General features: G+C 39.2%; 1 protein-coding gene across 1 annotated transcript; it reads left to right on the top strand.

Moving 5' to 3' along the window:
* The first annotated feature begins 25561 nt into the window (after positions 1–25561).
* LOC102286185 (piwi-like protein 2) lies at positions 25562–66589 on the top strand. Its single transcript, XM_070376103.1, has 13 exons — positions 25562–25743; positions 26356–26440; positions 27163–27252; positions 28704–28844; positions 32436–32549; positions 33636–33824; positions 36033–36134; positions 36703–36819; positions 37400–37491; positions 38353–38458; positions 63231–63484; positions 63915–64022; positions 64831–66589. Exons 1-13 carry the CDS (start codon positions 25562–25564, stop codon positions 64985–64987), a joined length of 1737 nt encoding a protein of 578 aa, XP_070232204.1. The 3' UTR covers positions 64988–66589.
* The last annotated feature ends 5500 nt before the right edge of the window (positions 66590–72089 follow it).

Below are 72089 nucleotides of genomic sequence, written 5' to 3'. Positions count from 1 at the left end.
AATTTCATGGCTGCAGTCACCATCTGCAGTGATTTTGGAGCCCAGAAAAATAAAATCTGACACTGTTTCCACTGTTTCCCCATCTATTTCCCATGAACTGATGGGACCAGATGCCATGATCTTCGTTTTCTAAATGTTGAGCTTTAAGCCAACTTTTCCACTTTCACTTTCATCAAGAGGCTTTTTAGTTCCTCTTCACTTTCTGCCATAAGTGTAGTGTCATCTGCATATCTGAGGTTATTGATATTTCTCCCGGCAGTCTTGATTCCAGCTTGTGGTTCTTCCAGTCCAGCATTTCTCATGATGTACTCTGCATATAAGTTAAATAAGCAGGCTGACAACATACAGCCTTGACGTACTCCTTTTCCTATTTGGAACCAGTCTGTTGTTCCATGTCCAGTTCTAACGGTTGCTTCCTGACCTGCATGTAGGTTTCTCAAGAGGCAGGTCAGGTGGTCTGGTATTCCCATCTCTTTCAGAATTTTCCACAGTTTATTGTGATCCACACAATCAAAGGCTTTGGCATAGTCAATAAAGCAGAAATAGATGTTTTTCTGGAACTCTCTTGCTTTTTCCATGATCCAGTGGATGTTGGCAATTTGATCTCTGGTTCCTCTGCCTTTTCTAAAACCAGCTTGAACATCAGGAAGTTCATGGTTCACATACTGCTGAAGCCTGGCTTGGAGAATTTTGAGCATTACTTTACTAGCGTGTGAGATGAGTTCAATTGTGCGGTAGTTTGAGCATTCTTTGGCATTGCCTTTCTTTGGGATTGGAATGAAAACTGACCTTTTCCAGTCCTGTGGCTACTGCTGAGTTTTCCAAATTTGCTGGCATATTGAGTGCAGCACTTTCACAGCATCATCTTTCAGGATTTGGAATAGCTCAACTGGAATTCTATCACCTCCACTAGCTTTGTTCGTAGTGATGCTTTCTAAGGCCCACTTGACTTCACATTCCAGGATGTCTGGCTCTAGGTCAGTGATCACACCATTGTGATTATCTGGATCGTGAAGATCTTTTTTGTACAGTTCTTCTGTGTATTCTTGCCATCTCTTCTTAATATCTTCTGCTTCTGTTAGATCCATACCATTCCTGTCCTTTATCGAGCCCATCTTTGCATGAAATGTTCCTTTGGTATCTCTGATTTTCTTGAAGAGATCTCTAGTCTTTCCCATTCTGTTGTTTTCCTCTATTTCTTTGCATGTATCGCTGAAGAAGGCTTTCTTATCTCTTCTTGCTATTCTTTGGAACTCTGAATTCAGATGTTTATATCTTTCCTTTTCTCCTTTGCTTTTCGCTTCTCTTCTTTTCACAGCTATTTGTAAGGCCTCCCCAGACAGCCATTTTGCTTTTTTGCATTTCTTTTCCATGGGGATGGTCTTGATCCCTGTCTCCTGTACAATGTCACGAACCTCATTCCATAGTTCATCAGGCACTCTATCTATCAGATCTAGGCCCTGAAATCTATTTCTCACTTCCACTGTATAATCATAAGGGATTTGATTTAGGTCATACCTGAATGGTCTAGTGGTTTTCCCTACTTTCTTCAATTTCAGTCTGAATTTGGTAATAAGGAGTTCATGGTCTGAGCCACAGTCAGCTCCTGGTCTTGTTTTTGTTGACTGTATAGAGCTTCTCCATCTTTGGCTGCAAAGAATATAATCAGTCTGATTTCGGTGTTCACCATCTGGTGATGTCCATGTGTAGAGTCTTCTCTTGTGGTGTTGGAAAAGGGTGTTTGCTATGACCAGTGCATTTTCTTGGCAAAACTCTATTAGTCTTTGCCCTGCTTCATTCCGTACTCCAAGGCCAAATTTGCCTGTTACTCCAGGTGTTTCTTGACTTCCTACTTTTGCATTCCAGTCCCCTATAATGAAAAGGACATCTTTTTTGGGTGTTAGTTCTAAAAGGTCTTGTAGGTCTTCATAGAACCGTTCAACTTCAGCTTCTTCAGCGTTCCTGGTTGGGGCATAGACTTGGATTACTGTGATATTGAATGGTTTGCCTTGGAAACGAACAGAGATCATTCTGTCGTTTTTGAGATTGCATCCAAGTACCGCATTATGGACTCTTTTGTTGACCATGATGGCTACTCCATTTCTTCTGAGGGATTCCTGCCCACAGTAGTAGATATAATGGTCATCTGAGTTAAATTCACCCATTCCAGTCCATTTCAGTTTGCTGATTCCTAGAATGTCGACGTTCACTCTCGCCATCTCTTGTTTGACCACTTCCAATTTGCCTTGATTCATGGACCTGACATTCCAGGTTCCTATGCAGTATTGCTCTTTACAGCATCGGACCTTGCTTCTATCACCAGTCACATCCACAGCTGGGTATTCTTTCTGCTTTGGCTCCATCCCTTCATTCTTTCTGGAGTTATTTCTCCACTGATCTCCAGTAGCGTATTGGGCACCTACTGACCTGGGGAGTTTCTCTTTCAGTATCCTATCATTTTGCCTTTTCATACTGTTCATGGGGTTCTCAAGGCAAGAATACTGAAGTGATTTGCCATTCCCTACTCCAGCGGACCACATTCTGTCAGATCTCTCCACCATGACCCACCCATTTAGGGTTGCCCCACGGGCATGGCTTAGTTTCATTGAGTTAGACAAGGCTGTGGTCCTAGTGTGATTAGTTGACATATAATGTCGTGTTAATTTCAAGTGTACTACGTAATGATATATGTAAATATTGTGAAATGGTCACCACAGTAAATCACTGAGTCTCATTAGCATCCATTACCAGACAGTTACAAATTTTTTTCTTGTGGTGAAAACTTTTTAAGATTTGAAAGCAGCTTTAGAATACACAGTGTACTATTATTAACTATAGTCACCATGTTGTATGTTACATTCCTAGGATGTATTTATTTTATAACTGGAAATTTGTATCTTTTGCTTATCTTCACCCATTTCATCTATTTCCTGTCCCCTGCCTCTGGCAACCACCAGCCTGTTCTCTGTATGGATGAATTGAAGATTTGGTTCCTTCTTTCCTCCGTTCCTCCTTTCCTTCCATTTCATACATACATGAAATCATATATTTGTCTTTCTTTGTCTGATTTATTTCTCTTAGTGTAATACCCTCAGGGTCCATCCATGTTGTCCCAAATAGCAGGATTTCCTTCTTTATAGCTGAATAATACTGCATTGTATGTTCATGTGTGTGTGTGTTTAAATAATATGGTTTCTTTTTCCATTCGTCTGTTCGTAGGATGCTTCCACGTCTTGGCTTTTGTAAATAATACTGCAGCAAACATGGGAGTGCATGTATCTTTTCTGAGTTGGTGTTTTTATCTCCTTCAGATAAATACCCAGAAGCGGAATTGCTGAATCGTATGGTGGTTCTATTTTTAGTTTTTCGAGGAACCTCCATACTGTTCTTCAGTGGCTGCACTAATTTACGTTGCCTCCCAAGTGTATAAGGGTTCCCTTTTCACCACATCCTCACCAATACTTACTTCCTGTATATAATAGCCATTCTAACAGCTGTAAAGTGATCTCATTGTGGTTTTGATTTGCATTTTCTTGATGAGTAATGGTGTGAGCACCTTTTCATGTACCTGTTGACCATTTGTATGAGCTCTTCAAATCCTTTGCCCATTCTTTAATTATATTGTTTTCTTTTTGCTGTTGTTGAGTTGTATGAGTTTATTACATATTTTGGGTATTAACCCCATATCAGGTATGTGACCTGCAAATATTCTCTCACATTCTATAAGTTGTCTTTTCATTTTGTTGATGGTTTCCTTTGCTGTGCAGAAGCTTTTTGGTTTGTTGTAGTCCCACTTGTTAATTTTGCCTTTGTTGCCTTTGCTTTTGATGTCAATGGATGTCACTTCTGAGGTGAGATATAAAAAGACTGTGGCATCTGTCTTGGGTACTCTCTCTTGCTGTCTTGGGTCACTCACCCTGGGGAAACCAGCTGCCAGGTTGTGGAGCAGCCCAGTGAAGTGAACTTAGAATCAGAGCCTTCTTTGAGCTTTGAGATGTCTGTAGCCCTGGTTGACATCTTGCTTGCAGCCTTGTGAAATACCCTGAACCAGAGACACTCAACTAAGCCACACCCAAATTACTGACCCTTTGAAACTGTGAGGTAATAAATACGTGTGATCCTTTTTAACAGATTTATTAAGACATGATTCACACAACATTCAGTACCTATTTTAACTGTGGCTTAATATAAGTCACATAGTTGTATATCCATCAGTACAATCAACTGTAGAACATTTTCATGGCTTCAGAAAGAAATCCTGCACCTCTTAGCTATCACTTCTCAATTCCTTCATCTTCACCCAGACCTCGGCAACAACTAATATACTTTGTATATCTATAGATTGATCTATTCTGGATATTTTATATAAATAGGGTCATGTAATATATGTGTAATAATTTTTGATTTGGCATGTTTTTAAGGTTCATCCATGTTGTGATATGTATCAGAACTTCATTCCTTTTCAGTGGCTGAATAATATTCCATTGAATGGATATATATCTTATTTTTTTATACACATTCGTTTAGAGACAGACATTAGAGTTGTTTTCGCTAGAGAACTATTGCAGATAACACTGCTATGAACTTTCAGGCACAAGTGTTTCCTGTGGACTTATGTTTTAATTTCTTTTCTGTAAATACTTGTGAGTGGAACTGCTGGATCATATGCTAACTTTATGTTCACCATTTAAGGAACTGCTAGACTGTTTTCCAAAAGTGACTCTACCGTTTTACATTCCCATCAGCAGTGTGTGAGGGTTGTGATTTGTCCATATCCTCACCAACATGTATTATCTGTCTTTATGATTCTCATCATTCAAGTGGTTGGAAATGGTGTAGCTTTGATTTGCATTTCACTGATGATTAATGATATAGAAAATCTGTTTCTGTGCTTATTCAGTTCAGTTCAGTCCAGTTCAGTCGCTCAGTCGTGTCCGACTCTGCAACCCCATGAATCGCAGCATGCCAGGCCTCCCTGTCCATCACCAACTCCCAGAGTTCACCCAGACTCACGTCCATCGAGTCAGTGATGCCATCCAGCCATCTCATCCTCTGTTGTCCCCTTATCCTCCTGCCCCCAATCCCTCCCAGCATCAGAGTCTTTTCCAATGAGTCAACTCTTCGCATGAGGTGGCCAAAGTACTGGAGTTTCAGCTTTAGCATCATTCCTTCCAAAGAAATCCCAGGGCTGATCTCCTTCAGAATGGACTGGTTGGATCTCCTTGCAGTCCAAGGGACTCTCAAGAGTCTTCTCCAACACCACAGTTCAAAAGCATCAATTCTTTGGCGCTCAGCCTTCTTCACAGTCCAACTCTCATATCCATACATGACCACAGGAAAAACCATAGCCTTGACTAGATGGACCTTTGTTGGCAAAGTAATGTCTCTGCTTTTCAATATGCTGTCTAGGTTGGTCATAACTTTTCCTTCCAAGGAGTAAGCATCTTTTAATTTCATGGCTGCAGTCACCATCTGCAGTGATTTTGGAGCCCCCAAAAATAAAATCTGACACTGTTTCCACTGTTTCCCCATCTATTTCCCATGAAGTGATGGGACCAGATGCCATGATCTTCGTTTTCTGAATGTTGAGCTTTAAGCCAAAATTTTCACTTTCACTTTCATCAAGAGGCTCTTTAGTTCCTCTTCACTTTCTGCCATAAGGGTAGTATCATCTGCATATCTGAGGTTATTGATATTTCTTCCAGCAATCTTGATTCCAGCTTGTGCTTCCTCCAGCCCAGCGTTTCTCATGATGTACTCTGCATATAAGTTAAATAAGCAGGGTGACAATATACAGCCTTGACGTACTCCTTTTCCTATTTGGAACCAGTCTGTTGTTCCATGTCCAGTTCTGACTGTTGCTTCCTGACCTGCATACAGATTTCTCAAGAGGCAGATCAGGTGGTCTGGTATTCCCATCTCTTTCAGAATTTTCCACAGTTTATTGTGATCCACACAGTCAAAGGCTTTGGCATAGTCAATAAAGCAGAAATAGATGTTTTTCTGGAACTCTCTTGCTTTTTCCATGATCCAGCGAATGTTGGCAGTTTGATCTCTGGTTCCTCTGCCTCTCTGCTTATTGGCCATATGTATGTCTTCTTTGAAGAAATGTCTATTCAGATACTTTGCCTGCTTTTTAAGTGGAATCATTTGTCTTTTTATTAAGTTGCAAGATTTATTTATATATTCAAGGTACAAGTCTCTTTATCAGATACATGATTTGGAAATTTTTTCTTATTCTGTAGGTTTTCTTTGCTTTCTTTAAGTACAAAAGTCTTTGAAGCATAAAAGTTTTCAATTTCATTAAGTCCAGTTTATCTGTTTTTCCTTTTGCTGCTTGTGTTCCTGTATCATGTAAAAATCCATTGCAAAAATCTGAGGTCATATAGATTTACCTCTGTGTTTTCTTTGAATAGTTTTATAGTTTTAGCTCTTACATTTAGGTTTTGAATAAAATTTTCAGTGTGGTATGAGGTAGGTGTCCAACTTCATTCTTTTGCATAAAGATAACCAGTTATTTCAGTACCATTTATTTAAAAAACTGATCTTTCCTCCATTGAATGTTCTTGGCATCCGTGTTTATAATCAGTTCAACGCATGGATTTATTTCTGGACTCTCAATTCTGTTCCATTGGTCTATGACTGTCTTTAATAAAGTGCCACACTGTCTCATTACTGTAACTTTGTGTTAAGTCTTGAAATTGGGAAATATGAGTCGTTTAACCTTGTTCTTTTTAAAGATTTCTTGTGATAGTTCTGGATCTCCTGCACTTCATATGAATTTTAGAGTCAGCTTGTCAAATTCTACCAGTATATCAACTGGGGTTCTGATAGGGATATGTTGAATCAGATTGATTTGAGGAGTATTACCATCTGAACAATATTGTCTTCTGATCTAGGAACATAAGAGCTTTTCCACTTAGTTAGATCTTCTTTAATTTCTTTCAACAGTGTTTTGTAGTTTTCAGAGTGTAATCAGTTCAGTCGCTCAGTCGTGTCCAACTCTTTGCGACCCCATGAACTTCAGCACTCAGGCCTCCCTGTCCATCACCAACTGCTGGGGTCTACCCAGACCATGTCCATTGAGTCGGTGATGCCATCCAACCATCTCATCCTCTGTCATCCCCTTCTCCTCCTGCCTTCAGTCTTTCCCAACATCAGGGTCTTTTCAAATGAGTCGGCCCTTCGCATCCGGTGGCCAAAGTATTGGAGTTTCAGCTTCAGCATCAGTCCTTCCAATGAACACCCAGGACTGGTCTCCTTTAGGGTGGACTGGTTGGATCTCCTTGCAGTCCAGAGGACTCTCAAGAGTCTTCTCCAACACCACAGTTCAAAAGCATCAATTCTTCGGCACTCAGCTTTCTTTATAGTCCAACTCTCACATCCATACATGACTACCGGGGAAACCATAGCCTTGACGAGACGGACCTTTGTTGACAAAGTAACGTCTCTGCTTTTGAATATGCTATCTAGGTTGGTCATAACTTTCCTTCCAAGGAGTAAGTGTCTTTTAATTTCATGGTTGCAATCACTATCTGCAATATGCTGTCTAGGTTGGTCATAACTTTCCTTCCAAGGAGTGAGCATCTTTTAATTTCATGGCTGCAGTCACCATCTGCAGTGATTTTGAGTGTATTTTGCAGTGATTTTGAGTGTAAGTTTCACATTTATTCCTAAGTACAGATATTTTAGTCTTTTAATGATTTTATAAATTGAATTTTTAAATTGCATTTTTGGATTGTTCTTTGTAAGTGTATAGAGGCACAGTTGATTTTTGTATACTGATCTTCTATCCTGCAGCCCCTTTGAACTCATTTATTCTATTAATTTTCTTTACATATACCTCAAAATTTTCTATACAAGAGACCATATAATGTGAAAATAGAGATATTTTTACTTCTTCCTTTCCAATATGGATGTCTTTTATTTTTTTTCTTGTCAATTGCCCTGCCAGGACCTGTAGTACAATGTTGAATAAAAGTGGTGAGAGTGGATATCTTTTCCTGTTCTGATTTTAAGGCGGAAAACATCCAGTCTTTTACCATTAAGTACAGTGTTAATTACGGGTTTTGAAGATACCCTTTGTCATGTTGAGCAAGTTCCCTTTTATTCTTAGTTTGCTGAAAGTTTTTTATCATGAAAGGCTATTGGATTTTGTTGACTGCTTTTTGTGTGTCTGTAGAGATGATCACTTTAAAAATTCTGATTTTTAAATTGATTTTTGGATGTTAAATTGACTATACATTGCTGGAATCTACTTGGTCATATCGTGTAATTCTTTTCTTACGTTGCTGGATTTGGTTTCCTTATAGTTTGTCAGGAATTTTTGTGTCTGTATTCATAAGAGATACTGATCTGTACTTGTGATGCCTTTGTCTCGTTTTGTTATCTGAGTAGTATTGACCTTATAGAAAGAAATGGGAAGTATTCTCTCCCTGTTTTTTTTTTTTTTTGAAGAGTTGTAAAGGATAAGTATTCAGTTTTCTTTGAATGCTTCATAGAAATTTAACAGTGAAGCCATCTGGGCTTGAATTTTTCTTTGTGTTCAGTTTTTAAATTACTAATTTGTTGTATTGTTAGAGGTTTCTTCAGGTTTTTATTTTATTCTTGGATTAGTTTGTGGCTTTCTAGGAATTATCCATTTCATTTAAGGGGATCTAATTTGTTGACATACTGCTAATAAGTGTTCTCTTATAATCCTTTTTGCTTCTTTGAGGCCAGTAGTGAAGTCCCCTGTTTTATTCCTGATTTTAGCAGTCTGGTCTCCTTGTTTTCATCGGTGGTCTAGCTAAAGGATTGTCAATGTTGCTGACCTCTTAAACCAACGTTTGGTTTTGTTGATAATCCCTATTTCATTACTTTTCACTCTTTTATTTATTATTTCCTTCCTTCTGCTTACTTTATTTCTAAATTTTTTGAAAAAACTTGCTGGTTTATTATAAACTCTGCAAACTTAGAAATAATCAAATGGAAGAGCAGTTTGAGGCAGTGGAGAATAGGGCACACTCTCCAGGCACACCCACCCTCCCATCATGTCCATGAGTTCCTCAAACCTAGGTCCCCTGCAGGCAGTCTTGTGCATTGCAGGCAGATTCTTTACCAACTGAACCACCAGGGAAGCCCCTACCAATCTAGAACCTCCCTCAAACCTATCTGAGGTTTTTATGGAGGTTCCATTACGTAGGCATTATTGATTAGATTATTTGTCTTTGGTGGTCAAGTTCAATCTGCAGCCCCTCTCCCCTTCCCAGAAATGGAGGGGTGGGGCTGAAAGTTCCAACCCTCTAGATATGCCTTGAACTTTCCTGGGATCAGCCCCAATCCTGAAGCTACTCATGGGCTCTCTGTCCCTTGTCATCTAATTTTCTGCTTGTTTCAGGTTTAACTTGCTCTTCTTTTTCCATTGTCTCAAGGTAGAATTGTTTGAGATATTTCTTCTTTTTAATACAGGCATTTATAGCCATAAATTCCCTTCTAAATATTGCTTTAGCTGTATCCCATAAGTTTGATTATGTTGTGTTTTCATTTTCATCGAACTCAAAGTATTTTCTGATTTCCCTTGTAATGTCTTGTTTGACCCATTGATTATCTAGGATAATATGTTGTTTAATTTCCACGTTTTGTGTATTTCCCAAATTTCTTTCTGTCAGTTATTTCTAATTTCATTCTATTGTGGTTAGAGGCCTTATGTATTTTTATCCGTTTATATTTATTGAGGTTTGTTTTATGAGTTAGCTTATGATCTGTACTGGAGAATGTCACATGTGCACTTTGGGCATTTTAACTTTAACTGAAAAAAAATTTTCCCCCGTTTACCAAGGAAACGGCAAGATTAGGATAGCAGTGTGTCTTTTATATCAAAAGCAGGGAGACATTGAGACTTTGACATTAACAAACCCATGACAAACAAGAAAAAGAAGCGCTAAGGTCATTGAAGGATGTGTGTTTGTGAACCGTATCTCAGGTTCCAACCACAGATAGGAAGGGGCCATGAGATCAGTGACCCAACTATCATTGACCCTGGAATTTGAACTAAACAAACAAAGTGACCTTCTCTTACAAATTGACAAGACGAGGAATGCCTTCATGACTTTTGAGAAATTGCTTTTTTACAAATTGGTCACTGGTCTAGTGGACCTATAATGTTCAGGTGTAGATCGGCTTGGTTTCAAGATTTATCTGGCTTAAGTCTCTGTCCATTCATTGTAGAACACTCCCTCACACATTGAACAGAGACAGGGAAGTCCAGGAGAAAACAAAAACAAATGAAGACTTTATGCATATTGACACGTAATAGCAAAAGCAAAATAAGCAAGTGAAGAATAGTCAACTTAATATCAAAAATATTTTCAAATAGTATATCTTCAAAACAGAAAGCCTAAAGACCTTGTACAAAGACCTCAATCTAATTATATACCAGATAATGCATTTGTAAACTGAAAGGCCAATGTTATTAAAGCAATTGGAGTCTAATGAAACTAGTCAGACCTCAGCTGGTTTTGGGATTTACTGTCTTGGCAGCAGACCTGAAGGATAAGTGGAGTTAAGCATGGGGGGCCCAGATTGGGGGCCCAGTGAGTGCATCTGTTGGTTTGAGACTGCCTGGAATGCTGCCTGGGAAGAGTTTTCACAGTTATCTTGGTGAGACGTCCAGAATTGTCAAAGGATGATGAGACCTCATAGAGAAAGCTGATTTTCTACTTACACCAGTAAGAGACTGTTGATCTCATATAGAGTACTGTATTTGAGAAGCGTGTAGTTCAGGACTGCAGACTTGCAACTGACCAAGTAGGTCAACATTGTCTATAAAAGCACTGTTGTTCAGATGAGAGTTTTGTTGATTGATTGAACCAACTCAATTTTAAAAAAAGAAAAATATGGATAGAATAATTTCCTAACCATTTAAATAATTAAATTCTTATGGGATGCTTATTGGACTGTCATTCCTTCATTTCCCTGGTGGCTCAGACAGTAAAGTGTCTGCCTACAATCTCTGGGTTGGGAAGATCTCCTGGAGAAGGAAATGGCAACCCACTCCAGTATTCTTGTCTGGAAATCCCATGGATGAAGGAGCCTACTAGGCTACTGTCCAGGGGGTAACAAAGAGTTGGAGACGACTGAGCAACTTCACTTCACTTCACTCCCTCATTTCCAGAAACGGGGTTGACAGTGGTTGGGTTGGCTTGCAAAAGTGTGTTTTCTGAAGTGAGTTGATATAAATAATTAAGCAGGTTTAAAATTGGTTCTTATGATTACTTGTTGAGGAGGACATGGCAGCCCACTCCAGTATTCTTGCGTGGAGAATCCCATGGACAGAGGAGCCTGGAGGGCTACAGTCCATGGGGTCGCAAAGACTCAGACGCAACTGGGGGACTAAGCACAGCAGATGACTACTTGTTACCATGACTGCAATTCAGAACAATCCATTGTTTCTGAGGTTTGTGGAGATATTTTTAATTCCCAAGAGTATAAGACTGTCTATGTTTTCATCCAGTTGTATTGTTTAATTTTTAACATAATTTTAAATTCATAAAGAATTTATTTAAATGGTTAGGAAATTATTCTATCCATATTTTTCTTTTCTTTTTTAAAAATTGAAGTATAGTTGATTTACAGTATTTAGTTTCAGGTATACAACGTAGTGATTCTTTTTTTGCAGTTTATTAATATATCCCATTATAAGTTATCACAAGATATTAGATATAATTCCCTATCAGATCAGATCAGATCAGTTGCTCAGTCGTGTCTGACTCTTTGCGACCCCATGAATCGCAGCATGCCAGGCCTCCCTGTCCTTAAATCCTTGTTACTTACCTTTTATCTGTATAGTTGTTTGTATCTGTTAACCTCATACTCCTAATTTGTTCCTCTCCCCCTCTCTCCCCTTTGGTAACCGAAAGTTTGTTTTCTATGTCTGTGAGTCTGTTTCTGTTTGGTATATGGATTCCTTTGTATATTTTTTTTAGATTCCACATATAATTGATATTACATAGTATTTGTCTTTGTCTGATTTACTTCAGTAAGTATAATATTCTGTAGGTACATCCATGTTGCTGCAGATATCAATATTTCATTATTTTTTAATGGTTGAATATTTTTTCATTGTGTATATATACACTGCGTCTTCTTAAACTAATCATCTGTTGATGAGAATTTGGGTTGATTCCAAGTCCTAACTGTTGTCAATAGCGCTGCTATGAACAGTGGGGTACATGTATCTTTTTGAATTACAGTGTTTGTTTTTTTCTGGATACATACCCAGGAGTGGAATTGCCAGATCATATAGTAGCTTTGTTTTTAGTATTTTTAGGAGCCTCCATACTGTTTTGCATAGTGGAGAACCACTTTACATTCCCTTTAGCAGTGTAAAGGAGGGTGTCTTTTTCTTTACGTTTGTAGACTTTTTGATGCTGGCCATTCTGACTCGAGTAAGGTGATACCTTATTGTAACTTTGATTTGCATTTCTCTAATAATTAGCGATTTTGAACATCTTTTCATGTGTCTGTTAAACATCTGTATGTCTTCTTTGAGGAAATGTCTATTTAGACCTTCCTCCTATTTTTTGAATGAGTTGTTTATTTTATTCATATTGAGTTCTGTGAGCTGTTTGTGTATTTTAGAAATTAATCTCTTGTCAGTAGCATTGTTTGGATATATTTTTTCCCATTCTGTAGGTTATCTATCTGTATTGTTGATGGTTTCCTTTGCTGTGCAAAAGCTTTTAAATTTGACTAGGTCCTGTTTTTTTTTTTTTGCTTTTATTTATTTATTTTTTTGCCTTGGGAGAGTGATCTAAGAAAATACTGCTACAGTTTATGTCAAAGAAAGTTTCACCTGTGTTCCCTTCTAGGCGTTTTATGGTGTCATGTCTTACATTTAGATCTGTAAACGATTTTGAGTTTATTAAAATTTGTCTATAGTGTGAGAGAATGTTCTAATTTCATTGTTTTCTGTGTAACTGTTCAGCTTTCCCCAACATCATTGTTGAAGAGACTGTCATTTCTCCATTGTATGTTCTTGCTTTCTTTGTCATAGATTAACTGACTCTAGCAGCATAGGTTTATTTCTGGGCTCTCTGATCTGTGTTTATTGATCTATAGTCTTTTTTTGTGCCAGTATCACACTGTTTGACTACTATAGATTTGTGTTTAGTCTCAAGTCTGGGAGGGTGATACCCCATCTTAATCTTTTTTTCTCAAGATTGCTTGGGTGATTTGGGGTCTTTTATGGTTTCATATAAGGTTTAGGATTATTCTGTTTCTGTGAAAAATGTTGAGTATTTTGATAGGAATTGCATAAACCTGTAGTTTGCTTTGAGTAGTATGCCATTTTAACCAGAAACTTGTCCGTTTCTTACGGATGGTCCCATTTGTTGGCATATAACTGTTAATAATATTCTCTGACGATTTTGCGTATGTATGTGGTGGTGTTGTTACTTCTCATTCTTCATTTTGTATTGTGTTTATTTGGGTCCTCTCTTCTTGGTGAGCCTGGCTAAGAGTTTGTTGATTTTGTTTATCTTTTCAGAAACAAACAGCTCTTGGTTTTATTGATTTTTTTCTGTTGTGTTTTTTTAATCTCTATTTCCTGTCTGATCTTTATTATTTTCTTCCTTCTACTGACTTTGGGCTTTGTTTGCTCTTCTTTTTCTAGTCCTTTTAGGTTGTAGGTTAGGTTGTTTGAGATTTTTCTTGTTTCTTGAGAAAGACCTGTATCACTATGAACTTCCCTCTTAGACCTGCATTTGTATTTCATTAAGTTATATTTTCATTTATTTCTGTCCATTTTTCTCTTTTGACTGTGCTGGGTCTTTATTGCTGTGCACAGGCTTTCTCTAGATGCAGTGAGCAGGGGCTACTCTTCGTTGTGACTCACGGGCTGCTCATTGTGGTAGCTTCTCTTGTTGCAGAACATGGACTCTAGGCACACAGGCTTCTGTAGTTGCAGCACATGGGCTCCGTAATTGCAGCGTGCAGGCACTCGAGGGCATGGGCTTTAGTTGCCCGAGGCATATGAAGTCCTCCCAGACCAGGGATCAAACCCTGCATTGCCAGGCCAATTCCTGTCCACTGTACCATGGGGGAAGTCCTGTCCATTTTTTAATGATTTTTTTTTCTCACTAATTGGAAATGCCACCAGTAATTACTGTATATGCAATCCTAATCTGTAGTTCAGTCTAGTTCTGGATCTTTTATTCTCTTTTTTCAGATCTGTTAAAGACACAACTGATTCTCAGTAAACTGCACACATTTAAAGTCTACACTTTATAGAGCTCTGCTCAATGTTATGTGGCAGCTTGGTTGGGAGGCAGGTTTGAGGGGAATGAATTCTTGTATATGTATGACTGTCTCCTTTGCTGTTCCCGAGAAACTATCACAGTATTGTTTGTTAGTCAGCTGTGTGTGTGTGTGCTAAGTTGTTTCAGTTGTGTCTGACTCTTTGCAACCCTATGGACCATAGCCCACTAGGCTGCTCTGCCAATGGGATTCGCCAGACAAGAATACTGGAGTGGATTGCCATTCTCTTATTCAGGGGATCTTCCTGACCCAGGGATCGAACCCGCGTCTCTTACGCCTCTTGCATTGGCAACTGGGTTTTTTACCACTAGCACCACTTGGGAAGCCCTTAATCAGCTATACCCAGATAAAAAATAAAAAGTTTTAAAAAAAAGTCTACACTTTGATGAATTTTGACATATTTTTCTATCTTTGAAACATATTCTTCCTCTGCTCCATGGGCAGTGAACACTGATCTTCTCTGTGTCACTAGAGATTAGTTTGCTTTTTATAGAATTTTATAAAAATAGAATTGTATAGTATATAACTTTTTTATTTTTGGCTGTGCCACATGGCTTGTGGGATCTTGGTTCCCCAACCAGGAATTAAACCCAGGCACTCAGCCATGAGAGTATGGAGTCTTAACCATTGGACTGCCAGGGAAATCCCAGTATATTCTTAGTTGTAGATGTATGTATCAAAAGTTTGTTATTTTTCATTGCTGAGTAGTAGTCTTTTGTATGAATATACCATGGTTTTTAAAGTCTACTCACCTGTTGTTTCCACTTGTTGGCTGTTACACATAAAGTTGCTGTAAATATTAGGGTACAAGTCTTTCCATGGACACATACTTTGATTTCTCTTAGTTAGGTAATACTTGGGAAGTAAAATGGTGGGTCAAATGATAGGTGTACATTTAGCTTTCTAAGAAACTGTTTTCCAAAGTATCTGTACCATTTTATGTTCCCACCAGCAAATGTATGAGATTTCTGTTTGTTCCACGTTCTTGCCAACACTTGATATAGTCAGTTTTTTAATATTAGAAATTCTAATCAGTACATAGTAATACTTTGTTGTGGTATTTCTTTTTATGGTGAGAACATTTAAGATCCTGTGTTTAATTTTAATGCTTTCTAAGTGTTTTTATAGTAAAAAGCAGAGATACTACTTTGCCAACAAAGGTGCATCTAGTCAAGGCTATGGTTTTTCCAGTGGTCATGTATAGATGTGAGAGTTGGACTGTGAAGAAGGCTTAGCACCAAAGAATTGATGCTTTTGAACTGTGGTGTTGGAGAAGTCCCTTGGACTGCAAGGAGATCCAACCAGTCCATCCTAAAGGAGACAAGTCCTGGGTGTTCATTGGAAGGACTGATGCTAAAGCTGAAGCTCCAATACTTTGGCCACCTCATGCGAAGAGTTGACTCATTGGAAAAGACCCTGATGCTGGGAGGGATTGGGGACAGGAGGAGAAGGGGACGACAGAGGATGAGAAGGCTGGATGGCATCACCGACTCGATGGACATGAGTTAGAGTAAACTCCGGGAGTTGATGATGGACAGGGAGGCCTGGTGTGCTGCAGTTCATGGGGTCGCAAACAGTCGGACACGACTGAGCAACTGAACTGAACTGAAGGGTTTTTAAAATTTTTTATTTTATATTGGAATATAGTTGATTAACAATGTTGTGTCAATTTCAGGCAAACAGCAGAGTGATTCAGTTATATATGTATCTATTCCTTTTCAGTTTCTTTTCCCATTTAAGGTTATTACAGAATATCGTTGTGGGTTTTAATCTGCATTTCTCTAGATGATGTTGAGCATCTTTTTCTGTGCTTATTTGCCATTCATTTATCTATTTTGATGAAATGTGTATTCAGAGTTTTCACCAATTTTTAAATTTTTTTTTATGGAGTGTGTAACAGTTCTGATGAGTGAGAAATATAAGCCCTATATCAAGATACATGATCTGCAAACTTTTTCTCTTAGTCTGTGGCTTATCTTTTCATTTTTATCAATGGATCCTTGTAAGGATCAAACATTTTTAATTTGACTGTCTATTATTAGTTTTTTTCTTTCATGGATTGTATTTTTGTTTTCAAATCTAATAAATCATTCCCTAACTCAAAGTCATGAAGGTTTTCTGTGCTATTTTTGGAGGCACTGTTGTTCCACTGTTATGTTTAGGTCTGTGATCCAGTTCGAGTTAACTTTTGTGGACAATATGAGGTAGTGGTCTAAATTCATTTTGTTGCATATAAGTCATAAAACACTGTCCTTTCTTGATTTAACCTGACACCTCTATCATAAACATGTAAGATTATTACTACCTTTCTCATATAATTTAAAGATGTAAACTTCCCTCTGACCACTGCATTAGCTATAACTCATGATTTTTTGATATTGGTTTTTTGCTTTCTTTCAGTTTGAGGTACTTCCTAATTTCTTTTGTACTGCCTTCTTTGAATTATTTAGAGGTTGCAGTTTAATTTCCAGATATTTGGGTACTTCCTATTCTGTTTTGTTTTCTAGTCTTATTCTGATGTATTTGGAGAACATACTTTGTATTACTTCAGGTGTTTTAATTTTATTGAGACTTGTTTTATGGCCTAGTATAGAATCTGTCCCGGGAGTTCCTTTTGTAGTTGAAAAGGATATGCATTCTGCTGTTTTGGGTGGACTGTTTTATGTACTCAGTTAGTTCAGTTGGTTTACTAATGTTGTTCAAGTCTTCTGTATCTTTCCTAATTTTCTATTTGTGGTATCAACGATAGGAATATTGAAATCTTTTCAAGTTGTTTAATTCTTTGCACTTTGTCAATTTTTTCTTCAGGTATTTGCCTTTGGCTACACATGCATCTATACTTATGATAAATGTACATATTTATAATCACTATATCTTATTGATGAATTAACTCTTTTATCATTGTGAAATGTGCCTTTTCGTCTCTAGTAATAATATCGCCTTAAAGTCTATTTTGTCTGATGTTAGTGTAGCCAATCTAGCTTTTTTATGGTTACTGTTTGGTATGTATTTTCTGTTCTTCTATTTCCAACCTGTTTATGTCTTTGAGTTATTAATAAAATGTATATCTTGTAGACAGCGTATATCTAGATTTTGTTTTTTTTCCTCGGTCTGACAATCTGCTTTTGGATTGGCCTGTTTAATACATTTATTAAGTCTTAGGATTTATACTGTTGGCTATATATCTGCCATTTGCTATTTGTTTTCTGTCTGTCTCATGTCTTTTTTTTCCCCTCCATTTTTTTCTTTATTGCCTTCTTCTGTGTTAAATATTTTTTAGTGTACCATTTAAGTTCCTCTGTAAATTGTGTGTGTGTCTATGTGTGTTTGTTCTAAGTATTTCAGTATCTTTCACATATCACAATCTATTTTACATTAATGCATACTTAATTCCAGTAAAATATAGAAATTTTGCTCCAGCATAGTTCCATATTTCTCTCCTCTTTATGAATACATACCCAGAGACACAAACTGGATATATGTTATAAACGCAACAGTACAATGTTTTAGTTGTTGCTTTAAACAGTCTTACAATAAACAATCTTACAATTTTTTTAAGACATGAAGAAAAAGTATATTCATATAGTCACTTTATATTTACCGACATATATATCGTTGCCAACATTCTTCCTTCCTGTGACTCCAAGTTGCCATCTGGTATTGTTTTCTTATGCTGAGGGATAAAAGATTTATCTGTTAGTATTTCCTGTAGAGCAGAGTCTTCCAGGAACATGATCTCTTAGTTTTTATTTACCTGGGAATGATTTTATCTTTCATTTTCTTAAAACAGCTTCATTGAGATTTAACTGTATACCATAAAGTTCTCTCATTTAAAAGATAACATTAATGGCTTTTAGTATATTCATTATGCACCATCACTACAATCAGTTTTAGAACATTTCCATTCCAATCAAAAGAAATCCTTTACTCCTTATCTATTACCCACCCTCAGTTCAGTTCAGTTAAGTCGCTCAGTCGTGTCCGAGTCTTTGCCACCCCATGAATTGCAGCACACCAGGCCTCCCTGTCCATCACCAACTCCTTGAGTTCACCCAGACTCAGGTCCATCGAATCGGTGATGCTATCCAGTCATCTCATCCTCTGTCGTCCCCTTCTCCTCCTGCGGCCGATCCCTCCCAGCATCAGAGTCTTTTCCAATGAGTCAACTCTTTGCATGAGGTGGCCAAAGTATTGGAGTTTCAGCTTTAGCATCAGTCCTTCCAATGAACACCCAGGACTGGTCTCTTTCAGAACGGACTGGTTGGATCTCCTTGCAGTCCAAGGGACTCTCAAGAGTCTTCTCAATACCACAGTTCAAAAGCATCAATTCTTTGGCGCTCAGCTTTCTTCACAGTCCAACTCTCACATCCATGCATGGCCACTGGAAAAACCATAACCTTGACTAGATGGACCTTTGTTGGCAAAGTAATGTCTCTGCTTTTCAATATGCTATCTAGGTTGGTCATAACTTTCCTTCCAAGGACTGTCTTTTAATTTCATGGCTGCAATCACCATCTGCAGTGATATTGGAGCCCAAAAAAATAAAGTCTGATACTGTTTCCCCATCTATTTCCCATGAAGTGATGGGACCGGATGCCATGATCTTCGTTTTCTGAATGTTAGGCTTTAAGTCAACTTTTTCACTCTCCTCTTTCATTTTCCTCAAGAGGCTTTTTAGTTCCTCTTCGCTTTCTGCCATAAGGGTGGTGTCATTTGCATATCTGAGGTTATTGATATTTCTCCTGGCAATCTTGATTCCATCTTGTGCTTCCTCCAGCCCAGGGTTTCTCATGATGTACTCTGCATAGAAGTTAAATAAGCAGGGTGACAATATACAGCCTTGACATACTCCTTTTCCTATTTGGAACCAGTCTGTTGTTCCATGTCCAGTTGTAACGGTTGCTTCCTGACCTGCATGTAGGTTTCTCAAGAGGCAGGTCAGGTGGTCTGGTATTCCCATCTCTTTCAGAATTTTCCACAGTTTATTGTGATCCACACAATCAAAGGCTTTGGCATAGTCAATAAAGCAGAAATAGATGTTTTTCTGGAACTCTTTTGCTTTTTCCATGATCCAGCGAATGTTGGCAATTTGATCTCTGGTTCCTCTGCCTTTTCTAAAACCAGCTTGAAGTTCACATCTGGAAGTTCACAGTTCACATATTGCTGAAGCCTGGTTTGGAGAATTTTGAGCATTACTTTACTAGCGTGTGAGATGAGTTCAATTGTGCGGTAGTTTGAGCATTCTTTGGCATTGCCTTTCTTTGGGATTGGAATGAAAACTGACCTTTTCCAGTCCTGTGGCCACTGCTGAGTTTTCCAAATTTGCTGGCATATTGAGTGCAGCACTTTCACAGCATCATCTTTCAGGATTTGAAATAGCTCAACTGGAATTCCATCACCTCCACAAGCTTTGTTCGTAGTGATGCTTTCTAAGGCCCACTTGACTTCACATTCCAGGATGTCTGGCTCTAGGTGAGTGATCACACCATCATGATTATCTTGCTCATGAAGATCTTTTTTGTACAGTTCTAGGCAACCACTAACCTACTTTCTGTGACTATAGATTTACCTCTTCTGGACATTTCATATATATATGGAATCATGCAGTGTATGGTCCTTTGTGACTTGCTTCTTCATTTTCACTTTTGAAAAGCAGTGTTGGAAATTCCCTGCCATTCCAGTGTTTAAAACTCCATGCTGTCATGCCAAGGGCCCAGGTTTGATCCCTGGTTGGGGAACTAAAATCCCAAAAGCTGTGAGGCATGGCTAAAAAGAAAAAGAAAAATGGTTTCCCAGGATACAGTTTTCTTGCTAGAGAGTTGTGTTGTTTTTTTTTTCTGCCCTTTGAACATGTCATTACACTACCTTCTGGTCTCCATAGTTTGAGATGGAAAGTAGGTTTTTAACTATATTGTTGTTCTTCTGTATATGATGCATCACTTTTCTCTTACCATTGTCAAGATATTCTCTTTGGCTTTGGGTTTGTCCATGTGTAGGTAGCAAGAAGAGATAAGAAAGCCTTCCTCATTGATCAATCCAAAGAAATAGAGGAAAACAACAGAATGGGAAAGACTAGAGATCTCTTCAAGAAAGTTAAAGATACCAAGGGAACATTTCATGCAAAGATGGGCTCGAGAAAGGACAGAAATGGTATGGACCTAACAGAAGCAGAAGATATTAAGAAGAAGTGGCAAGAATACACAGAAGAACTGTACAAAAAGATCTTCACGAGCAAGATAATCACGATGGTGTGATCACTCACCTGGAGCCAGACATCCTGGAATGTGAAGTCAAGTGGGCCTTAGAAAGCATCACTACGAACAAAGCTAGTGGAGGTGATGGAATTCCAGGTGAGCTATTTCAAACTCTGAAAGATGATGCTGTGAAAGTGCTGCACTCAGTATGCCAGCAAATTTGGAAAACTCAGCAGTGGCCACAGGACTGGAAAAGGTCAGTTTTCATTCCAATCCCAAAGAAAGGCAATGCCAAAGAATGCTCAAACTACCGCACAATTGCACTCATCTCACACGCTAGTAAAGTAATGCTCAAAATTCTCCAAGCCAGGCTTCAGCAGAATGTGAACCATGAACTTCCAGATGTTCAAGCTGGTTTTAGAAAAGGCAGAGGAACCAGAGATCAAATTGCCAACATTCGCTGGATCATGGAAAAAGCAAAAGAGTTCCAGAAAAACATCTATTTCTGCTTTATTGACTATGCCAAAGCCTTTGACTGTGTGGATCACAATAAACTGTGGAAAATTCTGAAAGAGATGGGAATACCAGACCACCTGACCTGCCTCTTGAGAAACCTATATGCAGGTCAGGAGCAACAGTTAGAACTGGACATGGAACAACAGACTGGTTCCAAATAGGAAAAGGAGTATGTCAAGGCTGTATATTGTCACCCTGCTTATTTAACTTCTATGCAGAGTACATCATGAGAAACGCTGGGCTGGAAGAACCACAAGCGGGAATCAAGATTGCCAGGAGAAATATCAATAACTTCAGATATGCAAATGACACCATCTTTATGGCAGAAAGTGAAGAGGAACTAAAAAGCCTCTTGAGGAAAATGAAAGAGGAGAGTGAAAAAGTTGACTTAAAGCTCAACATTCAGAAAACGAAGATCATGGCATCCGGTCCCATCACTTCATGGGAAATAGATGGGGAAACAGTGGGAACAGTGTCAGACTTTATTTTTTGGGGCTCCAATATCACTGCAGATGGTGACTGCAGCCATGAAATTAAATGATGCTTACTCCTTGGAAGAAAGGTTATGACCAACCTAGATAGCATATTGAAAAGCAGAGACATTACTTTGCCAACAAAGGTCCATCTAGTCAAGGCTGTGGTTTTTCCAATGGCCATGTATGGATGTGAGAGTTGGACTGTGAAGAAAGCTGAGTGCCAAAGAATTGATGCTTTTGAACTGTGATGTTGGAGAAGACTCTTGAGAGTCCCTTGGACTGCAAGGAGATCCAACCAGTCCATTCTGAAGGGGATCAGCCCTAGGATTTCTTTGGAAGGAATGATGCTGAAGCTGAAACTCCAATACTTTGGCCACCTCATGCAAAGAGTTGACTCATTGGAAATGACTCTGATGCTGGGAGGGATTGGGGGCAGGAGGAGAAGGGGATGACAGAGGATGAGATGGCTGGATGGCATCACTGACTCAATGGACGTGAGTCTGGGTGAACTCCTGGAGTTGGTGATGGACAGGGAGGCCTGGCATGCTGCAATTCATGGGATGGCAAAGAGTCGGACACAACTGAGCAACTGAACTGAACTGAACTAAAGTGTGGTACTACTGTGTTTATCACACTTGAGATTCATTGATGTTATGGATTTATAAGTTACCATTTTCATCAAATTTGGGAAATTTTAGAGTGCTGTTTTTTTTAATATTTGTTTTTACTCTCTTGTCCTCCTTCTGGTACTCTCATTTCTAGGTTGGGATCTTGACATTGTCTCACAGGATTTTGTGTCATTTATATTTAATATCTTTCTCTGTCTTCTTTGCATTGAGCAGTTTCTATTACTCTATGTTGTAGGCTATTTATACTGCCATCTCAAATCTGCTGGTGAGTTCATCTTAATCAGTGTTTCATTTTCATTATTGTTTCCAACTCTACAGTTTCTTCTCCCCTCTCCCCTCCCTCTCCTCTCTCTTCCCCTTCTCTCTCCCTCCTTTTCTTCTTTCTCCTTTTTTGTGCTATTTATTTTACAGTTTCTATTTCTGTATTGAGACTATTCCTTGTTTGTTGATTTGTCATCGTATTTTCCGTTAGTTGTCTGAATGTATTTTTATTAATAGAAGGGCTTTCCTGGTGGCTCAGATAATAAAGAATCTGCCTGCAATGCAGGATACCCAGGTTTGATCCCTGGGTTGGGAAAATCCCTTGGAGAAGGGCATGGCAACCCGCTCTAGTATTCTTGCATGGAGAATATCCATGGACAGAGGAGCCTGGCAGGCTACAGTCCATAGGGTCACACAGAGTCGGACACGACTGAAGTGACTAAGCAGCAGCAGCATATTAATAGAAAAGAATTGCTGACGTCTTCATACTGCCATAATGAGAAGTCTTTTTTTAATTTCAGTTTTTATTATTGAGGTATAATTAATGTGCCATAAAATTAGCCCTTTTTAAGTGAATAATTCACTGGTTTTTCAGTTCAGTTCAGTTGCTCAGTCGTGTCTGACTCATTGCGACACCATGGACTGCAGCATACCAGGCCTTTCTGTCCACCACCAACTCTTGGAGTTTACTCAAACTCGTCCATTGAGTTGGTGATGCAATCCAACCATCTCATCCTCTGTCCTCCCCTTTTCTTCCTGCCTTCAATCTTTCCCAGCATCAGGGTCCTTTCAAATGAGTCAGTTATTCGCATCAGGTGGCCAAAGTATTGGAGTTTCAGCTTCAACATCAGTCCTTCCAATGAACACTCAGGACTGATTTCCTTTAGGATGGACTGGTTGGGTCTCCTTGCAATCCAAGGGACTCTGAAGAGTCTTCTCCAACACCACAGTTCAAAAGCATCAATTCTTTGGTGCTCAGCTTTCTTTATAGTTCAACTCTCACATCCATACATGACCACTGGAAAAACCATAGCTTTGACTAGACAGACCTTTGTTGGCAAAGTAACGTCTCTGCTTTTTAATATGCTGTCTGCTGCTGCTGCTGCTGCTAAGTCGCTTCAATAGTGTCCGCCTCTGTGCAACCCCATAGACGGCAGCCCACCAGGCTCCCCGTCCCTGGGATTCTCCAGGCAAGAACACTGGAGTGGGTTGCCTCCAATGCATGAAAGTGAAAGTGAAGTCACCCAGTCACGCCCGACTCCTAGCGACCCCATGGACTGCAGGCCACCAGGCTCCCCTGTCCATGGGATTCCCCAGGCGTGGGGTGCCACTAAGTTGGTCATAACTTTCCTTCCAAGGAGTAAGTGTCTTTTAATTTCATAGCTGCAGTCACCATCTGCAGTGATTTTGGAGCCCAAAAAAACAAAGTCTGACACTGTTTCCACTGTTTCCCCATCTATTTCCCATGAAGTGATGGGACCGGATGCCATGATCTTCGTTTTCTGAATGTTGAGCTTTAAGTCAACTTTTTCACTCTCCTCTTTCATTTTCCTCAAGAGGCTCTTTAGTTCTTCTTCACTTTCTGCCATAAAGGTGGTGTCATCTGCATATCTGAGGTTATTGATATTTCTCCTGGCAATCTTGATTCCCGCTTGTGCTTCTTCCAGCCCAGCGTTTCTCATGATGTACTCTGCATAGAAGTTAAATAAGTAGGGTGACAAAATACATCCTTAATGTACTCCTTTTCCTATTTGGAACCAGTCTGTTGTTCCATGTCCAGTTCTAACTGTTGCTTCCTGACCTGCATACAGATTTCTCAAGAGGCAGGTCAGGTGGTCTGGTATTCATTTATAGGAAATCTGTCTCAAGGATACAGTTTAAGTGTAGAAGAATCTTTGTAAAAGATGTTCAGTCAGTTATTTGTAAGAGTGAAACAATAGAACTACTACTAAAAAAGTGAAAGACCAGTGAATTAATGTACCGTCCACTTAGTGAAATACTGTTATGTAACCATTAACACAGTTGAAGAGTTTGACTTAAAAATATTTTTTTTAAAATAGTTGTATTGTTGAATAAAGCTATGTAAATAGGAAGCAAAGATTCATGAAATGATCTGTGATAAAATCTCTAATCTTATTTCAAAACACAGTGTTATGTTCTCAGTGCTTTACATGAATAAAGTCATGGAGTTCTATCAGCAACAGTGAGTTAGGCAGTTTGTTCTGATCCACTTTGACACAAGGAAACTGAAACACAAGGTTAAGTTACTTGCTCAAAATCTCATATGCTGGTAAGTGGCAGAGCCAAGATTTGAACCGAGGTTTTGGCTCCAGCGTCTGTAGTCAATGTGAACTATTTCAAGTTTCTCATGGTTTTTCATCACTGAACTGCAGCAAGTCCAGCAGGATACTAATCACCTAGAATGGTGATAGTTGTTCAAGGGACTAAAAGGGAAAAGGGAGGGAGGAGTCTGGGTTTATTCGTAAATTGTAGGTGAATGAAACTCAACATGTTTCTCTTTCTGTAGCAGTCTGATGTGGTAATGTATGTTGTGAAACTCTGAGAAGGGGTTATAATATGAAGAATGGACTCAATTTTTTTGATCGTAGAACCTTTTTCACCCCCTCAAGACTTCTCAAGGGACCAGTGTTCCTAAGGAGTATACTCTGGGTGATACTGGCCCACAGAAGAGTCCATGCTCTGACCCACAAGGAAATTAGTATCTGGTCCCTGTCTGTCTTCAGCCTCCACTGATCATCTTCATCTTCGAGGACCTTTTTTCACCTCTTTGCCTCATGAGTGTGGTCCTCCAATAGTTGTAATTTCTTCCTTCAGCTAGTGAGGGCAAATATAGTTTTAAGAATGTTCTGTTGTTCCTGTGTAGACTGCCTCCTAATAATGATGATACAGATTATTCTGATGATTAGAGTACCTTATTTTAAGGACTGTAGTGGATTTTGTCAATTTTTAGTTGTTTTTATTTTTATCTTTTCACTCTTTTTGGGGGGCATTTTTAAAAAGAGATATGAGAGTTCTGTCTCCTAAAAGAGACAGCTGGAGCCTTTTTGAACTAGGTGTTGGCATTTGGAACCCTCAAGTACTTACAGGCATCCCCTGTCCCTTTCATGTTGCTCTGTGTATACTCCATATGATCCAGAGGTCTTTTGTCTCTTTCCCAAGGCACACCATGTACTTGCAGAACAAAGAAAACTTCCAGGATGAGTGCACTAAGCTTCTGGTTGGCAATATTGTTATAACCCGATATAACAATCGTACCTATCGTATTGATGATGTGGATTGGAATAAGACTCCAAAAGATAGCTTCATCATGTCTGATGGGACGGAGATTACATTCTTGGACTACTACAGGTAGAGGAAGGAACTGGGCTTGGGCTTGCAGGTTGGTGCGTGGTCTATCGTTCTCCAGTAAGAGTGACATGTAGCAGGACACGTCAAAAGTAATTGGATTGGTAATGCACCCAAGATTGACGAGTTTGTTTGTGGGATTTGACCTGAATTTGCTACCCTTACAGTTTTATTTCCTTTAGTACTTTTTGCAAGTTATTTCATAAATTAATCTCAGAGCTTTAAAATTATGTTTCCTTTTCTGTTTTGGTTCGAAGTCTGGTTGGAGAGATTAAATTCAAGTCATTAATCATTTGACTGTCATTTTGCCTTTCTAGTTACCTAAGCCCTTTGGCCTGATGAAGATTTTTATTTTTATTTTTTTGTTTGTTGGCCTGATTGAGTTTTTAAAGAATTTCTTTCCTGGGCTGTTATCCTGTTTCCTCTCTATTTAATTGCATTAACTTGAGTCTGCTTTTTCTAGTTATGAATGTACTCTGGTGAATTTATGATGGATCTTTGACAAGGGTATAATACAAATAGTATACCTCAGTCCTGGTTAACGCTCAGACTGTGTTGCAGTAAGAATGGTGATGCTGCTACTGACAGTTTCTTCCTGCCTCTGTTCTGCTCTAGCAAAAACTATGGGATCGCAGTAAAGGAAGAGGACCAGCCACTGCTGATCCACAGGCCCAGTGAGAGACAGAATAACCAAGGGATGGTGAGTGGTGGTGGTGGTGGTGCATGTCAGGCTGATGCTTCCAGCCAGATTCTCTACCCATCAGCCGCTCTTCACCTTCTTCATGGCTCTGGGAGCCATGAGGCTATGATTACAGTGTGGTTAGGGAAAGCTGTGCATTCTTTGTCTGTCTCCTATACCCAGAGGTACTCTTGAAGACCCCTTAGTGAGAAACTAAACATCCAAAGAATGAGTTAGGTTAGGAATACGGAGAATTGACTGCTAAAGAAGATTGAAACACTGGGTCCATTTAGAGAAGCTGGAGACATTTTAACAGGGTTAGGGACCAGGGAAAAATACCTTGACACCTAACTCCTCTGTCTTCAGAGTGGAGACTGAAGATCAAAATAGGTTAAGATGAGACAGAGGCACCAGCTTGATAGGATATATTGTGTGATATCCACCTACTTACTTGGAGGCCCAAGTGAAAAAACAGTTCTAGTTTTTCTAGTTTTCCCTCTGCTTTTGACAGTTTTAATATTTTTCTCTTTACCTAGTGCAACCAATTGTGACCAATTGTGACCCAAGTGAGAAAAGGATAAAACACTGGTCGTGTTTCCTGCCCTCTTCTCTGGGGTCTTATGTTCCTAAGAGTGCCTGTTATACCCCTGTGGGACCAGTTTGGGCCTGCTAAAGTCTTATACCAGTCAGAGGAACAGGATCCTCTCTGACTGCCTTGCTTTCCCTCTGTTCTCTCCTCCAAGTTGCTAAAAAGTGAAATCCTGCTGCTCCCTGAGCTTTCCTTCATGACTGGAATCCCTGAGAAGATGAAGAAGGACTTCAGAGCCATGAAGGTGAGAAGGGCCTGCTTTGAACCCAAGACCATTTTGATAGAGATATGGCTTGCATTGGGCCAGATTTGCATCATCACCTGGGCAGGTTCATTTTTCCTCTCCATAAGCGTGATATGTGTCTCTTCCCACACACTGGGAAAGAGCTGACCAGAGCTTTCTTTGGAATGTTGTTACAATAGTAGAACGACTAGATTATAAGGTAAAAGGATACAAATAGTTCTAGCATCACCCTCCCCAATCTGATGGGGGACTGTAGGCTGGTCATGTGACCATAAATGATGTTCTTTGAGAGCACTGAATTTTTCTAACATTTCTGTAAGCCTTCAGTTTATTTGAAGGGATGGAGGAAATAATGTAGCAAAAAGTCAGCAAGTTGGAGAGAGAAATTAGAGGATAGAAGTTCATGCTGTGGTGCTTGGGCGTCCTGGAGGTCTCATGTAGGGCACAGTAGCTGGGAGGCAGAGGTGTGTGCAGTAGCGAGGGTCCAGACCCTGAGGGCTCCACCTCCATACTGTCCGCTTGGGTCTTTCCACCTGCATGCTGCTCTTCTGTCTCTGTCTCAGTCCTTGTCTGTCCCAGTTTTGGACCCCTGGGCTTGTCTGAGATGCCATGAATTGTTTTTAGTAACATCGTAAAGAGCTAAAGTGAATTCCTATAAGAGAGTTCTTTCATGTTTACCTTCTGATACTTCTGCTTTCAGTATGTAGGTCAAAGCTCTTCCTTACAACTCCCAGTTACCTAATGACTTTATGATCACAGAGCTATCTATATAGCCCCATAGACTCACTGCCCTAATGACTGCCACGCAGGGAGCAACAGCCGCACAGTTCATTAGTTCCAGAAGCTAAAGAAAGAATTCACTTGCATGATTCTGAATCTTCATCCCATTAGATGTTCATTCAACAATAAATATTTAGAAAACACCTATTATGGGTTACACCCTGGACCAAACAAGTGTTTTATAGTGACATTAACTGACTAGTATCATATGACATGAAGTATAAGACCAGATGTGTTTTACGTTTGCCTGCGTGCCTGGCATAGGGCATTTTTCTGCCCCGATGTTTAATAGGTATAGTCAAGTCTCCTTACATGGCTTTGAGAAAGAGAATAAGATTTAGATGTCATGAGAAAGAAACAGTGACAATTTTAAATACTTTGTATCTATGTGTGTGTGTAACTGAATCACTTTGCTCTACAGCAGAAATGAACACAACATTGTAAATCAACTATACTTCAATTAAAAAAAATTCTTTTATGGCTAAAATTTTAACCTTATACTTCATTCACTTTCATGAGCTATTATAATAAAGTCCTTGGAGACACTTTAAAATTTCTACAGATTTTAGTGGGAAAAAGATTTTTCTATGGAAATGTTCTCTGCATTGGGGTTTCTTTAATCTCATACTAGAGAAGTAATAGCTTAGTATCTCCATTTTGATTCTATTCAGGATTTGACCCAGCAGATCAACCTGAGCCCCAAACAGCACCATAGTGCTTTGGAATGCTTGCTACAGAGAATTTCGAAAAATGAGACAGCTAACAATGAACTGACACGTTGGGGACTCTATCTGCAGAAAGATGTACATAAGGTAAACTGGAAGATATGATGGTAGGAAATATCATTACAAAGAATTAAGAGCTTTCTGAGACTAGGTGATAACTTCCTATCTTGTCTTTATTTTACAGTTTTTGCTTTATTATTATACTTTTTATTTGGTCCTAGTCATAATTGAATTTCCTTGACTTAATTTGCTATTAGCTCTTACAGATTTTCTTCTGTATTTCCCAGGATCTGAGTTGTTACTTTCCAGTCAAGCAAAAGGAATATTGACCCTCAAAATTTACCTCATTTTTAGTTTTCCAGCCCAAATTACTCTTAACGTTCTATGTCTTTTTCTACCCCCTCTGCAAGTTTTTCTTTCCCAATGATTAACTTGTGTTTCTTTGAATGTATTACTGTTGTTGTTTTCATAGGCATAAAGTCTCAGACTTGTACATTTTAATTTTCACGTGGCCCTTTCTGCCTGCAGTTTGCCTGAGTCCACTCCATTGTATTTTATGCAGCGTGAGACAGTGCAGAGGCAGCATGAGTTGGTGAAGTCCTTGGCTTTGAACCTCAGTTCTGCCTCTTGCCTTGTTGGTTACTTGAAACAAATTGCTTAGCATCTCATAGTTTCTTTATCTGTTAAATAAAGATGATATTGAGTTAACAGAATTACATGGTAAAATCGTTAGCATAATATTTGACACCTAGCACGTGTTCAGTAAATACTAGCTTTTATTGCTTTTTTACTTTTCTCTCTAGGTTATACCTAAAATACTAATAATTGATTCTGTCTTTTGTTCTCTTTCCCTCTGAACTGACTCCTTCTTAAAATTTTTTTTTAATATTTATCTTATTTTTTGGCTGTGGTGGACCTTTGTTGCTGCGCTCTCAGGCTTTCTCTAGTTGCGGCAAGCGGGGCTACTCTTTGTTGTGGTGCACAGGCTTCTCCTTGCAGTGGCTTCTCTTGTTGCAGAGCATGGGCTCTAGAGCATGCAGGCTTCAGCACTTGCAGCACATGGGCTCAGTAGTTGTGGTGCCCAGGTTTAGATACCCCCAGGCATGTGGGATTTTCCCAGACCAGGAATCAAACCAGTGTCCCTTGCATTGCCAGGCAGATTCTTAACCATTGGACCATCAAGGAAGTCCCAAAATTGTTTTTCTTTTTTTTTTTAAACAAAAGTAGTGGAAAGTCTATAAGGAAAATGTGGATATCGTAGAAAATGTAAAGAAGGGAATAAAAACATCAGTAGTTTCATTGCCCAAAGATAATATCTTAGTGATTTATTTTAGGCACATAAAAAAAGATAGTATTATTTTCAGTATATTTTGTTTCCATAAACTTTTTTTCCTGTGAGAGTGAATCTTTTCTTATAAAATTGTGCTTATACTATATATGGTTTTGCATCTTGTTTTTCATGTATTATTGTATCTTGAACATGTGTTCATGTTATTAAATATTATTTGAAGATGTAGAAAACTTAAGCCAAAGAAGAAAAATGTTCATCTGTAGTCATGCTATATCAGAATACCTATAACCACTGTTAACATTTTGGTATATAACCTTTAGTTTTTTTGGTCTGGGTATATGTGCATGCACATACTCACATGCGGTATATATTTAAATGGTTTCCTCTTTTTTTTTATTTTATTTTTAAACTTTACATAATTGTATTAGTTTTGCCAAATATCAAAATGAATCTGCCACAGGTATACATGTGTTCCCCATCCTGAACCCTCCTCCCTCCTCCCTCCCTATACCATCCCTCTGGGTCGTCCCAGTGCACTAGCCCCAAGCATCCAGTATCGTGCATTGAACCTGGACTGGCAGCTTGTTTCATACATGCTATTTTACATGTTTCAATGCCATTCTCCCAAATCTTCCCACCCTCTCCCTCTCCCACAGAGTCCATAAGACTGTTTATACATCACTGTCTCTTTTGCTGTCTCGTACATAGGGTTATTGTTACCATCTTTCTAAATTCCATATATATGCGTTAGTATACTGTATTGGTGTTTTTCCTTCTGGCTTACTTCACTCTGTATAATAGGCTCCAGTTTCATCCACCTCATTAGAACTGATTCACATGTATTCTTTTTAATGGCTGAGTAATACTCCATTGTGTATATGTACCATAGCTTTCTTATCCATTCATCTGCTGATGGACATTTAGGTTGCTTCCATGTCCTGGCTATTATAAACAGTGCTGCAATGAAAACTGGAAATAGAACTGCCTTATGATCCAGCAATCCCACTGCTGGGCATACACACTGAGGCTTCCTCTTTTTTTATTCAGTTTATTTGTAATGTTTTTTCATGTCATTTAATATTTTTCTGAATATTTTAATGGATAACAGATAATTCATTTTACTAATAATTTCTTACTCTTTTACATTCAAATTGAATTTAGCATTTTCCTATGAAAATCTGTGAACATCCTTATAATTATATCTTTGTACATGATGTTTATTTTCATAGATTTATGGAAGTGAAATTGCTAGGTCAGTGGACATATATATTTATGTTTCCAGTACTTTTTGGTATTTTGCCCTCCAGAAAGTTTCAGCAGTTTTTTGCTTTCATAAGCAAAGATGAGTCTGATTCCTTTGTTGTTCAGTCACTAAGTTGTATCCAACTCTTTCATGACTGTAGCCCTCCAGTCTCCTCTGTCCATGGTATTTCCCAGCCAAGAATACTGGAGTGGATTGCCATTTCTTTTTCTGGGGATCTTCTTGACTCATTCTTCAATTCAGTTTTTATAATGTATACATTGCTGTTTATTTTTTGCAAAAACAGGATTATGTTAAGTGCACTTAGAAAGTGAGTGTAATGGTCACAAAATATCCATCATATAGATATATCAATTTAGTTATTTTCTTACTTTTGGATATTTAGATCTGATTTATTTATTATTCTTCATTTTAATTTGGTCTTTCATTATATGAATTTTTTTCCTGTTTTTCTTTTGTATAAAGTATAATAGTTTATGTTTAGTCTTATTACAGCATTTTCTCTTTAATTTTCTACTTAAATTTTTCTAAATATTATTTTCCTGTTCACCTTGAATTTATAGGCATTTTACCTTCATTCTCTGGTTCTAAAGACGCAATGTTTTCTGATCCCTTTCTTGGGGACCATGTTGGGAGCTTCAGTAATTAAAGGGCTGCTGCTGCTGCTACTGCTAAGTCACTTCAGTTGTGTCCGACTCTGTGCTACCCCATAGACGGCAGCCCACCAGCCTCCCCCATCCCTGGGATTCTCCAGGCAAGAACACTGGAGTGGGTTGCCATTTCCTTCTCCAACGCATGAAAGAGAAAAGTGAAAGTGAAGTCGTTCAGTTGTGTCCGACTCTTCACGACCCCATGGACTGCAGCCTATCATGGGATTTTCCAGGCAAGAGTACTGGAGTGGGGTGCCATCGCCTTCTCCGAATTAAAGGGCAGTGCCTATCAAAACTGTGTGTGTTCAGAATTTTATTGACATGGATTCTTAACTGCTAACAGTTGCATTTTTCTACCATTTTCAGAAGTTAAGACCGGAACAGGTGTATATAGTAGAGTAGACCAAGCCTTTGAACATTTTTCTAACTAATGTTTGCAGATGGTTCGTGTCATAGGTGCTTTATTTTCTGTTTAGATTGAAGGACGTGTTCTGCCAATGGAAAGAATTAACTTAAGAAATATATCATTTATCACATCTCCGGAACTAAACTGGATTAAGGAAGTAACCAGAGACCTTTCCATCTTGACTGTAAGTGATTTGTGAGGTGGTAAAGAGAGGGCCAGTATTCCTAGAAGTGTGAGGAAGCAGAAATTATTTAGTTGTCCTCTTTTTGAGAGGAAGTACCAACTGAATTCCCATGGAATTACTTACTTAACTAAGGTTCTTCAAACAAGAGCAAATTGATGAGTTGTCAGAGGTAAGCCCTTTGCTTGACCATAGATTCAGGACAAAGAAATAAATTGCTGTGGTAATTCGTACAGTGCCAGCCTATTGCCAACTGCTCTTTGTTCTTCCTTCTTCCTTTCTCTTTCCTTCCTCTTTTCCCCTACAGTTTCCGTGAAAGAAGTAAAATTAAAAGTTTCCTACCAAGTCAACTAAAGAAAAAAATGGTATTATAATTATTCTAAAATCTTTTTTGCTAACCTGGTTGCTATGGCCATGCATAAAGTATACACATTTTGTTTCTAAAATGTTTTTTGGAAATATATTTAAAGAAAAGGTACATTTATGTATATCAGATCAGTCGCTCAGTCGTGTCTGACTCTTTGCGACCCCATGAATTGCAGCACGCCAGGCCTCCCTGTCCATCACCAACTCCTGGAGTTCACTGAGATTCAGTTTTGATTAATTTTCACAAATTGAGTAATCAATACTGGGTTAAGAAGCAGAACTTTACCAGTGCCCCAGACTCTTCCCTCCATGATCCTAATTACTACTACCTGTTACCCTTACATAGTCCCAAAATGGCCACTGTTCTGACCTCTGACAGCATTGAATTTTTTAAAGCCGTGTTTGTATGTAACATATACATGGAACCATACCGTATATATTCTTTGATGTCTGCCTTCCTTTCTTCAACCTTGCTTGATGAGTTTCTCCATATCATTAAGTATAGTTATAGAGCTTCCATTCTCATTGCTGCATAGTATTCCATTGTGAGCCTGCCACAATGTACTTACAACACACATCTACATTAGTAATTGGCATTAGATAAGACAGGACTGAAGCAGAGTGAAAAGCAGTTTGTTCTTTGGAGTAACATCTCCTGAAATGATGTTGGCGTGTTGGAGATGTCATGGGAAGTACTAAAAAATAGCTTGTGGTTGTTCCTAGGTCCCCATGCATTTCTGGGCACTGTTTTACCCAAAGAGAGCAATGGATCAAGCCCGAGAGCTGGTGAACATGTTGGAGAAGATAGCCGGCCCCATTGGCATGCGTATGAGCCCACCGGCCTGGGTGGAACTGAAGGATGATCGCATAGAGACCTATGTCAGAACCATTCAATCCATGCTGGGGGTTGAGGTATAAATTAACTTGAATTTTCTGGATGCCCATTTTGAAATACTTGAATACTTGATTTTATATTACCCTGGTTGTTGGTCTGCTGTTGATGGTGTCCAGGAACCTGTGTCTTACTCATATGCACGTGAAACAATTAACAGAGTAGTCTACATGCCCTTTGGCTGGGTTTGCTTCTCTCCTGTGTTGGCATTCTCACTCACTCTAGTGTTCTGTTCCTCATGTAATTGGCCGAGAGAATAGCTGACTTAACTTCAGTTTGTTATCATTATAGAACATGTGCTCAGAAAGCAGTTTCCTGGGCCAGGTGCTATCTTGGACGATTCAGTACTGAGCTGTCACAGTCTGGTCTGGCTTAAGATTCAAATTGCTCCAGTGATGAACTTGGCAGGGGGCCTATCAGCTTGTTCCTGATAGCCGAATGGTATCACTAGAGCTGAGCAGGTCATAGTATTCACAGCTTAGTAGTTCAGGCCTACAGTTCTTATCTGTACATAAAACAGAGGAAGAAGATTAAGGAGAGAGCAAAAGCAGGCAAAAAATTTTGGAGATAACTGGCCCTTGAATTGAAGAGTCAGTTCATGTGAGATCAATACTAGAATTAGGTTATGTTCGCGTCATGACTTTCTCTTGATCCACCACTCTGGGTGTATCATCTGTAGCAGCACACTCATGTTCTCCCTTTCTTTGTATTTTCTTGCTGACTTTCCATGTCTTCTTATTCTGTAGTGGCCTTCCCTGGGCCTGATAAATTCTGCCTTGCTTTCAAAAGAAAAGTCCAGCTTAGTACCTCCGCTCGCTCCCCCCATCTCATGTTCCTTGGCATGGTCCTTTTATGAGAGTGCACTGCCAACAATCTTCATGGATATTGACATGGATATGAGTTACATTCCTAATGTAACTTAGTCTTACTTGGTCATATTGGTCTTATTATCTGTCATCTTTCTGGCATTCTGTTTCATTATTCTCTTTATTTCAGGGTCATAAACTCAGATGTCTGCCAGAGTGAAGTGAGCCAGGAGGGAACTCTAGTGAATAAAGAGAGTAAACCCCATGACTGCAGATAACAGCCCAGCATTGTCAAATTGATTTTTAATTTGTTTTTCAATAGAAGCCAAAAATCTAGATTTGCACTTGTATATCTACCTAGCAGTTTAAATGTTAATGTAAAACAAACTTGTGACTCATTATAGAGACTAAAAAACCACATCCATTTCTTAGATCCAGCCCATAGGCTCACAGTGTACAGCCTTTGTTCTCTGTGACTTTGGAAGTTCTTTGATATGATTGCTGGAATGTGTGTCCTCTGAAAGATCTTAATTTAAAACTAATCTGGTTTGGAATAGTATACTATTGATTTCTGATTGTAGCATAAAAAGTTGGCCAATTTTTTACTTCTGTGCTGCTTTCCTTTATTCACATTTTGAAAGGGCCTCTTTTTTTTTTTCCCCTCTTACTTTAATTTTTTTCAATTTTTAAAATCACACTGCACAGCATGTGGTACCTTAGTTCCCCAACCAGGGATCAAACCCAAGCTCCCTCCAGTGGAAGCATGGAGTCAACCACTGGACCGCCAGGGAAGTCAGATCCTTTGTTTTTAATATCAGATCTCTTAAGTAGTGAGAGGTAGAAGATACTGATATAAGATAAGCTGCTGGCAATATTTTTCTCTATCATAATCAGAGAGTTAGGAAGATCTTATGGATTTGGCAGTGACTTCATTTCCTCTGCATTTGGCTCTGAATCCTTTCTTCTGATATTATGTTCCCTATTTCCTAGTTAAAGTTCTGTGGCATGAATGTCATAAGGCACTTAGTTTACTAAAGAGAGTGGCAAAAAAAAAAAAAATGTCGGGAATTAAAAGCATCAACTAATAAGAAACCCTTTCATATTTTTAAGTCTGGTCTTTTGCAAGCATCTTAAGTCTCCTAATGAATAAGTCAGGTAATCAGGACCAGCTCTAGATAATTTAACATAGCATGTTACATAGCTAAGCAAAGAAGCCTGGAACCCAAAAAATGTGAACCCAAAGGTCCATTCATGTTCAAGGACCTTTGTCTGTGTTGGAATGTCCACCATCTTTGTTTCAGCCCCCATTATACACTAAAGGTCCTCTGGCTTTCCAGACTCTTGAACTGCCCCTGACTAGAACCCTATCAGGGTCCCCTCAGAGTTCCAAAGCCTGACTTATATATACTTTATCTCCTCAAGGGGAAGATACAGATGGTTGTTTGCATCATCATGGGTACACGTGATGATCTCTACGGGGCCATTAAAAAGCTGTGCTGTGTGCAGACTCCTGTACCCTCACAGGTGAGTGGGAGCTAGGCAGGAGGTGCAGATGGAAACTCGAGCATCCCTTGAGGCTTGGAAAAGCGGGATAAATCTGTTCAAAAAGACTGAAGTCACCATTAGAAGCCAGTGTGTGTAGACCCAGCTGGTGAAACTTCTCCTATTAGAGTAACCTGGGAATAGCAGATGCTCTTTGTAAATACTGCTTTCATGTCCCCACATGAGCACTTGTGCTTGTTCACAGCCAAGTCACCAGGTTGTTTCACATGACTGGGTTCTGAGAGTATAGGCGTCCCTTTGAAAGGGGAAAGCTGGCTTTTCCTATGGAGATTAATTTTTTTTTTACTCTGCATGAGATATTTTTGAAAGTTTTTATTGGCTGGTTTTTTGATTTTCATTTTGTGTGCACATGTGTGTACACGCATGCCTGACTAGAGACCCAATTAGAGTTAGAACTGTTAGTGCAAAGTAAATGATCTGCCAGCTGGAGTTTCTTGAGCAAATGTAGTATTTGCTTTAGAGTAGTTTATGTTGTCTGAAAGGTTGCTAGTGTCCTCTTTCCCCATATCTTTTGGTCCCTGTATTACAGGTCATCAATGTCCGAACCATTGGTCAGCCCACCAGACTTCGAAGTGTGGCCCAGAAAATTTTACTTCAGATTAACTGTAAATTGGGTGGTGAGCTCTGGGGAGTAGATATTCCTCTGGTGAGTGATGCTGAGATATGTCTTCATTCAGTTCATCTCCCCAAACAGTCCTGCCTGGCTATTTTCCTAATTTCCTCCCAGAGTTTTCCATATTCTCATTGCCTTGAAATCAGAGTGGTTCATTGCTTGTTTTCGTATAGGCCAAAAGCTTAGACTGGTTTTCACATTTTTAAATGGTTGAGAAAAATAAACATATCTCCAGACACGTGAAAATGGTGAAATTCAGTTTTCACTGTCCTTAAATGAAGTTTTATTGGAACATAGCCTTACTCCTTTATGTACTACAACCTGTGGCTGCTTGTGTGTTGCAGTGGCAGAATTACATAGTTCCCCAGAGACCGTGTGGCTCACAAAGCCTAAGGTCTTTACTGATTAGCTCTTTACAGAAAGTCTGCCAATCCCTGATCTTGACAATCTCTGACTATGTTCACAGTGTTTAAAATTTTCAGTTTGGTTGCACCCTTTCTCCCCCTCTCCCCAGAACTTACTTCCATATGTTGCTTTGGGGTTCAGACAACAGTTCAACGTGGGGTGACAGATTACTTGGATGTTTTGGTTTGTTTTTTGCTTTCTGACCCAGAAACAGTTAATGGTGATTGGAATGGATGTCTACCATGACCCCAGCAGAGGCATGCGCTCCGTGGTTGGCTTCGTCAAAGCATCAATCTGTGAGTGCCACTCCTGGCTCTGTTGTGTTTGGTTACCTTATTTGAACACCTAGTCTTACTATAAAGCCATAAAATTTTTTGAGTATTCAATATTGTAGTAAAAGTATACTAAAATCCTTCCTTCTCTCTCTTCCTATAATATTAATTTGTGCAATTCCTTGTCACATGTCTTAAGTTTCTTCCCTGGCTGCAGTGTGATCCCTTTCAGAATGGAGCCTGTGTCTTGGTGGTAGTGGATTTTTCCCCCTGAGAAATGAGGGATTTTTGTTTTTCTGATTATAAAAATGAAGCTTGCTTATGTAAAAATCTCTGGAAATTGAGAAAGTGAAAATTCTTCATGGTTTATCTTTTATTAACCACCACCAAAGATTTGGCATATATATACTTTTAGGTTCTCTTTTATGTACATATTAACACTTCCAGGTAGCTGGTGGACACACAAGTGGCATATTACTATATATTCTGTTCCTCATTTTTTGTGTACTTAAACTATATATTTTGGACATTTTCCCATATCAATATAAATAAATGTCCATTGTTTCTTTTTAATTGCTGCATGGAATTTATTATATGCTACAGCACTATTTATTTAATCCTCTGTAGGTGGATATCTAGGGTTTTTTTTTTTTTCAATTAAAAGCAGTATGGTAGCAAATATTCACAATTATTTATATTCTGTAGCTGCTTTACATGTATCTTTTCCTTGCATCAGCATGTGATTTTACATGTAACATAAATGCATTTGCTGGGTACTTGTATGACTGATACATGCAGAAGCCTGTGTGTGCTGACATTCAGATCTAGTCCTTCCTCTGTGGATGTGTGTTCATCTTTTCTCTTTCTTTTGTCCCCACCTCTGCCCCAGCACCCTCACAAAATGGTATTCACGAGTGGTATTCCAGATGCCTCATCAGGAGATTGTGGATAGCCTGAAGCTATGCCTGGTGGGCTCCTTAAAGAAGTTTTATGAGGTGAGGAGAACAGCAGTTTTAAAGTATCAGGGTTTTTAAGGACTGCCTTCCTGATCATTTTAAGAGGAAGTCTGATTTAGTGGGGCTTCCCCAGTGGCTCAGCAAGTAAAGAATACTCCTGCAGTGCAGGAGACACAGGATATGCAGGTTGGAAGCGGATTCAATCTCTGGATGGAGAAGATCCCATGGAGGAGGGCATACCTCCTCCATATATTCTTGCCTGGAGAATCCCATGGACAGAGGAGCCTGGTGGGCCACAGTCCATAGAGTCACAAAGAGCTGGATACAACTGAAGCGACTGAGCACGTAGGTACTGATTTAGAGAGAGGTATCCCAGATCGAAGGTGAGTTTCCCAAACAGACCACCAGCAAGCAGCTCAGAAAGACTGCGTGCCTCTACTTGTCGAGCAGCTTGAAGAGCTCAGTGCTTTGATTTGGTTTGGTAAGTAATGATTATTTCCTGGCTTATCGGCCTGTTGCCTATAAATATAATCTTTAGGGCCTTATCAGAAAAGTCAGGGTAAATTTCAGTGATTAAAGCAGCTTATTAATTTTCTCAGCTTTTTATGGCTGTTATTAGTCCCTGGCTCTTTTCATTTAGGTTCAAGATCAGTGCCTCCCTGAAAATCACCCCTAGAACTCCAAGGAATGCTGAGTGTGGAGAATTGCTGTCATTAAGCTGATACTGGGTCTGGGACAATGAGCAAGCGAGGTACTGAGTTTTGCCTTGGCCCGTACATCAAAGGAAGCACTGATAAGTGGCTTTCATTTCTTAGGGGTCAGAGTTAGCCCTTTGCATAAAGATTAAACAGCAAGAAATCTAATAATTTCTCATGATTAAGGTCAATCTCAAGAACTCTGCCTTGTTTCATTTTAGAGTAACATTTCCTACAGTGTCCTTCAAATAGTTTGATACTGTTTCAATATTAGACAGTAAACCAGAAATTCAGTTTCTGTCTCTGATGAATTCCATGATATGCTACTTTGTTACCAAGTTCTCCTGCACCTTCCTTCTTATTATTGCTGTTGTTTTCCTGCAAAGTTCTATGTGTCTTTTAGGCCATAGCTTGAAGATTGCTTCTGTGAAGCCTCTTATTCCCCGGTCTGCTCTGTCCCTTGAAAGAAAGTGAAAGTGATTTAGTTGTGTCCAGCTCTTTGCAACCCTGTGGACTGTACAGTCCATGAAATTCTCCAGGCCAGAATACTGGGATGGGTAGCCTTTCCCTTCTCCAGGAGATCTTCCTAACCCAAGGATCGATCCCAGGTCTTCTGCCTTGCAGGCAGATTCTTTACCAGCTGAGCCATGCTTAGCTAGACTGATTTTTTATGGTCCTCTCTCAAGGCCTTCTGTTTACATTCTGCATGGTGATTATCACATCCTGCTTTTTGTTAGTTGTTTGTATCTTTATTTATCTCTCCCTCTAGGTTGTAAATTATTTGAGCCCTGTTCAGTTATTGATGGCTGTGTAATAAAATGCCCTAAAACTTAGTGACATACAGTGAGCATTTATGATGTTCACTGTCAGGAAGTTGGACAGTGGGCTCCCATTCCTCTCCCTTTGGTCATCTTCGTGTGGTCTTTTCACATGAGCTAGTTTAGGCTTCCTCAAGCAAGGTGGCTGGGCTCAGTGCTTGAGCATTCCAAGAGACTATAGAGAGCCAGGTGGAAAATGTGTTGCCTTGTATACCTTAGCCTTAAAATCCATGTAGTGTCACTTCTACTGCATTTCTATGAGCCAAGTAGTAACATTGTGAATTTTTGGAGGGGTCACTTTGGGGTAGGGGTAGACTTAAAGAAAAAGCTAATATGCTCTAAAAAGTCTTACTTGTATTCTCAAACTTCTATACTAATTATTATTCCCTTCTTATTTATTGGGCTTCCCTGGTGGCTCAGATGGTAAAGAATCTGCCTGCAATGCAGGAGACCTGTGTTCGATCCCTGGGTCATGAGATCCCCTGAAGAAGGGAATGGCAACCCACTCCGAATTCTGTTTGTACCTTAAAATAAACTTGTACAAAACTCTTTAGCATGGGAGTTAGCTTATGATTTGCTAATCCTGTTCTTCCTCTGAGCAGTTATTTTTCCATCAGTATTATACATCCTGAGGAGGCTTTAACCCAACTTCCCAGTATATTTGCTTACCAGTTCAGTTCAGTTCAGTCTCTCAGTCGTGTCTGACTCTTTGCGACCCCATGGACTGCAGCACGCCACGCCTCCCTGTCCATCACCAACTCCCAGAGTTTACTCAAACTCATGTCCGTTGAGTCGGTGATGCCATCTAACCATCTCATCCTCTGTCGTCCCCTTCTCCTCCCACCTTCAATTTTTCCCAGCATCAGGGTAAGATTTTCAAATGAGTCAGTTCTTTGCATCAGGTGGCCAAAGTATTGGAGCTTCAGCATCAGTCCTTCTAATGAATATTCAGGACTGATTTCCTTTAGGATGGACTGGTTGGATCTCCTTGCAGTCCATGGGACTCTCAAAAGTCTTCTCCAACATCACAGTTCAAAAGCATCAATTATTCGGTGCTCAGCTTTCTTTATAGTCCCAACTCTCATATCCATACGTGACAACTGGAAAAACCATAGCTTTGACTAGATGGACCTTTGTTGGCAAAGTACCGTCTCTGCTTTTTAATATTCTGTCTAGGTTGGTCATAGCTTTTCTTCCAAGGAGCAAGGATCTTTTAATTTCATGGCTGCAGTCACCATTGCAGTGATTTTGGAGCCCAAAAATATAAAGTCTGTCACTGTTTGCATTGTTTCCCCAGATATTTGCCATGAAGTTATGGGACCAGATGTCATGATCTTAGTTTTCTGAATGTTGTTTTAAGCCAACATTTTCACTCTCCTCTTTCACTTTCATCAAGAGGCTCTTTAGTTCTTCTTTGCTTTTTACCATAACTGTGGTATCATTTGCATATCTGAGGTTATTGATATCTCTCCCAGCAATCTTGATTCCAGCTTGTGCTTCATCCAGTCCAGCATTTCTCATGATGTGATTATCAACATTAGTATTATCACAAGACATAGTATAGATGAATCTTACCAACAAGATTAGTGTCACATCACAATGCAGGGTGATGGGTAGATATAACCTGAAATGTAAGAGTCAATAGTGACACATTAGTAGAGACCCTCATAGGCATGAATAATTAGTCCAGTTCATCATTATACTGTAAGACTAAAGTATCTCCCACAGGCATGCCACTTAAGTTTTTAGGCTTACATTCAACTTTATCAGTTTCTGAAAACAGCAGTTCATTTGCGATTTCAGACATCTGGTATTTTTGAGCTAACAGACAGTATCATCTCTTCTCTGGGACTCTTAAAAGAGACCAGTGTAATACTGTAATTTCCTCATTGCACAACCATTTATTTCTTTATCCTCAGCTACCATTCTTATTATTTTCCATTTTTTAATTGTAACTATTGTGAAGTGGAATCTCACTGTGGTTTTAACTTGCATTTCCTTAATGATTAACCATGTTGAACATCTTTTCATGTGCTTATTGTCCATTTGTATATCTTCTTTAGAGAAGTCCTTTCAAGTCCTTATCCTGTTTTTCAGTTGATCTTTGTCTTTTTATTTTTGACTTGTAAGAGTTTTTGTTTTATATATTGTGAATACAGAACTTTTATCTGATGTATGATTTGCAGATATTTTCTCCCATTTTGTAGAGTTTCTTTACTTTTTTGATAATGTTATTTGATGCACAAAAGTTTAAATTTTGATAAAGTCCCATTTGTCTATTTTTTCTTTTATTCCTTGTGCTTATGGTATCAAGTCTGAGAATCTGTTACCTAATTTGAAGTCACAAAGATTTACACCTTTGTTTTTCTTCTAGTAGTTTTAGAGCTTTAGCTCTTACATTTAGGTCATTGATCCACTTTGAGTTACATTTTGTGTATGGAGTAAAGCAGGGGTCCAGCTCTACTCTTTTGCACGTAGTTACCTGCTTCTCCCAGCACCTATTGTTGGGGAGACTATTCTTTACAGACTGGTATTGGCATCCTGGTTAAGATTCAGTTGGCCAAACAAAGCTGTTTGGGTTTATTTCTAAACTCTCAATTCTATTCCTTTGGTTTATTTGTCATCCTTAGGTCAGAGTAACACTGTTTTGGTTATATTGTTTCATTTTAGTTAGTTTTGAAGTTAGGAAGTCTGAGTTTTCCATTTTTTTTCTTTCAATATTGTTTTGGTTATTCAGATACCCTTGGCATTCCATATGAATTTGAGAATAGTCATTTTCATTTCTTTTTTCAAAAAAGGCCATTGGAAATTTGATAGCAATTGCATTGAATTTATAGATCACTTTGGAAATATTGTAATCTTAAATTTACTCTTACAGTATGTAGACATAGGATGTTTTTTCGTTTATTTAGGTTGTTTCTAATTTCTCTCAGCAATGTTTTATAGTTTCCGTGTACAAGTATTATACTTCCCTGATTAAATTTACTCTGGATATTTTAGTCTTTTGAATGCTACAGTTATAGAATAGTTCTCATTTTTGGATTATTCATGCTGGAGTTTAGAACTAACTGTTTTATGTATTAATGTTCAACTGTTCAACTTTTCCAAACTTACTAGCTTTAGTAGATTTTCCCCCCAATTCTTTTGGATTTTTTGTGTATAGAATCGATTATGTGCAAGTAGAAATAGTCACACTTCTTTCATCTGAATTTAGTTGCCTTTTATCTGTTTTTCTTGCTTAATTGCTCTAACTTCCAGTACAGTTTTTAATAGAAGTGGTGAAAACAGGCATCCTTATCTTTTTCTTGCTCTTAGGTGGATACTTTTAAGTCTTTAACCATTTAGCTTGATGTTAGCTGTGGGCTTTTCATAGACTCATTTTATCATGTTCAGGAAGTTTCTTTATGTTCCTAATGGGGAGAGTGTTTTTATGGTGAAAGTGTGTTGGACTTTATAAGTCTCATTCATGTTAATACCAAATTAATTTCAATAGTACACAAAATATTGTTCCTGTGTGGTTCTATGGTGTGCCTCTTTCTTTGTGATAATTTTATATTAGGGTTTCTAGAGAAACAGAATCAATACAATATGTGTGTGTATGTGTGTGTATTTTGAGGAACTGGCTCATGTAACTTACAGAGGCTGGCAAGTCCAAAATGTACTGGGTTGGCCAGCAGGCTGGAGACCCAGGGAAGGGCTGATGTTGCAGATTAAGTTTGGGTTTATCCTAATTGATATTTTACGTCTTATATAATGTGTCAGTTGATTTTTGCATCAAACTAGGAAATCTTTGGTCAGTATTTCTTCACATACACTTTTGCCCCTTTCCCTTTCTCCTCTGCTACTAAGACTCCCATTATTTGTATGTTGTTATGCTTGATGGTGTTGCACTGCGTTTCAGAGGCTGCATTTATTTTTCTTCCATTTTTTTCTATTTCTCATACTGGATTATCTGCTCTTAAGCCCCTCTACTGAATTTTTCATTTCCATTTCATTTAATACTTTCTGACTCCAAAATTTTTGTTGGTTCTTTCTTACAATTTTTTTTTAAATATTATTTTTTGGCTGTGGTAGGTCTTCATTGCTGCATGCAGGCTTTCTCTATTTGTGGTAAGCAGGGGCTACTCATTGTTGCGGTGTGTGGATTTCTCATTGCAGTGGCTTCTCCTGTTGCAGAGCACAGGCTCTAGGCACATGGGCTTCAGTAGTTGCATGTAGGCTCAGTAGTTGTGGCGCATGGACTTAGTTGCTCTGAGGCATGTGGGATCTTTGTGGACCAGGAATCGAAGCAGTGTCCTTTGCATTGCAAGGCAGATTCTTAACCAGTAGACCACCAGGGCAGCCCCTTTCTTATAATTTCTGTATTTTTATTGGTAGTCTTTTTTTGTGTGAGATTTTCCTTAAAGTCTTGGATGTAGTTTTCTTTAGATCTTTGAACATTATTTAAAATGATTGGTTTAAAGTCCTTGTCTAGTATAACCAATGTCTGGGCTTCTCCAGTACAGTTTCTGTTTACTACATTTTTTCATGTGAATGGGCTTTACGTTACTATTTCCTGGCATGCTTCATAATTTTTTAATTGAAAGCTAGACGTTTTTAATATAATGCTGATGACTCTGCAAGTCAGATCTGCACCCCCATGGACTGTTGTTGCTCTTTGTTTGATGACTTTCCTGGCCTGATTCTGTAATCTTGGTAATCTAAACTGTGTGTAGTCACTGAAATCTCCCCTTAGTTTAGCTTCAGTTCAGTTCAGTTCAGTCACTCAGTAGTGTCTGACTCTTTGCGACCCCATGAATCATAGCATGCCAGGCCTCCCTGTCCATCACCAACTCCTGGAGTTTACTCAAATTCATGCGCATCGAGTTGGTGATGCCATCCAGCCATCTCATCCTCTGTTGTCCCCTTCTCCTCCTGCCCCCAATCCCTCCCAGCATCAGGGTCTTTTCCAATGAACCAGGTCTTCGCATCAAGTGGCCAAAGTATTGGAGTTTCAGCCTCAGCATCAGTTCTTCCAATGACACCCAGGACTGGTCTCCTTTAGGATGGACTGGTTGGATCTCCTTGCAGTCCAAGGGACTCTCAAGAGTCTTCTCCAACACCACAGTTAAAAGCATCAATTCTTCGGCGCTCAGCTTTCTTCACAGTCCAACTCTCACATCCATAAATGACCACTGGAAAAACCATAGCCTTGACTAAACGGACCTTTGTTGACAAAGTAATGTCTCTGCTTTTTAATATGCTATCTAGGTTGGTCATAACTTTCCTTCCAAGAAGTAAGCATATTTTAATTTCATGGCTTAAAATAAATAAAATAGTTTAGCTTAGTGATCAGCTAATGACAGGATAAGAATTTCTTCAAATGCTTTGAATGTTCTGCATCCTCCAGCGATTGCTGGATTATTTTTACAGTTACTGTGGTCTATTGCAAAGAAACAGGGATATAACAAAACAAGTTAAAACGCCACAAAGCTCAAGATCCAGACAGTTTTATTGAATAAATGCGGTTCAGATTCTTTCAAGCTCTAGTTAGTTTTCACAGCCCTAAAAGAGTTGCTTTTGACCCTTTGTGCAGTATGCGTGTTGCTTTTATGGTTGAACGGTTTTTCAGAGGTCCTTACTTTCTCATTCAAGAAGCATTTCTTGAGGAATGCTCTTGACAGTCTGCTTTTGTCAAGTGCAAGTATTTTTCTAGGTGGACAGTCATTAGACTTTAGAAGCCCCTAAAACTAGATTGCACTAGAAAACCTCCATCATTTGGTTTTAGGACCCCAAGGGGCTACTTTCTAGGAATAAGAGTAATTGAAAGCAAACTGTAGCTCACCTTTGCATTATTTAAAATTTTTGAATCAGATATGATGATCTGGTGTGCTAGTGTTTCCAAGTTTCTCATAGTGCAAATACTCCAGGTACCTGGAAGAAACAAACTTGAATCTTCTCTGTATTAAAAACATCGTTCCAGGCCCCACATTACTTGTATTAGTTGCTTAACAATAATGTAAATACAAGCATACCTCAGAGATAGGATATTGTGGGTTCAGCCCCAGACTACAACAGTAAAGCTAGTACTGCAATGAAATGAGTCACAAGTTCTTAGTTTCCCAGTGCATATAAAAGTTAGCTTTACACTATAGTGTAATCTTATTAAATGTTCAGTAAACAAATATGCATATCTTCATTTTAAAATGTATTGAAAAAATGGCACTGATAGACTTGCTCAACACAAAGTGACACAAACCTGTAATTTGTAAAAAATGCAATATCTGCAAAATGCAAAGAAGTAAAGCACAATAAAGTGAGGTATTCTATGTCTAAGCTATGTTAGCATTCAGTTTTTTAAAAGGAATATTACACACTCATATGTATACATGTGTGTTTGATATAGTTATATACATACACACATATACATAAATATGCATTCAAAATACACATATATACATACATATGTGTGTATATATATATCATATTTATCATGTATATAATTTGAGTTTAATTCAAAAGAAAGACTAAGTAGGTGAAAATACAAATAGACTGAAACACAGATGATGAGAGCTGCGTTTGGGTTCTTTTTCTTTAGGGACATAAGCTAATTCTGGAAGAGGCAGCTGAAACACTGAAAAGCTGTAAAGCACTTTTGAAGTCTTTAGGAATCAAAAGCTAGAGGCCTGGGCCCCCATGTCAGTGTCATCTGGAGTCTGCTCCCCATTACTTGTGAATCTGAAGGGCTGCAGACTGAATAAAGAAGAACTGTAGGTAGACCAACTCTGAATTAATTTCAGTTCTTGAATATGGATTCAGGTAAACTCTGACTGCTAGCTTTACTGCCCATTTGCCAAAAGCAAATAAAAATCCTCTGAAGGAAGATAGTAGTATCCTGGGCATCACATTTTTTCTGCAGTATCTAGCAATCAGTAAATAATAACCAAGGATACAAGAGAAAATGAAGGAACTGAAAAACCAAGAAGATCTACAGATAATTGATCCAGATACACAGAGGATTCAGCCAGATGAGTAATCAGATAGGTTTTTAAATAACTACACTTAATAAATTCAGAGAAATGGAAGATAACATTAAGAATTTTAGCAAAGAATTCTTGGGGAGTCCTATGGGAAAAAACTGAAATTTATAGAACTAAAAATTATGCTTACCAAAATTAAACAGTCAATGAATTGGTGCATTAGGTTGCTAGGGCTGCCATAACAATATCCCATGGATTGAGTGGCTTAAACAATAAAAGTTTATTTCCTCACAGTTATTATGTAGGGTAGGAAGTCTAAGATCAAGGTGCTATTTTAGAGGGCCGGATTCTCCTGAGGCCTCTCTTCTTGTCTTAAAGATGGCTGTCTTCTCTCTGTGTCACATAATATTCACCCCATGTATGTCTGTGTACCAGTCCCTTCTTATTAGAAAGACACCAGTCATATTTGATGAGGGCCCACCCCTGTGACCTCATTTAAACTGAATAACCTCTTTAAATAGATATTCCAAGTACAGTCACATTCTGGGTATAGTGGATTAGGTCTTCAACACACAAATTTTGGAGAAACATATCTTTGTGCATAACAATGGGTAATCTTAGTTTAGGCTTAATTGAGGAAATAGACCATTAAAATATAGATAAAAAAATAAATTTCACAGAGATACAGAGGATTAGAAAATATAACAAGGCAACAGACATGGGAGTTACGGAGTTAAAATATAATACACACATAAGTGGCCTAGAAGGAGGTAAGTGAGAATAGAGGGCAGAAAAGACAATGGTAAAGAACATTCTAAAAGTGATAGAAAACACATCAAGTCATAGAGACAAGAAATCTGTCAAATCCCAAGCAAGATATAAAAAGTGCACTTAGGCACATTATCGGAGAAGGCGATGGCACCCCACTCCAGTACTCTTGCCTGGAAAGTCCCATGGATAGAGGAGCCTGGTGGGCTGCAGTCCATGGAGTCGCAAAGAGTCGGACATGACTGAGCGACTTCCCTTTCACTCTTCACTTTCATGCATTGGAGAAGGAAATGGCAACCCACTCCAGTGTTCTTGCCTGGAGAATCCCAGGGATGGGGGAGCCTGGTGGGCTGCTGTCTATGGGGTCACACAGAGTTGGACACGACTGAAGTGACTTAGTACCAGCAACAGCAGGCACATTATAATAAAACTGTTGAAAGTAAAGACATATATATATATGCACCTGTTACAGAGAAGGCAATGGCAACACACTCCAGTACTCTTGCCTTGAAAATCCCATGGACGGAGGAGCCTGGTGGGCCTCAGTCCATGGAGTCGCTAAGAGTCGGACACGACTGAGCGACTTCACTTTCACTTTTCACTTTCATGCATTGGAGAAGGAAATGGCAACCCACTCCAGTGTTCTTGCCTGGAGAATCCCAGGGACGGGGGAGCCTGGTGGGCTGCCGTCTTTGGGATCGCAGAGTCAGACACGACTGAAGCAACTTAGCAGCAACAGCAGCAGCCCCTGTTAAGACATATTATGTATATACACACCTGTTAAGGAAAACAAGAACACTTATCTTCAAGGATTGACAAATTGACAAATAGTGAACTAGTCAAACAGTTTGAACCACAAGATAAAGAGTAGCTACAAAATGCTGAAGGAAAATGACTACCAACATAGAATCTGATATCCACTAAAAGTAACATTTAGTAAGGTGAAAAAAAGAAAGACTCTGTTATTGGCAGATTTGCACTGAAGGCGTATACTAAAGAGCATTTTTCACCTAGAAGGAAAATTATCCCAGAAAGAAATGTAGAAATGGTTAAAGGAATAAAAATAGGAATGAAAGTGCCAAACATGGGCATAAATTTAAATGAATGCCCACCATCTAAAATAACTAATGTTTTTGAATGGATATGTATTCATTTGTGTGTATAAATTTCAAGTTAATGACAATAACATTATATCTTGGAGATACATCTGGGAGAAGTAAGTGAAATTCCAATGCCTTGGGTTTCTTTAATTATTGAGGAAAAGGTGAAAGTACTAATATATTTTGATACACTAAAGAGTTATGTTGTAATTTCTGGGGTAGCCACTAAAAGAATAAAAGAAGAGCATGCAACAATTGAGACAAGAGAAGAGAAAATAAAATAATAAAATTTTTAAGGAAAAAATATAGATTAGGTGAAACAGCAAGCGATACCTGGACCTTGAATATGTCATGCTAAGTGAAAGAAGCCAGTCATAAAGGACCACACATTCACATATTACATGAGTCCATTCATCAGAAATGTTTAGAACAATCACATTTTTAGGAACAGAAAGTAGATTAGTGGTTGCTTAGGGCTAAGTTAGGGAGAGAGTAAAAGATGTAGAGTGGTGGTAGTTTAAGAGTCTGGGGCTTCTTGTTGACGTGATGAAAATGTTATAAAATTGATTGTGGTAATAGTTGTATATATCTGTGAATCCACTAAAAACCATTTAATTTTACACTTTAAATTGGTGAATTAAATGGTACATGGATTATCTGAATAAAGGTATTTTAAAGAAAATTAACCTTATAGAAATTCTGGCATTCTAAAATGTAATAAATGAAAATTTCACTATGGGGGCTTAACATCAGATTTGATTAGGCAGAAAGAGATAGCTAGAAATTTGAAGGTAGGTCAGTTGATATCATTCAGTGTGAAGAAAAGAAAGAAAAAATAAGGAATCCTAACAGAGGCTCAGAGATCTGTGGGACAACATCAGCCATAGCAATATGAACATAATGTGATTCCCAGAAGGGGAGTAATGAGAAAGGATAAGGAAGAAAGAACACTGGAGGAAATAATAGCCCCGAATTACCCAAATTAGTGAAAAAAATCATTCATCCAAGAGGCCCAATGAACACTAAATAGGAAAAATTCAAAGATACCCACACTGAGACACAACCTAGTAAAACTGCTGAAAGACAAAGAGGGCATCTTGAAAGCACCAAGTGAAAGCCACTCGTTGTGTTCAGAGCATCTTCAATTTGATTAAGAGCTGACTTCTCATCAGCAATCATGGAGGCCTGAAGGCAGTCAGATGACATATTGCAAATGCTGAAAGAAAAAGAAGGTTGAATAGGAATTGTATATCCAGAAAAGCTCCTGTTCAGAAATGAAGGTGAAACCTTGACATTGTGTTCAGTGAAAGAAGCTAAACATAAAAAGTCACGTATTTATATTATTCCATTTCTATGAATGGGCTTCCCAGGTGGCACTAGTGGTAAAGAACCTGCCTGCCAATGCAGGAGACGTAAGAGATGAAGGTTCCATCTCTGGGTTGGGAAGATCTCCTAGGGGAGGGCATGGCAATCCACTCCCGTATTCTTAACCTGGAGAAGCCCACGGACACAGGAGCCTGGTGGGCTACCACACAGTCAGACACTACTGAAGTGGCTTAGCATGCATATCTGAAATATCTGGAATAGGCATATTTGTAGAGACAAAACAGAGATTGCTGGTTTCCAGAGAATGAGAATGCTGGCAGGAATAGGGAGTAACTGCTGATGGGTACAAGGTTCTTTTCAGGGTGATGAAAATATTATTGAAATAGGTAGTGTTGATAGGTATACTAAAATCTCTGAATTATACTCTTTAAAATGGTGATTTTTTGTAATTTATATCTCATTTTTTTTTAAAGGAGAAAGTAAGACATTCTGAGATAAAAGCTGGGGGGATTTGTCACTAGCAGACTACAAGAAGTACTTAAGGGAGTCCTTCATGTAGAAATGAAATGACATAGACAGTAACTTGTATCCACATGAAGAAATAAGTAGCCCTGGGAAAGGTAACTATATAGATAAAGGAGAGAAAAAATATATTTTTGTTTGTAACTTTTCTTCTAGTTTGTGTTTTAAGAGACAAAGACAAAAAGCAATAATTATAAATCTAATTGGATGTGTATACAGTATATAAATATATAATTTGTAAGACAAAGTTACAAAGGGGAGCAGAGGGAATAGAGCCATATAGAAGCAAAGTTTTTGAACAATACCAAAGTTAACTTTGTATTAATTGACCAAATGAGATTGTTGTAATATGTTAATTGTAATCCCCAGGTGAAACACTAAGAAAATAACTCAAAAATGTAAGAAAAAGAATGATGAGGGAGTTAAAATGGTAACTAGAAAATGCCTGTTTAATACAAATTAGGGCAGTAGAGGAAAAATAGAGGGACAGAAAAGATATAAGGCATGTGGAAAACAAATAGTAAAATGGCAGATGTAAATTTTACTCTGTCAGTAATTGTACTAAATGTAAATGGACTAAACACCATTCAGAAGTATAAATTAGTAACTTAGATTAAGTGAAAATATGAAGATGTACTTTCTACACAAGACATATTTTAGTTTCAAAGACACAGTATGTTGAAAGTAAAAGAAGAAAATAAACCATGGAAATAATAACCAAAAGAGAGCTGGAGTAGCTATACTAGTAGGCCAGATAGACTTTAAGACAGCAGTTGTTACTGGAGACAAGAAAGGACATTTGTAGTAGCAAAAGGGTCTGTCCATGAGAAGATCATAAAGCATAAACTCATGTGAAACTAGCAATATAGATCCAAAAATATATGAAACAAAAACAAATATAAATGAAAGGAGAAATAGACAATTCATTAATAGATGGAGATTTCAAAATTCCATTTTCAGTAATGGATAGAACAAGTAGAAATAAGATCAACAAGGAAATAGAATATTTGAACAATTCTGTGATCTAACTCAACGTAACAGACATTTACAGAGCACCCAACAACAGAACTCCCATTCTTCGCAAATGTACGTGACACATTCTCCGTGATAGAATGTATGTAAAGCAAGACTCAGTACATTTAAAAAAATTAAAACTGCAAAATATGGTCTGAAACCACAACTAGCATGAAATTAGAAGTTAATACAAGGGACATTTGGGAAAGTCACAACTATATGGAAATTAAACAATACTCTTAAATAACCAAGAGGTCAAAGAAGAAATCAAAGGGGTAATTAGGAAACAATTTGAGATAAATGAAAATAAAACATACCAAAACTTGTGGATGTATGTAAAGCAGTAGTTAGAAGAAAATGTATAGCTGTAAATGAGTGAGTGAGTGAGTGAGTGAAATCTCTCAGTCATGTCCGACTCTGTGCTACCCCATGGACTGTAGCCTACCAGGATTCTCCATCCATGGGATTTTCCAGGCAAGAGTACTGGAGTGGGTTGCCATTTCCTTCTCCAGGGGGTCTTCCCAACCCAGGGATCGAACATCTGCATTGTAGGCAGATGCTTTACCGTCTGAGCCACCTATATTAAATAAGAAAAATCTCAAAACAACCCAAGTTCCATCTTAAAAACTAGAAAAAGAAGAGCAAACTAAGCTCAAAGCAAGAAGGAAAAAATTGATAGAGGTTATAGCATAGATAAGTGAACTGGAACACTGAGAAACAACGGAGAAAATCAGTGTGACCAAAAATTGATTATTTGAAAAGATCAACAAAATTGATAAGCCTTTAGCTAGCACCCATGAAAAAGGGAAGAATCAAGATACTAAGATCAGGAATGAAAAAGACTGACCTTGCAGAAATAAAAAGGATTTTAGGAAATGAACAACTATATGCCCAGAAATTAGATTACCTAAGTCCGATGGGCAAACTCCAAAAAAGGCACAAACCATCAAAACTTTTTAGTTATACCAAACATTGAAAGAATATTCTTTCACGGACTCTTCCAAAAAATAGGAAAGGAGGGAACATTGTCCAGTTTGTACCATGAGCTAAACTGGTTTGTACCAAAGCTAAACTGGTTCCAAATTGGGAAAGGAGTATGTCAAGACTATATATTGTCACCATGCTTATTTAACTTACATGCAGAGTACATCATGTGAAATGCTGAGCTGGATGAAGCACAAGCTGGAATCAAGATTGCAGGGAGAACAGCCTCAGATATGCAGACAATACCACCCTTATGGCAGAAAGCAAAGAGGAACTAAAGAGCCTCTTGATGAAAGTGAAAGAGGAGAGTGAAAAAGCTGGTTTAAAACGCAACATTCAAAAAACTAAGATCATGGCATCCAGTCCCATCACTTCATGGCAAATACCTGGGGAAACAATGGAAATAGTGTTTATTTTCTTGGGCTCCCAAATCACTGCCCATGGTGACTGCAGCCATGAAATTAAAAGATGCTTACTCCTTGGAAGAAAAGCTATGTCGAACCTAGACAGCTCCCAACAAAAGTCCGTTTAGTCAAAGCTATGGTTTTTCTAGTAGTCATGTATGGATGTGAGAGTTGGGACTATAAAGAAGGTTGAGTCCGAAGAATTGATGCTTTTGAACTGTTGTGTTGGAGAAAACTCTTGAGAGTCATTTGGACTGCAAGGAGATCCAGCCAGTCAATCCTAAAAGAAATCAGTCCTGAATATTCATTGGAAGGACTGATGCTGAAGCTGAAACTCCAATTCTTTGGCAACCTGATGTGAAGAACTGACTCACTGGAAAAGACCTTGATGCTGGGAAGAATTGAAGGCGGGAGGAGAAAGGGATGACAGAGGATGAGATGGTTGGATGGCATCACCGACTCGATGGACATGAGTTTTTGAGCAAGCTCCAGGAGTTGGTAATGGACAGGGAAGCCTGGCATGCTGCAGTCTGTGGGGTCACAAAGAGTCAGAGACAAATGAGTGACTGAACTGAACTGAAAGCTAAGAAAATTGCAGAAGATTTCTAGACTGGAAATGAAGTTAAAGTATGCCTTTTAAAATATTTATTTTATTTGTTTATTTGTACCAGGTCTTAGTTGCAGGTGGGATCTTTAGTTGTGGCATGCAAACTCTTAGTTATGGTACGTGGGATCTGGTTCCCTGACCAGGGATCGAATCTGGGCCCCCTGCATTGGGAGCATGGAGTTTTAGCACTGGGCCACCAGGGAAGTCCCAAGTTAACTCTCTGTATCTATTTGACATTGTCTTACATATAAAAAAACCATAAAGAATACGTGTATACACACTATTGTAGCTAATAAAAGTTCAGCAGGGTTGAAGATACAAGATTAATATGCTGTAATCAACTCTTTCTCTAAGCCACTATTGTATTCCTACAGAAGGAGGAAACTTTGATCACAGAGTCATAGAAGGCCATATAAACAAGCAGAGACACATACACAGAAGGCGGCACTGGAAAGGTGGAAATGAGATTGGAGTGATGTATATACAATCCAAGAAACACTAAGGATTTTCAGAAACCACCAGAAGCTAAAGTAAGGCAAGGAAGTATTCTTTCCTAGGGCTTTTGGAGGATGCATGTTGCACTGCTGATAACTTCAATTCTGGACTTCTACCCTCTAGAAATGTGAGAGAGTACATTTCTGTTGTTCCAAGCAACTCAGTTTGTGGTTGTTAAAGCAACCCTTGAAAAGACTACAACAACCTAGTGCGTTACATTCCAGTTATGCAAGGTTGGTTCAACATTTTAAAATTTGTATACAGTCCATCAGTAGGCTCAAGAAGAAAAATCCTGTCACACCAATAGATGCAGAAAAAGCGTTGAGAAAAATCAGCTCCCATTCGTGATTTAAAAAATAAAAAAGCCTCCGAACAGACTAGCACTATAGGAGGATCTTCATAAACTTGATAAAGAACACCTACAAAAATCCTGCAGCTAACCTTGTACCTAATTCTGAGAAACTACATACTTCCCCCTAAGATCAAGAACAAAGTGTTTCTTCTCTCACCATTCCTATTCAGCATCATACTGGGAGTCCTAGCTAATGCAAAAAGACAAAAAGGAGTAAAACTTATACAGATGAAAAGGAGGGGAAAAACTTTACAGGTAGCATGTCTACATAGACATCTCAAGAAATCAACAACAAAAGAGAACTCTGCTGGAATTATAAGGTTGCAGGATACAAAGTAAATATACAAAATTAAATGGTTTAAAAAAAAAACCCACGTAATCAATTCCTTTTCCATATACCAGCAATGAACAATTGGAATTTGAAATTGAAAGCCATACAATTTGTATTAGCACCAAAAAAAAGAAATATACAGATATAAATTAACAAAGTTTGTGTAAGATCTACATGAAGAAAACTCTTAAAACTCTCATGAGAAATATCAAAGAATCTAAAAAAAGGGAGAGCTATCCCATGTTCATTGATAGAAAGACTCAATATTGTCAAGATGTCAGTTCTTCCCAATTTGATCCATAGATTTAGTGTAGCACTAGACAGAATCCCAGCAAAGTTTAAGTGGAAAGGCAAAAGACACAGGGTAGCCAACACAGTATTGAAGAAAAACAAAATCAGGGGACTTAGACTGCTGTAGATCTACAGGAATATAGATGGTGTGGTGTTGACAAAAGAAGACAAGGTAACAGCCCAGAAATAGACTGGTACAAATATATTCCAGTGATCTTTGATAAAAGGACAGGGGCATTTCAATGGGAAAAGGAGACTCTTTTCAATAAATGGTACTGGAATAGCTGCCCAGCCACATGGAAAAAAAAACAACCCAAAAAACAGTGACAAGAAAAACCACAAACTATATCCAGACCATATACGTTTCACAAAAAGTAACTCAAAATTATCACAAATTTAGTGTTAAAATACAAAACTGTAAAAGGTATAAAAGGTATAGAAATTCTTGGTCACCTTGGGTTTGGTGATGACCTTTTGATACCAAGGCACTATTACCACGTGGACATTTCACTGTCCATGAAAGAACTGATGAACAGAACTTAATTAAAATTTTAAAAAACTTCTGTGAAAGACACTAAGAGAATGAAAAGAAGCTACATATTCAGAGGAAATACTTGTGAAACACATATCTGATAAAGTCCTGTTACTTAAAAAACAGAATTATTAAAAACTCAGAAGTAATAAGATGGGCAAAAGACTTGAACAGACTTGTCATCAAAGAACATATACAGATGGCAAATAAGTATATGCAGAGATACTCAGTATAATATTGCTGCTGCTGCTGCTAAGTCGCTTCAGTCGTGTCCGACTCTGTGCGACCCCATAGATGGCAGCCCATCAGGCTCCCCCGTCCCTGGGATTCTCCAGGCAAGAACACTGGAGTGGGTTGCCATTTCCTTCTCCAGTGCATGAAAGTGAAAAGTGAAAGTGAAGTTGCTCAGTCGTGTCCGACTCTTAGCGACCCCATGGACTGCAGCCCACCAGGCTCCTCCGTCCATGGGATTTTCCAGGCAAGAGTACTGGAATGGGGTGCCATTGCCTTCTCCGCAATATAATATTAGGGAATGCCAAATTTAAACAAGGTACCACTGCACATCTTTCAGAATAGCCAAAGTCCAATAACTGACACCACCAAATGCTGGTGAGGATGTAGAGCAATCTCTCATCATTGCCTGAGGGAGTGTGGAATGGTGCAGCCATTTTGGAAGACAGTTCAGCAGTTTCTTACAAACTAAACATTGTCTTACCATACCATCCAGCAGTCATACTCCTTGGTACTTACCCAGATGAGTTGAAAGCATATGTCTACACACACAAACAAAAACTACACAATTTTTATAGCAGCTTTATTTATAATTGTTAAAACTTGGAAGCAACCAAGATGTCCTTCAGTAGGTGAATGGACAAATAATCTATAGGACATCCAGACAGTTAAAAATTCATCAGTAAACAGAAATGAACTATTGAATTATGGGAAGATCCGGAGGAATCTTAAATGCGTAATAAAGTGAAAGAAGCATATCTAAAAAGGCTACATACTATATGATTCCAACTACAGGACAGTCTGGAAAAGACACAAAGTATGGACACAGTAAATAGATAGTGATTGCCAGAGGTTTGGGAGGGTGAAGATAGGATAAATATAGGACTGTAAAAATATTGTATATGATACTACAAATGACATGTGACAGATGTAGACAAATGACATGTATTTTTCAAAGCCTATAGAATGTACTAGAGTAAACTCTAATATAAACTGTGAGCTGTGCTCAGTCGCTCAGTCGTGTCTAACTCTTTGTGACCCCATGAACTGTAGCCTGCCAGGCTCCTCTGTCCATGGGATTTTCCAGGTGAAAATACTGGGGTGGATTGCCATTTCCTACTCCAGGAATCTTCCCAACCCAGGGGTTGAACCCGGGTCTCCTGCATCTCCTCCATTGGCAGGCAGATTCTTTACCACTGGGCCACCTGTTGACTTTAGTTGATAATAATATATCAGTATTCATCAGTTGTAACAAATGTCCTATTCTAATGTAATATAGTAACAATCGGGGAAACTGTGATTGGTGGGGAAGGTGTATATGGGAACTCTGTACTATGGCCTCATGTTTGTTTGTAAACTTAATACTGGTCTAAAAAACAAAGTCTTTATTTAAAAACATGCACATATGATGGGATGCTACCACACTCATACTAAAGTGAAAGTTAAAGTTGCTCAGTTGTGTCTTGACTCTTTGTGACCCCATGAACTGTAGCCTGCCAGGTTCCTCTGTCCATGGAATTCTCCAGGCCAGAATACTGTAGTGGGTTGCCATTCCCTTCTCTGGGGGATCTGCCCAACCCAGGGATCAAGCCCAGGTCTCCCACATTGCAGGCAGATTCTTTACCATCTGAGCCACCGGGGAGCCCACACACACACTAAGATGGCTAAAATAAAAAAGAGTGTTGTTGAGTATGTGGAGAAATTGGAACCCTCATGCATTGCTGGTGGGATTGCCAAATAGTTGAGCTACTTTGAAAAACAGTTTGGCATTTCTTCAGAATGTTAAGCATAGTTACAGGAGACCCAGCAATTCTACTCCTAGATGTAAACCAAAAGAACTGAAAGCATATGTCCACACAAAAACGTGTATATGATGATCATATAGCAGTATTATTCATAATAGCCAAAAGTGAAAATACTTCATATGATTGATGAATGGACAAACAATGTGATGGAATACTATCTGGCAGCATAAAGGAATGAAATACTGATACATGGTACAACATGGGTGAACTATGAAAATATTATGTTCAGTGAAACTATTTAGTCACAAAGACCACCTATTGATTATGTTTGTCCAGGACAGTCTAATCCAAAGAAACAAAAAGTAGGTTAGTGTGTTTAAGGAGTTGGGGTTGAGGGGTCGTGGAAAATAGCTGCTAGTGCGTATGAGATTACCTTTTTGGGGTGATGAATATATTCTAAAATTGATGGTTGCAAGATTCTATAAACTTAAAACTTTTGACTCTTGTACCTTAAAAGAGTGTCTTTTACGGTGTCGCACATTATATCTCAATAAAGCTGTGAATTAGAAAAAACACTACTCCCAAACATCCATCTAGCACGTACGTGTGTGGAATCAACAAATTAATACATGCTGCCAAGGGAAAAACAGGTGCGAAAGGTTGGCTTATTTCCCTGGGCCCCCACCCTTCCTCTGACGTGCCTTCACATAGATGTTTTTGTATTTTGTCCAGCTTTTCCAATTATCCTCAGCTATAGGATTTCCCAGAATTCCTGGTCTATGAATGAGGCCTTGCTGGCAAGCTTCATTTCATCTATGGTTTTATTTAAAATCTGTATTTAGATTTATTTTTCTAGTCCAGCAGTTCTCAGATTTTCTGGTCTAAGGAAACCTTAAATATTACTGAGTTTTTTGTTGTATAAGTGTATATCTATCAGTGATTATTATCATTAGATTTTAAAACTGAGAATGTTTTATATTTTTAAATTTTACTTTCAAATACTAATAAGCTCAATTCATGTGAATAACAAAAATCACATTTTAAAGATCATAATCACAAAAAGAGAAATACCCTATGATTCCACATATATGAGATACTCAAGAGTAGTAAAATTAAAGATAACTACTTTAAAAATGTTTGGTAATGTATGTTTTACATTTCAGTGAATGGCTGTAATGTTTGGGTTAGTAAAAGGCAAGGGAATGTCCTGCATTTAATTTATTGTGGTGTCACATATCATTTACTTTCTGGAAAATTCTGGTGAATATTTGTGAGAGAATTACAGTGAAAATGCCAAGTAATGTAGTGGTATTGTGAGAACAGTTTTGACTTTGTGGACTCCTTAAAATGACTAAGGGACTCCTGGATGGGAAAGGAGTGGAGCCCAGAGCACACCCTGGGAACCACTGCTTGTGGCCCATAGCATTCGTCAGAGCTCCGGGACCACATCTCCCGCTGCCTGTGAGGCTCCTCTAGTACTGGGATGTCTCATGGACCACTGAAGCCTGACATGTGAGTCTGAGTGCCAGGGTCGCTTTCCATTCACGTGTGAAAATCAAAGCTAAGCTGTTCTTGACACTTGCTGTAGCTTTTAGCGCTCATGATTAGTAATCACCTGATGTTGAGTTTATCTGTGATTTGGCCTGAGGTTGGAGAAAATTAAACTCAGCTGTAGTTGATGCAGCCCCTGTTGCTTCTGATGTGTCTCTGGCTGTGGCTGTGATTACCAGCCTGGTCTGACTGGTATCTGACTCTGAAGACAGAAGGGCCACAGTGTTACCTTTGGAATCAAAAGTTGGAAGCAGCCAGCTTTACGATGTGTGAGTGTATAGGTTCTTTCTGCTTCTCAGTTCCACTTTCACTTCCCTTGTCTTAGCAGAATTGGGAGAATCTTAGGGTGGAAGTATCTTGAGCCAGTGATTATTTGGGAACTCTTCCAGAATTTAGCCTGCCCTTATTGCACCTACTGTTGCCAATATCTTGCTGGCCTCTTCTTCCTCCTTTTTTTCCCCCCATTTATTTTTTTTTTTTAATGGCTGTACTGGTCTTTGTTGCCGCGTAGACTTTTTTTTCTCTAGTTGTAGCGAACAGGCTGGAACAGCCTGGAACAGCCTGGGCGCTTCCGTCGTTGCGGTGCATGGGCTTAGTTGCTCTGCTGCATGTGGGATCTTCCCAGACCAGGGATGAAACCCATGTCTCCTGCATTGGCAGGAGGATTCTTTACCACTGAGCCACCAGGGAAGCCCCCAGTGTTTTTTAATTAAGTAAAATACATATAAAACTTAACATTCCATCCCTTTTTAAGTATAACTTTTTAATGGTGGGAAATACATTGATAATGTTGTGCAGTTTTCTTCATCATCCATCTCCATGGCTCTTTTTATGTTGTAAAACTGAAACTCTCTTCATTAAACAATTGTTTCCCATGCTCTCCACCCCCTCACCCCTGGCCACCACCGTTCTACATTCTGTCTCTGATTTTGATGACTCTGAGTATCTCACATCCATGGAATGATAACTCATTTGTCTTTTTGCAACTGGTTTGTTTCATTTAGCATAATGTCTTCAGAGTTCATCCATGTTGTAGTACATTGCAGAATTTCCTCCCTTTTAAGAGCTGAATAATATTCTGTTGGATGTATATGCCACGTTTTGCTTACCCATTCTTGTGTTGATGGACACTTGGGTTACTTACATCATCATATAGGTCAGTCTCCAGTTCTTTACTTGCCCCTTGTCTAGTTACAGTCTAGAACTTTGCTCAAGCTCTACCTGGAATCCTTTTAGCCTTTGCTGACTGAAGTGTCTGCTGATTCTTTTACTGAGGTTCACATATTACTCCAGGGAACAAATGTCTTATACTTCTCTCTTCTCATAGCGTTTTATTTGTACCTTTGTTACATTATTTATAATGTTTTGAGAGCATTTACTTTTAAGTGTGTGTCTCCCCAGTTTTAAGTTCCACTAATATTTGGAAGGTATCAAGATAATTTGGGGGCTTCCCTGGTGGCTCAGATGGTAAATAATCTGCTTGCAGTGGCAAGAGACAGGGATTCGATCGCTGGGTTGGGAAGATCCCTTGGAGAAGGGAATGGCTACCCACTCCAGTATTCTTGCCTGGAGAATCCCATGGACAGAGGAGCCTGGCCAGCTACGATCCATGGCATCACAAGAAGTCGGACATGACTGAGCAACTAATACTTGAACATCCTTTCAAGATAATTTTTATGAGACTAGCACAGTGGCTCATATCTAGTGGGCATTAAGTGTTTGTTCAGTGAATGAATGTAATCACACATAAAAAAACATCTCAAAGTTTCAGCAGATACTTTTTTCTCCTTGACCCTCACCATTGTATTTAGTGCTAGAGACACCAGGCCAACAAGCACAGTCCTCCTTTCAGGATATTAATGAATTTATTGTTTCATGTATTTACCGCAGTACTGAAGTGATTTGACAATGTATATTTACCATTAATGTTTCAGTATTGTGACTTGTCTCATATTTTGACCCTCCTAGATGATAGTCTTATCATTTATGAAATGAGGAGGATGGGCTAGATGACCTAGAAAAGTTACCATTGTTGACTGTTAACTATGTTATTAGATTTTCATGCTCCTTGGTAACAGGAATCATGTCCTTCACTCTTACTGGAATCTTACGTAGGACCAAGTATAGTGTCTCACCCTCAGTGGTTGGTTGCCGAGCCATGCTAAGTCGCTTCAGTCTTGTCTTACTTTGTGAGACCCTATGGACTGTAGCCTGCCAGGCTCTTCTGTCCATGAGGTTCTCCAAGCAGGAATACTGGAGTGGATTGCCAGGGTTAGCAAATTTTAAAGAAAGACGTACTATCAGTGAATACTTCAGTTGAATTTGATTCTGATTTACACTCCATTGATCTTGTTAGATTCCTTCCCTGTGCTTCAGAATATCTGTATTTCCTTGATCTAGTTTGTCTTCAGCTTTTGTATTCATGATACACACGCTTTATCTCTCAACCCTAAGAAGAAGGTGCTGCTGCTGCTAAGTCGCTTCAGTCGTGTCCGACTCTGTGCGACCCCATAGACAGCAGCCCACCAAGCTCCCCCATCCCTGGGATTCTCCAGGCAAGAACACTGGAGTGGGTTGCCATTTCCTTCTCCAGTGCATGAAAGTGAAAAGTGAAAGTGAAGTCGCTCAGTCGTGTTTGACTCTTAGTGACCCCATGGACTGCCGCCTACCAGGCTCCTCCATCCATGGGATTTTCCAGGCAAGAGTACTGGAGTGGGTTGCCATTGCCTTCTCCAGAAGAAGGTGAGGTGATCATTATTTTCAAGTGGGGAAACAGTCTTCAACAGCATAGCTGAGGAGCAACACATGCAGACTCAGTCCCAGGTCTCCTGACCCCAGATCCAGTGTCATACTTCTCTGTTTCCTCACCTGTGAAATCAGGTTTTTTTCAGATCTCAGTGCCTATGTTACCCAGCCTTTAACACAGCATATCAAGACTCTTTGGGAAGTCACAGAAATGTGCTCACTTTAGCAAAATGGAGATTAGTTGGTAAGATCATGAAGAGCCTCAGGGAATTGGTGAGAAGGTTGAGCGTCAAACTGGGAAATGGAAAGGAGTTCTAGAAGCAGGGACCTGAAAAAGCACCATCAAACTCCAAGTGTTTCTGGTTCTCTGCTCAAGAGTCAGAGTGAGGGAAAAGCATTCTGCTGGCGTAGCTGGAATCATCTCCTGTCTTTTCGTTAGTGCAGTGATTCTCAACTGGGGACAGTTTTGTCCTCCCACTGTGAAGCCTGGAGACATTTTGGGTTATAACTGGGAGAGAGAGCTACTGGCATCTAGAGGGTAGAGGCCAGGAATGCTGTGAAACATGCTCTGGTGTCAGCCCCCAATAACAGAATTCACTGGTCCCACACATCAATAGTGTTGAGGCTGAGAAGGCCTGGATTAGGGGGAGGCAGCTCAATTAAAATCCCACCAGACTATCCTGTTGGAGGCAGAAGAACACTTAAATGCTCTTACCAAAAAAAAAAAAGTGGAATAGATAGTAGACAGAAAAAAACGATAAAAAAGCACTTCAACTAGGGCAATAATTCCAAGGTTGTAAAGAATCAGATATGACTGAGCGATTAAGCACACACACACACACAGAATAATTATTTAGTAAAGGATCCTTGTTTTAGCAACTTTGGATGTTGCTGATGCACAAAAATATCAGGCTGGTGGATCTGTGGCATGTGCAGTTATATGTTAGAATCTCTTCAACAGTTCACCTTGTTCTTTGCATAGACAGTAATTTAGTGTTAAATCCAAGTAGAAGGAAGATTGATTCAAGCCTGTAATTTTCCTTCTTTTTAACTTTGTTCACACCGTTTCAGTATAAGCCTTGTGTATATGACTCTGAGCTTGCTTATTTGGTTCCATATTTTATAACACCTTGGCTGTGCCAGACCTGTTTTGCTACCCTGAGGAAATCTAGAAATGACTAGAAGCTGCCTTTCCTTGCCCTTTCAACATGATGGCTTCAGGTCTAGCTGTGAGAGGGACCTACTGCCATGTCTCCAGGTTGTTCACTGGGTGAGCCGCCCTCTGCCGGTGGTCATTAGCCCTTGGGCCCCACGGTTCACCTCAGCAAGGTTTCGTTTCAGGTGAACCACTGCCTCCCAGATAAGATTGTGGTGTACCGTGATGGAGTGTCTGATGGCCAACTAAAGACAGTTGCCAGCTATGAAATTCCTCAGCTACAGAAGTGTTTTGAAGCTTTTGAGAATTATCATCCCAAGATGGTGGTGTTTGTAGTGCAGAAGAAAATCAGCACCAACCTGTACCTGGCTGCCACTGAGAACTTTGCAACTCCCTCCCCTGGGACTGTGGTAGATCATACGATAACAAGCTGTGAGTGGTAAGTGGGCGAAACACGTATTTCAACAAGAATAGTTTGGGGAAGTTCTCTGTTCCCTGGGTACTGGAATGGGGAGGTAGCCTAGAGAGATTTGGAATGGGATCTTCAAGAGATTTTCCTGGTAAAAAATAAAATTTTAAAAGCTATTTAGAAAACACACAAACCACCAGTGAAGCTTTTAGCTCTTAAGTATAAAATATTGAACATACATTCTTTTCCTAAGAATATGCATGCTTAATCTTCTGCACACAGATGTGATCGTTTCTACCACCACTTTTAAATAACCTGTTGAGTCAGGAGACCTGAATTCTCATCCTCGTTTTGCCCTTGTGATGTCCTTGATCCAGTCATTTGACCTCTCTGAGCCTTAGATGAAGGAGCATCTCCAGCTCTGTAACTATACCATTAGTTTGTACTTTTTCCTTACTAGGGTGGACTTCTACCTTCTTGCCCATCATGTGCGGCAGGGTTGTGGCATTCCAACCCATTATGTTTGTGTTCTCAACACTGCAAACCTGAGCCCTGATCATATGCAGAGGTGAGCTGACCAGTAACTTACTCCTAACTTGTGAATAATTCTGGCCACTGAGCTAAGTCTAAGACCTGGAGTCTAAAAACCTCTGAATTCAGCAAATTGGATTTGGCTTAATTCAACAAATCACTGGTTTTGGCTTAATAATTTTCTGATTCTCTCTGAAAGCATTTTTTTTCTGAAAGCATTTTGAATTTATCTTTTGGAGTTGGATTTACTAAGACTCATTTTCTCTTATATAATCAAAAAGACAAATACTGCCTGCCCCCTTACCCCTTGAGTTTCTTTATGTCTTTGATGATAATGATATATCTTTTCGAGGAATAATTGATAATCGTTTTTGTATGGTAAAATTACTTGAAGACCTTTCAAAAAATTACTAACAACCAACCAGGCTTCACCTCGAAGCATTCTGAAGCATTTGTATTTTTAAAAACTGCTCCCAGTGATTATGACACACAGCCAAGTTTGAGACCCATTGCTCTTGAGCTCAGAGTAAAAAATACTTTGCTGGGGTACTTCTCTTTCTGCAGCCTTTTCTTGAGACAAGAGAAAAAAAAGTGTTCTTGTTGTTTTCCTTGTTTTGCTATAAAAACAGGAGCACCTAAATTGGGAATTTCCCCATGTCCTCTTGACTTAAAAATAGTGGAAATAATTTCACTTAAAAATAATAATTCCAAAAAGTTGCATCATATATTCCTCAGTCCCCCAGTTTGCTGGTAAATATGCTGTGTCATGCATCCAGAAGGACATAATCATGCTTTGCACTGAAGATGGAGAGTGATAAGGCTCATGTTTTCTTCTTGGCCTACAGGTTGACTTTCAAACTGTGCCACATGTACTGGAATTGGCCTGGTACCATTAGAGTTCCAGCTCCTTGCAAGTATGCCCACAAGCTAGCCTTCCTGTCAGGACAGATCTTGCACCACGAACCAGCCATCCAGCTGTGCGAGAACCTGTTCTTCCTGTGACTGGACAGTCAGGACACGGGCTGGTCAGAACAGGCAGACTTCTGAACTCAGCTGTGAACTCATCTGTGCAGGGTCAACAGCAACCGGAAAGGGGTTTGTGTTGGTGTTTGCTCTTTCGCCAACCCAGTAGAGTATCTTTCTTTTCATTTTCTTTTCTAAGTCTATTAACACTGAGAATCAGGTTCCAACATAAATTTCAGCTAGAAATTGTCTTGTTGCCTTTGTAGAGCAAATGGAGGTAGTCTGCTGCAGTGTAGATGGGGTGGGTGAAGATGGGTGACCCTTCAGGAGTCTCCAAAGCTGACAGAAGCTGTAGAAGCCTGAAGAAGCAGCAATTACACTTATAAACTCTGCTTACTGAGCAGTTCTCATTTCTGGTCCAGAGCCGATAGTGAATGAAGTCTTTGCAAAGTTCTTAAAGTAGAGAGCTACTTTATTTGGGCAACTGGAAAGGTAAGAAGGCAAAATTTCTCAGGATTTGGCTGTTGCTGGCAAATGTGAAAGACATGTCGTGAAACCAGCTGGTGGGTACTTTTCAGGCTCTTGCTGACCTAATCGTCTCTAGGGATTGAGTTGATGAAACATGACTTGAACTAGCTTTGGAAGGGGTGTTTAGTTATTTCTTGCCTCCTGAGAGGACAAACGCAGTTTTATCTGTATACTTCAGTTGCTTTATAGTGTGCAGTGTTGGTTTCTTCCTACCTCCCCCCCCACCCGACCTCCACCACACACACGCATACCAAGATACCTTTGCTCCTTGTCCTTGTTACTGACCTTTAGTAAGTTTCAGTTTTTTAAAACTAAAAATCAGAACATGTGAAATTCAGTAGCTTCAAAGGTTCATGACAGGCCATGAGCTTTTCTTGACCCTTTCTCTGCAGTGTATCACTTCCTTTTCTGTTGATATGTTTGCAGATTGAACCACTCACTTCCCTTGCTCAATACTCTTTTCCCGGCCGTTAGCTCATTTTGTTAGGAATTTCTCTGAGTCTGCATTAAGATTTCCAGAAGTTGGCTTTGGGAAACATGACACTCCTTCCAAAGTCCAGACATTTCAGTTTAGAAGGTTGTCACTGTGCCTGCACGTTTCAGTGTGTTTTGTGTGTGTGTTTATTTTTCTGCTGTTTAAAAATCTTCCAGTCCCTTCAGGGCTAATTCAGTCTTACCTTGTTTTATCTAGATTTTTAAAAGCTAGTTTTATTTAACATTTTGGAATTTGTATTTATTTGTGTGTGTATTTTATTTTATTTATCAATTTTTTTGTGTGATGGCAGGGAGGGATGACTCAGAAATCCTCATTTTATATGACAGTGTGTGAGAAGAGAAACTTTAGCTTAAAACTCCTTAGATGAATAAAAGCAACCTAGCATTGCGTTGGCTGCAGCATGCGGCAGAGGCTGAGCAGCGTGGGGGTCCGTGGTCTCATGTGCACTTCTGGTTCCACGCGGAGTGAGGGACAGCGAAGGGCTGAGACCTGGGGTGTAGACACTGCAGAATCAGGCACATTGGATCACTGGTTTTGATCAAACAGTTCTCCAATTCTCTTTGGAAGCATTTTGAATTTCTCTTTTGAAGTTAGGTTTCCTAATTCACATTTCTTCACTTTTTCCTCCTGGTTTTCTTTCCTTGTTTTTTCAGTCTTAATGTGAAATGACTGGGTCATGGGGTAGAAAATAAAAAGAAATTTGTATAAATGTGTAGTTGTGTTTGTAATAATGTTGACATATGGTAGTGACATAGTTCTTTTTCTTCGTAAACCTCGTAGCACTTGTTAGAATTATTAATTTGTTACTGGGCATGCTGGGGGCAGCTGCAGTATTGGTACTCAGGTAATTTCACTGAGATCTGGCAGTAAGATTTCTTGAATACCAACAGTCTGTCTTCTGGGACGAATGAGGCACGTGTTGTATATATGGGTGTGTGTGTGTTTTGTCTTGTTTTCAAAACTCTCTTCCCATCAGAGAATTTTTGTTAGCCTGAGTAAAAGCCAGCTCCTAAGGGTGGCCCTTCCCTCTCGCCTTTTCCTAATGCTTGTCCTTCTTTGCTTGTACTTCATGGTGTGTCTGTAACCTTTTTAAGTACCTTCCCAAAGAACCCTGACTGTTTACTTCACCACTACATCCTTTTCTGTTTATTTAGAAATTCCATCTTCAGTGATTCAGTGTTTCTTGAACTCATCCTTAAAAGAATCTAATTTAGCTCCTTTTTACTTGAGCAGCATTTTATTGAATGGTGTGAAAAGGGAAGTAGTTTTATAAATGACTACCTCTTCATATTGAAAATGTTATAACTTGTGCCTGAAATTTCTCAGTCATTTGGGATAATTGGAGAAAGACCCTATTTTCTCTTTTTTTCCCCTAAACCTAGCTTTTTCTGAGTGTCTTACCTTTCCCTGTCTAGACTTATTTTCTCTCTTTTAAAAAAATTAGGAAATTCAAGAGAATGAGAAAAGAAAGCCACAGACTGAAAGAAAATATTTGAGAAAGACACGTCTGAGGGGCTCCCTGGCGGCCCAGTGGCTAAGACTGCTCTCCCACTGTAGGAGCTCGAGCTGAATGCCCTGGCCAGGGGAGTTCTACGTGCTATGAGGCATGTCAAAGGAACAAAAGAGACATATCTGATAAAGGACTGTTATCGGAAATATACAAAGAACTCTTAAAATTCAACAGTAAGAAAACAACCTGATTAAAAATTGGGCAAAAAGACCTGAAGAGATATTTCACCAACTAAGATATACCGTTGGCAAATAAGCATATGAAAATATGCCCAACATCATATGTCATTAGAGAACTACAAATTAAAATGAGATACCACTGCATACCTCTTATTAATAGAATGGTCCAGATTCGAAACGCTGACCACTCCAAATGCTCGTGAGGATGTGGAACAGAAATTCAATCATCCATCGTTGCCCGAGGGAATGCGAAATAGCACAGCTAGTTTAAAAGGCAATTTGGTAGTTTCTTACAAATCAAAACATACCCTTATCATATGATCAAGCAGTCACACTGTTTGGTATTTGCCCAAAAGAGTTTATAATTTACATCAACATAGAAACCTGCACTGGATGTTGATAGCAGCTTTATTCCTTCATAATTGCCAATACTTGTAAGCAACCAAGATGTCCATCAGTAGGTAAATGGATAAACAAACACGGGTATAAGGAGACAATGGAATATTAGTCAGTGCTAAAAAGAAATGAGCTATCAAAGCCATGAGAAGACCTGGAGGATACTTAAATGCATATTACTAAGTGAAAGAAGCCAATCTGAAAGTGTTACATACTATATGATTTCAACCATATAACATTCTGGAAAAGGCAAAAACTATAGAGACAGTAAAAGGATCAGGGTTTGGGGAGAAGGAGGGATGAATGGGCAGAGGAGTTTTAGGGCAAGGAAACTATTCTGTAGGATACTGTAATTATGTGTAATGACATGTGGATCCATGTCATTGTGGATTTGTCCAAACCCATAGAATGTGAAACACTGAATATGAAGCCTGATGTTCCTTGAACCTTGAGTGATTATGACAAGAAGTTGATGTAGGTTCACTAACTGTAATTAACACAAGCACCATTCTTGTGGGGGATGTTGATAATGGGGGAGGCTGTGTGTATATGGGAAACGTCTAACCTTTGCAAATTGTGCAGTGAACCTAAAAATGTGCTCTAAAAAATAACTTTTTTTAAAAGAATGAGTTAGGGTGGGAGTTCCCTTGTGGTCTAGAGATTAGGATTCAGTGCTTTCACTCTCCTGTTGTTGTTATTTAGTCACTAAGTCATGTTTTAACTGTTTTGCAACCCCATGTACTATAGCCTGCCAGACTCCTCTGTCTGTGGGATCCTCCAGGCAAGAATACAGGAGTGGGTTGCCATGCCCTCCTCCAGGGGATCTTCCCAACCCAGGGATTGGACCCATGTTTCCTGCATTGCAGGCAGGTTCTTAACTGCTGAGCCACCAGGGATGCCCTTCACTGTGCTGACTGGGCTTCAATCCCTGGGTCCCTGGTCAGGGAACTGAGATCCCACAAGCTGTGCCACATGGCCAAAAGAAAGAATGAGTAAGGGAGACTTCTGGAAACTTTAGAGACTTTTGGCAATATGGTAGACTGAGCTGACCATACTGAGAAATGTTTAGAAAACAAAAAATTTTTTTTACAGTAATTATCTGGATTTGGGGGAAATAGAACAAGGGAAGAGATGATGATGGGGGAAGTAGGAAGGAAGAAAAATAATTGAGGCTGAAGAAAGAAAGGGAAGGCAGAGTGGTTATGTTGTTGTTCAGTTGCCAAGTCGTTTCCAACTGTCTTCAACCACATGAAGAGCACACTGGACTTCCCTGTCCTTCACTGTCTCCTGGAATTTGCTCAGACTCATGTCCACTGAGTTGATAATGCCAACCATTTTATTCTGTGTCACGCCCTTCTCCTCCTGTCCTCAATCTTTCCCAGCATCAGGGTCTTTTCTAATGAGTCAGCTCTTTGCATCAGGTGGCCAAAGTTTTGGAGCTTCAGCTTCAGCATCAGTCTTTCCAATGAATATTAAGGGTTGATTTCCTTTCGGATTGACTGGTTTGATCTCCTTGATGTCCAAGGGACTCTGAAGAGTCTTCTCTAGCACCACAGTTCAAAAGCATCAATTCTTCGCTGCGTAGCCTTCTTTATGGTCCTCCTCTTGCATCTGTACATGACTATCGGAAAAACCACAGCTTTGACTATACGGACCTTTGTGGTTATAGTTGATGCCAACATAGCTCCCAGGGTTATGGACAAAATGCAGGGATGGGAGCACTGAGGTTTTTCATTTCAGATAAGGATAGAAGATGCAACCTTAGACCCTGCGAGGCACAGGATTGCTGGAGTGAATTCTTCTGGATGAAGACAGCTGGAGCCTGGAAGGGGAGTAGAAAGTCCATGCTGACCATCCAAGGGCAGTAGGAAGAAACTAAGGGCAAAAGACATTCATGAGAAATCCCCAAGCCCCACAGACAGGTATGTGCAGCCTGAATTAGTATTATTAGCATGTGGAAGGACCACATGGTGACAAATTATCATGAAGATTTGCCTAGACTGTTGAGAGCCTGTAGCCCTGCAGAAACAAATGGTCAGTCACCTGGATTGCATTGGAAGGACTGATGCTGAAGCGAACACTCCAGTCCTTTGGCCAGCTGATGAGAACAGCTGGCTCATTGGAAAAGACCCTGATGCTGGGAAGGATTGAAGGCAAAAGGAGAAGAGGGCAGCAGAGGATCAGATTATTGGATGGCATCACTGACTCAGTGGATATAAATTTCAGCAAACTCCAGGAAGATAGTGAAGGGCAGGGAATCCTGGTGTGTTGTAGGTTCCCATGAGGTCACAAAGAGTCCAACATGACTTAGCAACTAAACAACAAATGGAAGAGAAGACATAGGAGAGAGTGAGAAGGTATAATAGGAGTTGCTGCAGGTCACACAATATGGAAGATAATAGAATTTTCCAGAATTAGAGACAAATATGAATCCTCCACCAGAAGAAAATAATTGAGAATAAAGAAAAGCATAGCCATTCCTAGATGTGCTGTAGTGAAACTACAGAACACCAAAGACAGAATCTTAATCTTAAAAACAACCGGAGAGATTGCTTATAAAGAAAGTTAGATTGACAGCAGACTTATTATCAACCACAACAGATGCTTAAGACAAAAGGAATAATAATTTTAAGATTCAGTGTCAACTTGGAACTCTGTTCCCAGCTAAACATTCATTCAAAGCTGAGGACCAAACTAACATTTTCTAATAAGGCTCAGTACCTAGTAATCATGTATGGATGTGAGAATTGGACCAAAAAGAAGGCTGAGTGCCAAAGAACAGATTCTGTTTGAACTGTGGTGTTAGAAAAGATTCTAGAGAGCCCCTTGGATTTCAAGATCAAACCAGTCAATCCTAAAGGAAATCAACCCTGAATATTCATTGGAAGGACTGATGCTGAAACTGAAGCTCCATACTTTGGCCACTTGATAGGAAGAGACAACTCATTGGAAAAGATCCCGATGCTGGGAAAGATAGAAGGCAGGAAGAGAAGGGGAGGACAGAGGACGAGATGGTTGGATGGCATCACCGACTCAATGGACATGAGTTTGAGCAAATTCTGGGAGATAGTGAAGGACAGGGAAGGTCTGGCATGCTGCAGTCCATGGGGTCCCAAAGAGTCAAACATGACTGAGTGACTGAACAACAGCAACAATAAGGATCAGAGCAGAAGTGAATGAGACAGAGTATAGAAAAGCAATATCAGTTCAGTTCAGTCGTTCAGTCGTGTCCAACTCTTTGAGACCCCATGGACCCCTGTCCATCACCAACTCCCAAAGTTTACTCAAACTCTTGTCTATTGAGTCGATGATGCCATCCAACCATCTCATCCTCTGTCGTCCCCTTCTCCTCCCGCCTTCAGTCTTTTCCAGCATCAGGGGCTTTTCAAATGAGTCAGTTCTTTGCATCAGGTACCCAAAGTATTGGAGTTTCAGCTTCAACATCAGTCCTTCCAATGAATATTCAGGACTGATTTCCTTTAGAATGGACTGGTTGGATCTCCTTGCAGTCCAAAGGACTCTCCAAGAGTCTTTTCCAACACCACAGTTCAAAAGCCATCAATTCTTTGGCACTCAGCTTTCTTTATGGTCCAACTGTCACATCCATACATGACTACAGAAAAACCATAGCCTTGACTAGATGGACCTTTGTTGGTAAAGAAATGTCTCTGCTTTTTAATATGCCGTCTAAATTGGTCATAGCTTTCCTTCCAAGAAAAGCAGTATGGAAAATCAGTAAAACCAAAAGTTGATTCTTTAGAAAGAGTAACAGAATTAGCAAATCTTTAGCTAAATTGTCAAAAAAAAAAAGACTCAAATTACTAAAACCAAGAATGAAAAAGAGGACCACTGACCTTACAGAAATAAAAAGGATTAGAAAGGAATACTCAGTTCAGTCGCTTAAACAATTAAAGGCCAGCAAATGAGCTATCTTAGATGAAAAGGATAAATTCCTATAGGTAACTTGCTCCTGAACCAAGTGTTATTTTTCCCAACTGTCTGTCCGCTGAAACCATCGAATGGTAACAGAAA

Source organism: Bos mutus, chromosome 8 (assembly GCF_027580195.1).
Source record: "Bos mutus isolate GX-2022 chromosome 8, NWIPB_WYAK_1.1, whole genome shotgun sequence".
NCBI lineage: Eukaryota > Metazoa > Chordata > Mammalia > Artiodactyla > Bovidae > Bos > Bos mutus.
The sequence above is the reverse complement of the archived record's forward strand: the minus strand, read 5'-3'. Positions and strand labels throughout refer to the sequence as shown.

Excerpts from the sequence above, each read along its gene's own strand:
- LOC102286185 (XM_070376103.1), top strand. The coding sequence starts at position 25,562 with ATGTACTTGCAGAACAAAGAAAACTTCCAGGATGAGTGCACTAAGCTT. Across the intron at positions 28,845-32,435 it reads TGCAGAAAGATGTACATAAG|ATTGAAGGACGTGTTCTGCC; the intron begins GTAAACTGGAAG and ends TTTTCTGTTTAG. Across the intron at positions 33,825-36,032 it reads AATCCATGCTGGGGGTTGAG|GGGAAGATACAGATGGTTGT; the intron begins GTATAAATTAAC and ends TATCTCCTCAAG.